Raw genomic sequence first — 72,089 nt, 5'->3', positions numbered from 1 at the left:
TTAAAATTAATGTAATTCACTAATATATGTATTTTTTTTGTAAAACAGCATATCGATGCGTGGGTGTCACGTCTACTAATAATAAGGAAGCTTAGGAAAAATAAAAAAAAAATCACTATATACAATAATGCCGACGGCTTTTCACGCAGTTCACTTGAAGAATCAACGAGATGAATCATTTTTGTTGGGCAATGGACAAGCTAAACTTTATCCTGCATGGTGGGAGGTCGATAAGGTTAGTGTTTATTTTTTAAATTTTTTAAAGGTGTTAATAAATAAGTGCGCAAATAAATGAATTATTACTTATGATCACAGGTGTTTATCCCTGTTTTGGAACGTCGTCACTGGCTTCTCGTCCAACTTCAGCTCCCATCCCTGAAGATAATAGTGTATGACAGCATGATCAATTACATATCACTGTCTGATTTGAGAGATATTTTCAAGGGATGGAGCTCTCATTTGGCTAATTCTTGGATGGGATTAAGTATTGGAGTCATTCTGGACACAAGAAGCCAAAGAAGTTCAATGTCACAGTTGTCAGAGACGAGACCGCGCCACAGCAATCGCCGGGAGCCAGAGGGGATTGTGGTCCTCTCGTATGCCTTTGCTTGGCGCGTTTGACGACGGGAAGCACAAAGTTTTTACCTCCCACCGATAGAGATAAAGCTGCAATAGGCTTGTGGTTTCGGCATTATATGGCTAGAGCAATATATTCGAGACGCTGCCTACCTGCATCCGCGTTATGAAAGTGTCCATTGTTAATTGGTAAGTCAAATGCAAGTTTTGTTAACATATATACTCCTTTTGGTTTGAAATGTTTGGTTAAGTACCTAGAATTCAATAATTTGCTGTTTGTAGGTTTTAGATGTGTAGGAAGTCTTGTTTGAGCAAATGTTTGGTTTCTGCAGGTTAATCCTTAAGTGAGCTGCGTGAAATGGATGTACGGGGTCACAAAGTTGTTGATTCATTGATTCAATAATTGATGAAGAAATAAGAATAATTATTATTTTTTGATTGTTTAATTGATTTGTAAAAGATGATTTGTAAATCTTGATTTGTTTAATTGATGTGTACATAATTTGTGTTGAAATGTAATAGTTGATTTGTTGATTTTCAATCTGCTTTATGTTGAAGGCAAAACAGACTATCTATCGCAACGCGAAATGGAAATCGCAATGCGAAATGAAAATCGCAATGCGAAATGAAAATCGCAATGCGAAATGGTTATCGCAACGAGAAAATCGCAATGCGAAATGAAATCGCAACGAGAAAATCGCAATGCGATTTCATTTCGCATTGCGATTTTCTCGTTGCGATAACCATTTTCGCGTTGCGATAGCCATTTTCGCGTTGCGATAGTCAAATGAATGTCTAATAAGTGATGACAACTGAACAGATCATAGCAATGTTCAAACTCAAGTTACTAATACATGCCTAACTGAAAATGTTAAAAGTGCACACATAAATACACATAATGCAAGTTTTGTTAACATATATACTCCTTTTGGTTTGAAAATGTTTGGTTAAGTACCTAGAATTCAATAATTTGCTGTTTGTAGGTTTTAGATGTGTAGGAAGTCTTGTTTGAGCAAATGTTTGGTTTCTGCAGGTTAATCCTTAAGTGAGCTGCGTGAAATGGATGTACGGGGTCACAAAGTTGTTGATTCATTGATTCAATAATTGATGAAGAAATAAGAATAATTATTATTTTTGATTGTTAATTGATTTGTAAAAGATGATTTGTAAATCTTGATTTGTTTAATTGATGTGTACATAATTTGTGTTGAAATGTAATAGTTGATTTGTTGATTTTCAATCTGCTTTATGTTGAAGGCAAAACAGACTATCTATCGCAACGCGAAATGGAAATCGCAATGCGAAATGAAAATCGCAATGCGAAATGGTTATCGCAACGAGAAAATCGCAATGCGAAATTAAAATCGCAACGAGAAAATCGCAATGCGATTTTCATTTCGCATTGCGATTTTCTCGTTGCGATAACCATTTTCGCGTTGCGATAGCCATTTTTGCGTTGCGATAGTCAAATGAATGTCTAATAAGTGATGACAACTGAACATATCATAGCAATGTTCAAACTCAAGTTACTAATACATGCCTAACTGAAATGTTAAAAGTGCACACATAAAATACACATAATGCAAGTTTTGTTAACATATACTCCTTTTGGTTTGAAAATGTTTGGTTAAGTACCTAGAATTCAATAATAATTGTTAAAAGTTTATGCATGTTAATCCTCGTTGCCTTTTTCATTTCGCATTGCGATTCTATCGTTGCGATTTGCATTTCGCATTGCGATGGTCAAATGATTGCCTTTCGCAACGCGATTCTGACTCGCAATGCGAGTTTCAAAGTTCGCAACAGTTTTAGTTTCGCAAGCCAAATTTGAGTGTATATATATACGCAGCAACAACAACTCATAACCTAAATCCCTAATCGCAACTCATTCCATCTCCATCTATCACTCTCTCCGGCGACATTCGTTCAAATATCCAACGACATCCTTCCCCATCCGGCAACAGGTCTTAGTTTCGCATCTCGTTTGTTTAGTTACAACCATGAAATCATCTAATGTTGATCATGTTTGGATAGATTTGTGTTTTGGAGGGTCATGGGAGAATGTTAATGGTGTTTTACAATATATGCCTTTACCCATGAATCTTCAACTAAAACTGTCATTAAAGAAGTTAACTTATGAAACCCTAATGTTACGTGTTTCAAAGAAATTGAATTTAGAGCCCCTAAGTGGATTTAGGCTATCTTATCAGAGAAATGGTAAAGTTTATTTGTTAACCGACAATGAAGATGTTGAACGATTCATTGCTTATTAATGTTTCAAGTGATGATGTTACATTGTATGTTGTTGAACCTAGAAGTAGTATTGTTGGGTCAGTAGCGGTAGTAATCAACTAAGTGGGTTAAAAAACCCACAGCCTTTCTCTAATCCAAATCCAAATCAACTTTCAGCACCAAATTCCGGTTTTCGTATTGACCAATTAGACGATGATGAGCCAAGAGAAAAAATTGTGAGTACTAGTCATATTCGAAATTTGATCTTGGTCAATACCCGGACTTTGATATTGGTCAATACACGGATTTTGATGATGTTTCAGAAGAAGAAACAGACCCTGCGTGTAATGATTTTGATATTGGTCAATACCCGAATTTTGATGATGAACACCCGTTGCCGAGGAAGATGTTGTTGATGATAATGAGGAGAAGTTACGACTGTGAATGAACATGTTGAACATCCATTCTGTAATTCATATAATCCTGAAAAGAAAAGAAGAAGAAAAGTCCCCGAAGAAAAGAAAATGCCACGGGAGTATAACTGGAATATGCCAGAATTACTTCAGTTACCGGAAGAAGAGTTGGCAAAGAAAGCAGTTGATTGTTACACAAAAGTTATTCATATCAAGAAAGATGATTGTTTTGATACAAAGGAAGACTTGAAGATAGCTTTGTATACGAAATGTGTGGAAGATGGCTATCAACTAAAAGTTAACAAATCAAGCAAAGATCGTTTCGAAACAAGGTGTACGATTGACAAAACTGTACGTGGCGTATGATTGCAAAGAGGATAAAAGATTGCGCAATGTTTCAAGTTAGGACTTTTATTGATAAACATACATGTTCAAGAACCCAAGTTTTTCCTCACCATAGACAGGCAAACAAAAAGGTGTTGGGTGGTTTTCTGGCTGAGTTAATGTTTTTGAATGGCAGGTATATCGGGGACATGAAATTATGACTGACATGAATGCTCGTTCAAGATTAGTATATCATATTCTCAAGCTTGGAGAGCCAAATGTTATGCCTTGGAATTGTTGAGGGGGTCGCCAGAAGCATCGTTTGCCCAACTGCCGGCTTATTATCACAATTTAAAGCTGAAAAATCATGGGTCAGTAACTCATATCAAAACAGATAGAGATGGACGCTTTGAGTTGCTGTTTATCGCCATTGGTGCTGCGGTTAGTAAATCAATATAATTCTGTTGACTCATTTATGTTAGTTACATGCATTTCACATTTAAATGATTATATTTCTTGTGTATATTATTTTGTAGATTCGTTCGTTTATTACTTGCATGCGCCCAGTTATTATAGTTGACGGAGCACATTTGAAAGGTCGATACCTTGGAGTAAACTTATTAGCAGTAGCCATGGATGCTAACAATGGGATATTGCCAATAGCTTACGGGGTTGGCAAATCTGAAACCTCTGATTCATGGACATGGTTTATGGGGTATCTTAGGGATTGCATAGGTCCTATTAGCAATCTGACAATCATATCCGATAGGGCAACTCAATTGACACGCTGTTAGAAGGTGTTTCCCAGATGCTTTTCATGGACTTTGTGGTGTTCATTTGTATAGAAATCTAAATCAAGGTCTGCTGGTATAAAAAAGCACAAATGGACATACTGGAAGGCTGTAAAGGCTTATCGGGAAGTGGATTTCAATAAGCATATAAACTGTTAAGACGTGTTTTGCCTCAGTGTGCTCAAACACTAGAAGATGTCGGTTTGAAAGATGGTCAAGAGTACATCAACTTGGAGCAAGATATGGTTTCATGACGTCTAATAGTGCAGAATCAATTAACGCTCTAAGTCGTCATTCCCGGAAATTACCCATTACTATGTTAATGGAGTTTTTTCGAGCCTCTATTCAACAGTGGTACTACAAGAAAAGAACCATGCAGGTATTATTTCTTTGAATTCGTAACTTATCATATATTTTACTAAGTATTATTTATTTAAATTTACAGGAACATTGGAACATCGTGTTACACCATGGACTGAAAAAAGATAACGAAACGTGTTGTGAAGTCAACGTCATGGAAGTTGAACCATGTTCAAACACTTTGTTTGAAGTACTGGATAATAACTTAAATGGGCTTGTCGATCTAAATGCAAGGACGTGTAGTTGTATGAAATGGCAAACATCTGGTTATCCATGTGGCCATGTTATAAAAGTTGCTCTTCATCTGAACCAAGATGATTCAAGCACATACGCTATGGATTGCTACACTACAGAAGTATATCGACAGACTTATGCCGAGATTGTCTACCCTATTTCACATCCTTCTGAGTGGGACATACCAGATGACTTACAAACAGTTTTGCCACCAGCCATGGACAGAAGGCTACCTGGCCGACCAAAAAGTCACGATCGTATACCGTCTAAGGGTGAAGAGAAGAAGAGATCGACATGTATCGTGCAAGGAAAGTGGTCATACAAGGTTGACATGTAGATCACCAGTGCCATCACAATCATCTTTTCCTCTACCAAAATATGGATCATCATCAAAATCCAAAGCTCATATGGTGTCAAGAAAAAGGCAATCAAAATCACAATCATCTTTAAAATCCCAATCACAACTGGCTTCACCTTTTGGGACTGTTAACTTAGGTGATTTTTAAATGCAAACGTTGTATTATGTAGATTTTATGTGTGAACTTTTAACATTTTCAGTTAGGCATGTATTAGTAACTTGAGTTTGAAAATTGCTATGATCTGTTCCTTGTTATCACTTAATAGGCAATCATCTTAATGTCCATCGCAACGCGGAAATTACTATCGCAATGCGAAATGAAAATCGCAACGAGAGAATCGCAATGCGAAATGAAAATCGCAACGCTAATTTCGCAATGCGAAATGAAAATCGCAACGAGGGAATCGCAATGCGAAATGAAAATCGCAACGCGAATTTAATTTCGCGTTGCGATTTTCATTTTCGCGTTGCGATTCTCTCGTTGCGATTTTCATTTCGCATTGCGATAGTATTTTTTGCCTTCAAACATAATGCAGATTGAAATCAACAAAATCAACCATTACATTTCAATCAATTAAACAAGCACAAATAAGAATTATGTTAACATTAATTAAACAAATCAACTTTTACAAATCACCTTTTACAAATCAATTAAACAATAAAAAAATAAGCAATCATTTAATGAAAATAACACTTATACTATTGAATCAACTTTTGCAGCCATACATCATTTTCACGCAGCTCACTTCTGAGATTAACCTGCATAAACCAAACATTTGCTCAAACAACACTTTCTACACATCTAAAACCTACAAACAGCAAATTATTGAATTCTAGGTACTTAACCAAACATTTTCAACCACAAGCCTATAAACATACCAATTGTTTATGGACATTTTTATAACGCGGATGCAGGTAGCAGCGTCTCGTATATATCGATCTAGCCATATAATGTCGAAACCACAAGCCTACTGCAGCTCTATCTATATCGGTGGGAGGTAGATACTTTATACTTCCTGTGATCAAACGGTCCAACGCCAAGCATACGAGAGGACCACAATCCCCTCTGGGTCCTTTCGTTTGTTGTGGTGTGGTCTCGTCTCTGCTAACTGTAATATTGAGCTTCTTTGGCTTCTTGTTTCCAGAACGAGTCCAATAATTTATCGCATCCAAGTATTTAGCCAAATAAGAGCTCCATCCCTTAATAATATCTCTTAAATCAGCCAATGATATGTAATTTATCATGCTGTCATATACTATTGCCTTAAGGGATGGGATCTGAAGCTCGACGAGAAGCCAATGGTTACGTTCCAAAACAGGGATAAACACCTGCAATCATAAGTAATAATTCATTCATTTGCGCACTTATTTATGAATACCTTTAAACTCAATCTAAAATAAACACTAACCTTATCGACCTCCCACCATGCAGGATAAAGTTTAGCTTGTCCATTGCCCAACGCAAATGATTCATCTCGTTGATTCTTCAAGTGAACTGCGTTAAAAGCCGTCGGCATTATTGTATACCGTGTATTTCTTTTATTTTCCTTAAGTTTCCTAATTATTAGTAGACGTGACACCCACGCATCGATATGCTGTTTTACAAAAAAATACATATATTAGTGAATTACATTAATTTTTAAACAAATTAATCAAATGAAAATATAAGAAAAATATAAGACTTACCCCTCCATCAAAATAGCCATTGTCTTCGACCCCTAATAATACGCCCCACCAAGACCGATCAAGCAACAAATAGATATCATCATTGAGCTTTCATATGTCAGTGAAACACCCCTGGCTTCGCTCATGTAGATAAAAATCAACTGCGGTCTTAGCCCAAAGGGTGTTATCCAGAATTGTGTCCGGTAGTTGTTTCCTCTCCTCTTCAGATACCGGTATGGTACTGGCCGTAACTCATACGAGAGCCACTTGAATCCATCATGTCCGGCACGTCAGAGGGTTTCTCAAGAATCCTATATATGACGCCATGTGAATCGGGCTCTTGAATGGTGGGAGGGACCTCTTCAACGATGACAGTGGCCTCTTGAACGGTGGGAGGGGACTCTCGAGGAATGATAGGGGCCTCTTCAACGATAGGAGTGGACTCTTGAGGGATGATAGGCGAGTCGGGCTTCTTCTTGCGGTGTCTTCGCACTATTGGGGTATACGGAGACTTAACAGCACGTGCACGCCGTCTGATGTGTGAACTCTGTCGTGCAAGAAAAACCCGACGTAAAGCATCCACCTTATCGGTCCGCTAAATAAAAATACAAATATCAGTAAATAAACAGACATGATATTTAAACAGTGAAAACAAAGATAAATATATTTCAAACTTTCAACCAAAAGACAAAACAAAGACAAATACTAACTTCACAGTGTTAAAGTAAAAAGTTTAGCAGTTTTGGCAGCAACCGAATAAATTTACTAAGCAATCTAAGTGAAATGGTTAATTTAAGTGAAATTACGAGTAAATTTATCATCAAGTTAAATATGGAAAATCTTAAACTTACCTCGTTGTGTAGAGTATGAACCTCATTCTGCAACGATACTACCATCTCACGTAGAGCGGCAACCTCACCACGTAAGTAGACACCTCCACACGCCATGCACCATCGTTATCGCGTAGAGTACCGATCTCCTCACGCAAGGCATTGACCTCATCACGTAACTCCCTTGACTCATCCCGTGGAGGTGGAGAACAGGGAGATAGAAGTCGTGGCATCTTTGTCGGTCGCCTATCATGAGGTGATGGTGGAGAAGAGACTCGATGATGTGACGGGATAGGTGATGGCTCTCGTTGTAGAGGTGTATAGTCGGGTCGATCAGGTGATGGCTCTGGGTGAGGTGATGGCTCTCGAAGTGGAGGAAGTGGAGGCTTCTCATCATTCGTGCCATCAAAAAAACGCTGACTAGCTTGCCACCAATCAGTGGCAAGCTCAGCCTCCGTAGGTGTCAGTCTCATTAATGGAGTGTTGGCCTCCTAAAAATATAATAAAAACTAAACAAAGTTAAACGTCTACTATTAATAACTTGTTTATATGATAGTATTTGTGTTAACTTACAATATTTATTGTCGCATATGGTATTAAGTCTTCCCAATCCAACTACGTTTCCTCTTCCAGGAAATAGCCCTAGGAATATCATCTGAGGATTTTAATGCATATGTCCGCATGCTGGGGAAAGCCTCGAATATCCAAATCTACAAACAATATAATAACAAACATTAGTAATTGTTAAATAATTAATTATAATTTTGAAAACATTATATAGAAATTCTTACCTTAAAGGCCCAAACAAAGCCTGACAAAGTGTATTTCGACCCATCGCCCCGCAAACTTTTGCGGTCATCAAAGGCAGACGACAACTTAGTCCAGGTAGCTTTCCATATATACGAACCCCACGGAAACAGATTCCATGCATTTAGGTCCTCTACCAATAATATTAGCTCCTGAGGAATAGGTTGTCTGGCCTCTCTGCCTAGAAAGCCGGCATACAAAAGTAGTAGAAGGCATACTCGGACAACATCGACGTCATTCATCCGAGTAAACCATATTTCTTATTAAACAATTTCTTCATGTCGTCGACGTGTAAGTTCGGCTTCTCTATTGACTCATCAGGAAAACCCTGGATAACCATGATGGGCGGGTGATATGACGAGTGTACCGGCCTACATCATCGTGTCCGAATCGTAGACCAGTGATTAAGCAGAACTCCTTCCGCCCAAAACAAGTATACGCCGGTGGAAAATGAAACCATATCTCTTCCTCACCACGTTGTATACTGTCGGGTAGATCGCTAGTCATGGTCTGAAGCCACAAATGGGTCAAACTAGCATCTCCACCCGGATGCTGTACTCTCAGCCATGGCCCGAAGCAGGTTTCTTCAAACAATTTTCTTTGTGCAGGTGAAAGCTTCGAAGCAATTGTAGTGGCTAGGCTAACTTTATTCCTTAATGTCAATGAAGCCGAAAAAAATTTCTACAAAAAAACAATAAACATACCAAGTTAGATATACCAAAAATTACACTGTCAAGATATACCAAAAACAAAACAATAAACATAATAGTAGTTTATTCTTGAAACTAAAATTTGCAACATTGTTTTTGTCTTTTGGTTGAAATGAAAATCGCAACGAGATAATGAGAATCGCAACGCGAAATGACTATCGCGACCAGACAATCGCAACGCGAAATGAAAATCGCAACCGCGAAATAAAAATCGCAACGCGAAATAAAAATCGCAACGCGAAATGAAAATCGCAACGCGAAATGAAAATCGCAATGCGATTTTGGTTTCGCGTTGCGATTTTTATTTCGCGTTGCGATAGTTATTTCCGCGTTGCGATTTTCATTCTCGAAACTATTCTTCTTCTGCATTACTTCAACCAAAAGACAAAGCAAAGACAAATACTAACTTCACAGGCTAAACAGTTTAGCAGTATTGGCAGCAATCGAATGAATTTAATAAGAAATCTAAGTGAAATGGTTAATCTATTATTGAAATTACCAGTAAACTTATCATCAATCTCAATATGAAAACCTAAAATAATGCAAAAATTTAAAATAAAATAAAAAAAAACTAACCCTCGTAGGTTGATTTTCCATTTCTGAATGCTTGTGAGGGATTTTTGACTGTGAATGGTTGTGAGGGATTTCGCCGGCGATGGGGACGGAAATCTTCGGAGATGGGTACGGATTTCGCCGTAGAGAGTGAGAGATGGAGATGGGACTGAGTGTTGTGTTTTTGGGTTTGAGGTTATGAGTTGCGATTACTGTGGACGGTTCATTTTCCGATTTATTAAGAAAAAATACGTGTTTGGAATTTGAAAAAAAATACGCGTTAATACGAATGGCGCTATGTAAATCGCGTTGCGAAAGTCAGTATCGCGTTGCGAAAGTAAGTATCTCGTTGCGATTTTGTATTATCGCATTGCGATAGTAAGTATCGCATTGCGATTTTCCCAATTCGCGTTGCGATTTACTTATTCGCATTGCGATTTTCCCAATTCGCGTTGCGATTTACTTATTCGCATTGCGAATTGGGAAAATCGCAACGATACTGTAGACCATCGCAACGCGATTTTCAACTATCGCATTGCGAAAATGCAACGCGAATTTGCGATAATGGAGATCGCGTTGCGAATTAGCGATCGCATTGCGATTTTGTTGGTCATTTTGGCAAATCCGGAAAAAGTTGGTTAAAATCGTATATTATATGAGATTTTTGGTCACTGAGGTTATTTTCTCTAAATAAAATTATCCCTAAACTTTTACACAAATAATTATTTTACTTTTTATATTTTTCTAAATATTTTAACTTTAACGTTTTATTTTGAAACAATATACATCTTACATGGATAAAAATCATTAATTGATTAACGATCAATACTTCTTATTAATGTGACAGGTCCATGAGTGATGTCACATTATATAAAAAAATATTTTTGAACTATTTTAAATATAGTTTTATAAGTATAGACATAATATTTTTAACCATGTTCGTATGAAACATTATCAATTAGTCATATAACAATTTTTATCTAATCAGTGAACATTTTGTTTTAGACATAAACGTTGAATGCTTAAATACTTTAAAAAAAAAAGTGACTGTTTTTGCAAATATAAAAAATAATTTTATTATTATATTATATCATATCATATTAGGAGTATGAGATATGAAAGGAGACCGTGGAATTGTGGAGCGGTCAAAATAAACGAAGCCAATCACCACCCTTCCCCCACTAGGACCTGACTTACACGTTTTTGGGAAAGGGAGTCGCCCAGATTCTGACGCTGAAACAACTTGGAAGGCAAGCCAAGTCGCCTCTGACCTTACCTTCCAACAAATAAAAAGACTTATTTGCTCTCCCCATGCTATATATAGCGCCTTTGCTGTGCCTTTGCACTGTCAACAATCAAACCAGCATCATCCTCATCTTCCACAACTCTCTCAAAATCATGAAATCAATCTTCAGTTCCTTTGATGCTCTGTGTGCTGAGTTCTTGGGACAGGCGCTCAGGCCTTTCTTTGCTTCTTATTCAACTCATAAACGTGACGGGATTAGCAGACTGGTGCCTGAACCAGACATGAAGAAAGACCAACAAGCAAACGTCGACAAAAGCCAGAGGGCTGCTGCTCCCCGATTCGCTCCTGAGCTCGACGGCCTTCACTGCTTCGAGACCCTTGTGTCCCACTAGTTTTAGCAGGAGTTCTCAACTCTTACGGCCGTACTGTATATGTAAAAGATTTGGAACTTTAATTCATTAATTGAGATTCTTTATTTTTTATATCAATGCTTGAATTTAAATTTGTTCATCTGGAATTGGATTTCTTTTAATCCAACATGTCCAGTTCAATTTGTCCTTTGCTTGTTGGATTCTAAGACTAGTAATGAACTCATGTTTATATGGATTAGCCATGCTAGAAAACAAGGATTTTTTTTTTGAGAAAAGTTGATCAAGCTTACATGGAATGGAAAATAAGTTTGACGATTCACTACCTCTATGAATCTTTTCCACAAGATTAATCTCTATATAACAAGACTTTCGAAGAATTCCCTTTTAATCAAAACCTCCCGAGGATATATTGACGAAAAACCTCAAACGTCTAATAACCTTTGAAAAATCTATTGACATGACATTTGATAGGTCCACATGATTTGTCACAATTAAATATATTATCAATTGATCTTATCTACTGAGCCTATCAACCTACGAGTAGTCATAATAACTTACGTTTGATATCAACACTAAAAGTCACTATAAAACCTCTCGATTAAGATTGAGAGTGAGATTGACATCTAGAATCATTCTTCCACTCTCTACTTATTCCTCCCCTCGCTTCTCGTGGAGACAGAGGATCCAAACATAAGAACCCATCGGATACCCACTAGTTGCGATTCTCCGTTCAAATCAAGAATGAAACCCATTTATTCTCATAAATAGTTGATGCAATGAGCGTGATATAAATCCTCATCTCTTTCTTAAAACATATCCTCGTATACTTTGTTATTTTTTGTCACTTCTTGTGTCACCCAAATACTATTGCATCGGCAGAGTTATCTAACTACTCATCAACATGGGAACATATGATGGGGAGAAGAAGTAAAGTAGGACAACACAAACAATGTAACATGCTATGTTTAATCAGATTTCACTTCCTACAAGCGTTGGGAAAGTCATGTGTAATATCATCGATCTCGTGGCCTGCTGAGACCCATCAACCAAGAAGTGATAAATATTGCTACCATGGATACTCACCATGAAAGCACCAGAGGTAGCGTAAGAGAGAATCAACAGTCTCATCTGGGAAAACGACCTCCAACTATTAGTGGAAGAGAAAGGGCTTCAAGACATTGCGCCCCAGTTACTTCTCTAAAAGATTATATTGGCAAGCTACACAAATAACTTTAATAATTGTCGTAGTTGATAGATTTGAGAGCAGCCTCCCCATTAGTCTTACGGATAGAGACTTTCCTAGACAAAACCTGTTAGATATATCGCCATCTTTGCCTTAGAGTAAGACATGACTTAAACTAGAACGTAGCTACTTCTTAAACAAAGCTAGAGAAAATTTTCCTTTTAGCATACTGTGTAGCGCTTAAATTTTCTAGTACATAGCAAAATCAAAGTTTTCCCTCCATTTAAGTATTAAGACTCTATAGATATTTCCTCTATTATAATTTTGAATGTTCCATATCTTTTGTCATGTTATCATAACGTGAGATGCATCCACCGTGCTTTCATAGTGGGTATGTCTTCTTTCTAACTAAAAGCGTTGAGTTGTCTCTGTTATATTTCTAAGGGAAGAAGATTTTTTCTACATTAACGGCTAGACGAGTTAAGATACCTTCATTGTCCACCAATATCGAGATGCCTTTACCCCTAGAATCGTCGAGATGTCTCAGTCAGGAGTAGAGATGCCTCCACCTCAAGCTTACGACTTATGAAATTTACCTAGGGGTCAAACAACCTTCATTCTAATAATAGGAGTTCCTCCATTTTACATTAACAAGCATCGAGATGCATTTTCCCTAACGAAAGGAACGTCACCTCATTACTTCTACCAAGGCGAAAATGCCTCAATCACACTTACAGGATTTTCTGAAAGCATAGAGATGCCTCTGTGAAACTTGCAGTGCGTTGTTGTGGAATGAGTTACCTCATTTAATTGGCCGAGGACGTTGAGATGCCTTCACTTCTCTATAAATAAAGAAACTCTTTCTAATATCGAACGATAAAGTTGAAATGTTTTTCCTAGCAATAGGAATTACTTCATTGTCGATTCATAGAGTGTTGAGATACCTCCACCCGATAGAATTGATATGTCTTTGCATAAATCATAATATTATACTAGGGAAGTTGCCTCACTCTATAGATGTCATAGCTCCACGGATCCTCTAAAGAGTGTTAAGATACATTTGCTTAGCAACAAAATTTTTTTAGCTTCTAGTACGAGTGTATAGAAGTTTTCCCTAAGAAATGAGTTTCAGAGACCCCTCTCCATTTCGTTTACTAAGGAGAAGATGCCTCTGCCCTATCAGACTCTTTTGAGGATATCAAGTTGTCTTCTCCACAAACGATAATACATAGATACCTTCGACAAAAATGGCCATGTGACCTTACCAGCTAAAATTAAGTAGAGATGCCTCTACTAAAGTTAAAGAAACTCACTCTTGATCTCTAAAGAATACAAAATGGTTAAGAAAAAAGCTTTAATATTTCGTAGGGAATACATAAGGTCCATGAGATAACTTTGTTTGAATTAATTAAGATTTTCCAATGAAACATTGAGAATCCTTTATAGGAATTACATATGAGCTCAAAGCTATAACTTTACTAGATTTAAGTATACCATTTAAGATACCAAAAAGTGTTTAAATGCGTGAATTACTTAAAATATCTTAGAAGTATTGAGAGTCCTCATCAAGGAGCACATAAGGGATTAGAGATAACTTTTTCCACCTCAATTAAAAACATGAAAATAATTTTCAAATATGTTGTTGGGAATCCTTCATAGGAATTACATAAGAGATTAGAGTGAGTTTTTCTCGATTTAAGTTTACCAGATTAAGATACACAATTTGTTGTTGTTGGTGGGGAAATCATATACCTTAAATGAGGTTAAAGAAGAAGAAGATTGATAGAATTGGTTACTTTATTCCTAGGGATTATATAACACCCTACATAAATACGACACACAGTTGACCAACGAGAGTGTCACACGGAACTGTTGGATTGACTAACCAAAAATTTTCTTCAACGTACTAAATGGAAAACATTCATACAAATAGGTTTTAATAAAATAAAATTTACAATTATAAAAATATGTTTACATTTGGAAGCTCCCAAAAAATAAATCAAAATATACATACTGACATTTAAATAAATCATTGCTCAAATATACCAAAATAGGGATTTCAAATATACATTCCCTCTAATAATTTGAGACGTACTCTGCTATGAGTCGGGTCTAGATCATTTATGGTCAAAAGGCTTCTTTACTGCTCCTCACCTAATCTGTGTAAGGAAACAAATTCCAAACACTAAGCTAACTAACCCAGTGCGACACTAACAATTAAAACATACTAATAGGGATTCAATTAGAACATGCTCAAACAAATTATATAAATGAATAATAAATCTATTTAATTCGAAACATTAGTAAGTATCCTTGTGATACTCACTCTCTATGCTATGGTAGACATCATGATACAATTGAAGGATATTTGCATCTCGGAGCTCACACACCCCTCTAATCTACCAGGATGTGGCCCCCAGAATCTTTGCATCAGACACCACACCCCCGACTAGCCCACCCCTTCTGAGTGTCGGACTTTGCACCCTAGCTAGTCAGTTTAAAGTGCCTTGCACACTCCCTAAGGATATCCAGACCGATTCTATTCTTCGTCACCTTGAACTAAAAGAACTCGGGTGTCCGAATCATTTCCCGAGTATCAAACCGGGCTAGTCTTATTTATCCTTATTTTATCTCATTTCTATGTTTGATTAAGTATTACCATTGTTTTCACTTGTAGTCTTATTTGAGAGTAAGCATAGAGTTCTTGGGAACCCTTACTAGCCTTTACGAATCCTCTAAAATTTAAGCCCAAACAAAACTCTAAGTATCGATATTGGACTTACAATATCGATACCCTACCCGAAGTATCGATACTAAAATAAGGCTTGATGTTTAAAAAATAGGTTATGGTATTGATACCTTGTTGAGAGTATCGATACCGGTATCGATACTCCCATGAGTACCAGTACCTAAAATAGCTAGTGGAAAATGAGTCTCGATACTAAGCACCCCAGTCTCAATACTGAACCCTCAATATCGATACTCCTTCAAAGGGAATCGATACTGCCCTCACAAACCTTAATGTTTTAAGCCTGAAACATGAACAATATCAATATTGATCCCTCTAGTACCAATACCTTAACCTGAAAATGCCCTTTTTGGCACTCACATTATTACCTAGAGGTTCCCAAATTGTCTTAGTGCTTTATGTGATCAAGTAGAGTCATAAATAAGGCTTTAAGCATGTTTTTAACATGAAACATAAAAACTACCATTTACATGCTCACCAAGCTTTTTTTCTAAATCTCTATGCTATCAAAAACTTAAATAACCCTCTAGCAAGTATAGAAGAGTTGTAAGTGTGGTTACCTTGAGTTTCTTGGCTAATAACAAAGCTAACACAAGTGGTGCTTTCTCCTTTCCTTTAGCTTTTGAACTTTCACCCACATCTTTCACTAATCAAGAAATAAGGAAATAATTACTAACTTAGCTAGATTCTCGGGTTGATATTTAAAACACTTCTACAACTTGAATATTACTAAAAACATATTATAATCTAAAAATTCACATAAACCCCACAAAAACCCCATTTTTAGTTTCCAAGGCTAAAACTCACAATGTGGAGCTTAAATTAAAGCTAGAAGAATGAGGATTAATCATCTTACCTTAGTTAAATCAAACTAGACTTGGTTTGCTTGAAATCTTATTTTTGGAAAGGAAGAGGAAAATAAGAAAATGGAAGAAAGAAGAAGAATGGGTAAGACATTATGGGGTTTAGTTCACGTAAACTATATAAAATAGAGGGGTTTTCAGTTTTCAAAATAAAGAATGGGTAAAATACACTTTAAATCCCTAAACTTTCCAAATCATAAAATTATCATCACCTTTCATAATTCTTTTAGGCCCAACTCAGCCCAATTTCAAATAAACTTGGTCCAAACTATTTTAATAAATCCTTTGGACTCTAAAATAGATCTCAGGTTAACCCAAACTTCTGACCCAGATTTCAGGGCGTTACTACTCTCTCCTCCTAAAAAGAAATTTTGTCCTCAAAATTTTACCTGGGTAGAAAAGATATGGGTACTGAAGTTGCATGTCTTCCTCGATTTCCTATGTGGCTTATTCGACACCATGATTTCTCCACAACACTTTTACCAAACCAATCATATTGTTCCCTAATCCTTTCACTTCCCTAGCTAAGATTCTGATCGGTTCCTCCTCATAGGTCATATCGGGGCTCAACTCAACTTACTTTAAAGGTAGGACATGCGATGGGTGTGATTGATACCTTCGAATCACCAGTTATGTGGATAAAGCTAAACAATAGGCTATTGGGACAACTCACTTAAGTACTCCATAAGGACCAATGAAATGTAGAAACAATTTTTCTCTGTGTCCAAACTGAAATACTTTCTTTCACGGAGACACTTTAAGAAATACTTTGTCGCCCACAAAAAACTCAATTTCCTTTCTCTTCAAATCTGCATAGGGCTTTTGCCTATCCAATTCCTCCTTTAGCCTATTCTAAATTATTCGGACCTTTTCTTCAATTTCTCATATAAAATCTGGGCATACTATTTTTCCATCACTAAGCTTGGTCCAATAAAGAAGAATTCTACACTTTTGCCCATACAAAACTTCGTACGGGGCCATGTGAAAGCTCGACTGATAGCTATTATTATACGTGAACTCCACCAAAGGTAGATGTTTTCCCAACTACCCTCAAAATCAATAACCACACATCTAAACATGTCCTTAAGAACTTGAATAACATGTTCTGATTGAACGTGTGACTGAGGATTAAATGTGATACTGAAGTGGAGCTTGGTGCCAAGAGAATCGTGAAGAACTTCCCAAAATCAAAAAATGAATATGTGTCTATGTCTTAAATAATTGAAGTCAGAACTCCGTGCAATTTTACTATCTCATAGATGTAGAGCTGCGCTAACCTTTCTAAGGTGAAATCCATCCTAACCAGTAAGAAATGAGCGGACTTAGTCAACCGATTTACGTTTACCAAAACTGCATCATGCTTGTATCTTTTCATGTGTAACCCGATTACAAAATCCATAGTTACTATGTTCCACTTCCAATGCGGTATCTGGACCAGCTGGAGTAGTCTCAAGGGAACTTGAGGTTTTGCCTTAACTTGCTGACACATCAAGCACTTTTCCAAAAACTCTGAAACATCTCTCTTCATTCTTGGCCAATAGTATACGGTTGAAGTTCTTTGTACATCTTATTGCTTCCTGGGTGAACTGAAAGTGGACTGTGATGAGCCTCATGAAGAATCTTGTTATGCAACTGCTTGTCCTCAGGAACATGTAATTTTCCTCTAAAGTATAACACATTACCTTCCTATAACTCAAACCTCGATGACTCACCTCGGTTAAGTTGCTCCACACGATCTCATATACGACTATCTAACTTTGCAGACTCTTGATTTCACTCAATATTTTGGGTTCCACTCAAAGCTCTAACAATAATCCATCATCATTTAAAAAGCTCAAACGTGCTAACAACGCTCTCAACTTTGACATCTACTTCTGGCTCAGCGTATTCACTACAACGTTCGCTTTTCTCGGGTGGTAATCGATAATGCAATCGTAATCCTTTAACATCTCAACCCATTTACACTGCCTTAAGTTTAACTCTTTTTGAGTAAACAGATACTTTAAACTCTTATGGTCTGTGAAAATATGAAATTTCTCTCAATATAGATAATGTCTCCAAATCTTAAGCGCGAAAACTACCACTGTAATTTCTAGGTCATGGGTAGGATAGTTCCAATCGTGAGGCTTAAGATGACAAGAAGCATAGGCGACCACATTTCCCTCTCCCATCACACACAACCAAGGTTGTTTAACGACGCATCGCTAAACACAATGAACTCTTTTCTCGATTCAAGCAGAGTTAAAACTAGAGCTTGGGTTATGAGGGTTTTTAACTGTTCAAAACTGCTCTGTGTTTTTCACCCCATACAAATAGTACTCGCTTTTGAAACAACTTGGTCATTGGGATGCTATCATCGAAAACCCCTTAACAAATTGACAATAATATCCCATAAGACTTAAGAAATTGTACACCTCTGTCACGCTCTTAGACAACTCCCACTCAAGTATTGCGTGAATCTTCTGATAGTCGACTCTAATACCATATGTCGCTACAACATGCCCTAAAAATAAAACTTTAGACAATTAAAAGTTTTATTTTCCAAACTTAGCAAAAGGTTGACGATCTCAGTCTTAATAACTACACGAAGTTGCTGCTCATGCTCGTCTTCTAATCGCGAGTATACCAAAATATCATCTCTAAAGACCACCACAAATTAGTCTTAATAAGGGTGGAAGACTCGGTTCATGAGATTTATAAATGTTACCAGGGTGTTAGTGAGTTCAAACGACATTACGAGGAACTTATAGTGATTGTATCTTGTTCTGAACGTTGTCTTTGCGATATCTACCTCTTTGACCTTTAATTGATAATGCCCGGATCTTATATCTTTCTTAGAGAAAATGCATGTTCCTTTAAGTTGATCAAAACGGTTCTTGATGGTCAACTTATTTAATTAACGGTAGTCGAGGCACATCCTCATTGACCTATATTTCTTTTTAATAAAAATGATCGACGCTCCCCAAGGAGAAATAATTGGCTGAATAAGCCCCTTTTCAAGCAACTCTTGAAGTTGCGATTTCAACTCTTTTAACTCTGTCGGTGCCATGTGATAAGAAGCAATGAACACCAGAGCGGACCCATACATTACTTCTATACCGAACTCTAACTCTCTGTTAGGCGGTAAACCCAGTAAATCCTCTGAAATTACATTTGAGAAGTCTGACAATTCGGATATCCTCAATCCTCGGAACTGCAACCTTGGTATCTACTACATGAGCCAAGAGGATTCACAACTTTGATCCATCATTCGTTGCACCTTAAGAGCTGACACCACTCTCGTACCCTTGGGTTTCTCGCCAAACATCACGATCCTAGTCCCATCTTCCTTATGGAGTTTAAGTCATCGAATCTTGCAACATAAACTCACGTCGTGCTCTAATAATTAGTCCATGCCCAAAATTAGATCAAACTCCCTAAAGGGCAGCTCCATAAGATAAGCAGGAAATATCTCACCTTGAATTTCAAGTGGGCATCTACGATAGACTTTGTATACAAGGATGTCTAATCCCAAAGGGCTAGATACTTACACTCCTATCTTGAGGTTCTCAGTTGGGATATTTCTTTCTTGCACTAGATAATACTAGATATAGGAATGGGTGGACCCGAGTTCGATTAATGTAATAACCAAAAGGGAAAATAAGGTAAATATACCTGAAATCACATCAATAGCGTCACAGTCCTCCTGAGCTCATACGGTCTACTGACGAATGGCTACTCTACTCTCAGTATTGGCACCAGATCAGGTTGTACCCTACCAAACTGATTGGATGAAGAACTCCCACCTCTCTGAGGTCCTCTATCCCTCTAAATTAATGGTGTTGATCTCTGGGTCAAAGTTGGACTCACATCCCGAGCCTCTGAATAATCTCTAACAAAGTGGTCTAAGGATCCACAACGATATCAACCTCTAGTCCCTTACCGGTAAACCACTGAATGCCTCTTACCACATGTGGGAAGTTAAGATGAGAATGTGATCTCGATGAACCTCCAGAGCTCGTAATTAATGTAGTAGCCAACGATCTCCTACGCTGACTAGATCGGAATCCTCCTTTACTCGCATTATGAGTAGACCTGCTGATTGGCCTGCTGAGGCTGTCCAAAACCCCTAAAAATCTCTCGCCCTCTTCGATTGTTGGAAAGATCCTGATGACTTTTCCACTCCTCTATTCTGACCAGATGTATCCTCTGCATCGGTTGCCTTTCTCTCCAAAACCCTCTCGACATCTTTTTCTTGTCAGACTAGCTCAGTGAATACTCTCGACAAATCAACAACTAAATGGGTTAGAATATCCAACGAAGACCCTCTCTAAACTTCTAACAGTGGTGATACTTTATCGCCACCAGCTCTGGTGCATACCGACTCAGGCATATGAACTCTATCTCATACTCAAACACTGAACAGTTCCCTTAGGTCAACTGGATAAAATGGTCTCTCGAGGTATATATATGGGCATGTCCAATGTATTTCCGATAAAATTCTTCTAGGAAGTGATCCTAGGTAGGTTGCTCCTGCTGCTAGAACATATTGATCATCTCCCACCAGTATATGGCAACACCTTTTAACAATGAGATGTCACATTCTAGCATACCCTCAGGGGTGACATATAGTTGGTGAAGAGTCCTCAGGGTTTCTCTAAGCCACTGATCGACCGCTATAGGATCATCATCTCTTATGCTGAATAAATTTGAGGTTCGATACCTTCGAAGCCTCTTAACTGGGGCCTCCTGAGATGCTATTATAGGTGGAGTTGGTTGGACTAATTGGGTAGGTAAGGTAAAGGGTGTCTAAGGTAATGCCCTAGTTATACGCCTTAGGGTCTCTGTCAAATCTCTAAAGAATGTCGCTTCTTTGACCCCCATATCCCTAGGCTCCTCAACGTCTGTATTAAGGACAAACTCATCACCTAAATCATCCGCTAGAGACGCCCCACTCTCGCTCCTACCATCCTGATTATGGCCTGGGCTCTCGTCCATTTATAATCTCTGAAATTTAAACAATAATAGACATTACTATAAACATTTTCAAAAGCAGAAGTACTCTTAACATCCCCAAAGGCATGTATATTCATAAATTGTTACCGACTCTGACCCTGAGTCCTAAGAACATCTAAACCTAACATTCTGATACCACTAAATATAACACCCTACATAAGTATGAAACACAGTCGACCAAAGCGCCACACGAAACTAATGGATTGGCTAACCAAATTTTTTTCTTTAACATAATAAATGGAAAACATTCGTACGATTAGTTTTTAATAAAATAAACGTTTACAATTATACAAATCGGTTTACATTCGGGAGCTCCAAAAAAATAAATCAAAATATACATACTGGCTTTTAAATAAATCATGACTCAAATATACCAAAATAAAGATTTGAAATATACATGCCCTCTAAGAATTTAAGACGTACTCTGGTCTAAGTTAGGTCTGGATCATTTCTGGTCAAAAGGCTCCTCTTAAGGAAACAAATTCCAAACACCGAGCTAACAAGCCCAGTGCCACACTAACAACTAAAACATACTAACAAAGGTTCAATTAGAACATGCTTAAACAAATTATATAAAGGTATATTTAATCTATTCATTTGAAACATTAGTGATTATCCTTTTAATACTCACTCTCTATGCTATGGTGACATCATGATGTGGCTGAGGGATCTCTTCATTTCGTAGCTCATACACCCCTCTAGTCTATTGAGGATGTAGCCCCCGGAATCTCTGCATCGGATACCACACCCTCGACTAGCCCACCCCTTGTGAGTGTCGGACCTTGCGCCCTAGCTAGTCACTTTAAAGTGCCTTGCTCACTCCCTAAGGATATCTAGACTGATTATATACTTCGTCACCCTGAACTAAAGGAATTCATGTGTCCGAATCATTTCCCGAGCATCAAACTAGAATAGTCTTATTTATTCCTATTTTATCTTGTTTTTACGTTTGATTAAGTGTTACCATTGTTTCCACTTGTAATCTTATTTTAGGGTAATTATAGAGTTCTTGGGAACCCTCACTAGAATTTACAAATCCTCTAAAATTTAAGCCCAAATAAACTCTAGGCATCGATACTGACCTTAAAGTATTGATACCGCCTATTGAGTATCGACACCCTTCCCGAAGTATCAGTACCAAAAATGGCTATTGAAAAATAAGTCTCAATACTAAGCACCCCGGTCTCGATACCGAACTCTCAGTATCGATACTCCTTCAAAAGGTATCGATAATGCCCTCGCAAACCTTAATGTTTTAAGCCTGAAACATGAACAATGTCGGTAATGATCCCTCCAGTACTGATACCTTAACCCGTAAATGCCCTTTTTAGGTACTTTACTTCACTCTCTTTGTTATCTAGAGGTTCCCAAATATTCTTAGTGTTTTAATTTATCAAGTAGGGTCATAATTAAGGCTTTAAGCATGTTTTTAACATGAAACAAAAAATTTACCATTTACATGCTCACCTATCTTTTGTCTAAACCTTTATGCTATCAAACACTTCAATGACCCTCTAGCAAGTATGGAAGAGTTGTAAGTGTGGTTACCTTGAGTTTCTTGGCTAATGAAAAAGCTCTCAACTCACACAAGTGGTGTTTTCTCATTTCTTTTAGCTTTTGAACTTTCACCCATTTCTTACACTAATCAAGAAATAAGGAAAGAGAATACTAACTTAGCTAGATTCTCGGGTTGGGGTTTAAAACACTTCTACAACTTGAATCTTACCAAAATGGGTTAAAATATATTAATTCGCATAAACCAAAAAAACCCATTTTGGTTTCCAAGGCTAAAACTCATAACGTGGAGGTTAAATTAAAGCTAGAATAATTACGATTAACAAAATCTTGCTTTTGAAAAGGAATAGAAAGAGAAGAAAATGGAAGGAAGAAGAAGAAGAATGGGTAAGATATTGTGGGTTTTAGTTCACATAAACTATATAAAAATAGAGGGGGTTTCAACTTTCAAAATAAAGAATGGTAAACTACACTTTAAGTCCCTACACTTTCAGTCCCTACACTTTCCAAATCATAAAATTATAATCACCTTCCATAATTTCTTTGGGCTCAACTCAGACCAATTCCAATAAACTTGGTCCAAACTATTTTAATAAATCCTTTGGGCTCTAAAATGGATATTGGGTTAACCCAAACTACTGACCCGGGTTTTAGGGCGTTACAGTTTCACCATTTGTTTTGTTTGAATAGAGAGTCACACTTGTTGATTGTCGGATGAGAGATTAGTAGAAGAAGATGATCCTAATATAAAGAGAAAAAGAGTATGTCCCTTTTTAATCCTTGCATGGTGACTTATATACTTCCCTTTAGTATTGGTATCAGACTCAAGATAATGATAATTATATGTAAAATGATAGAGCAAATAGATATGATTGTCATATAACAAATTTGATTTTCATAAAACATATAAATCTGTCATTGGTCATCAAGGGATTGTAGCTGTCCAAATGATTTATAATTTTGAAGAAGTTTAGAGACTTTGATCAGTTGAGAAGTTTCTCTAAAAATAATGCGGAGAATAATAATGGAAAAGATCATGGGGAGGTAAAACAATAATATAAAAATTAGGGTAAACTACACATTTAGTATCTAAACTATCGATTTTTATCCGTTTTAGTACATAAACTTTCAATTTTTTTCAAAATCATACCTGATGTTTAGTTTTCATTTTATCATGTTTAGTACCTAAACTATTAGTTTTGATCCGTTTTAGTACCTAAACTTTTAATTTTTTTCAAAACTTAACGTTAAATTTTGAACGGGTACTAAAATGAAACAAAAACTAAGGTTTTTAATGGCGGGATATTAAAATAAAACAAAAACTAAACTTTAGGTATGATTTTAAAAAACTTGGAAGTTTAAGTACTAAAAATGACTAAAACGGATAATTTAGATAGTAAACACGTAATTTACCCTAAAAAATATTATAATATGTTTATCAATTTGGATATGTAAACTTCTTTATTCCCACCTAGAAGAATCCAAAAGTGAAATAAGATGAGAAGCCTAATTTCTTTTCTTTTATTTGGCTTTCGGCTCAACTTGTGCGGGCAGCCACTTGAGAGTGATCGGATAAGACGAGGTTGTCAAATTGTAACTAGAAAAGAAGTACGATATTATGTTAAGGAATAAATTTAAAATAATAAAATTTTTAAAAAAGTTGAACTTATATTTATAAAATTTTATAAAATGAAAATAAATTATCATTCGAAAATATAAAATATAAAATATAAAATATAAAAATATAAAATATAAAATAATTTTAAATTTTTAAAGAATGACTACTCTACTCTTCTCTCTCGATCCTTCCCTGATTGTAAGGTTCCTTCGTGCAACTTGCCCTTCCACTCAATAAACTCAATCTGGAATCTTCGCAACGCAAGTCCCAAGGAATCGCATCAGCTTCAACGTATTTACCCCATCTCCATTCAACACGGTTGGCCCACCCCACACCTCTCACAATTGTTTTAAATTTTATACACAAATAGTCCTTCCATTATAAAATATTATTTTATTAAATCTTTTGATTATTAAAAATTACAAAATAGTCTTTTAATTTTAGGATGCTATTTTATTGAGTCATTTCACTATTAAAAATTATAAAATAATCATCTGATTATTCATATGTTCTAAACTCATCATTTTTGTTTAAAAAATGGCGGTCGTTTGAGCTGGACATTAATTTATTGACCGAGATATGATAAAATCTGATCTCATAATCGTTTCACCTGTATTTTTTGGATTGACTCTCTGTTTACATTATGGTATCGAGTTAGTGCTTGAAACAATATGTCGTCGAGCCAATGTTTGAAAGCAACGACAGTGTTTATAAACATCATTAAAATATGATTTTATCATACCTCAATCAGCATATTAACGTTCAACTCAGAAAATCGTTAATTTTCTAACGGAAAAGGATAAGTTTAGAACATATAAATAGTTGGGTGATCATTTTATAACTTTTAATAGTCGATGGACTCAACAAAACAACGCTCTATAGTTGGAAGATCATTTTGTAACTTTTAATAGTTAATGTACTCAACAAAATAACACTCTATAGTCGGTGACCATTTGTATACTTTAAAAAAACATTAAAATATAACATTTGTTAACTTTAAATATTTAATTTTTTTTTATATTTCACACCCTTAATGTTTTCTACCGTTATTGTTTTCATCCAATGACTTTTTCTGTTCACCCAATGAAAATTATTTGAGATATTTTATATTTAAAATAAAAAGATTTAAGAATTAAAACTTAAGTTATTTTCAATATTTTTTAAAAAAACATTTTATAATTTTTTATATATTTTTATGATGCGACCACTGCCAAGAAATATTACGTGGCTTCCTTAAGATTATTATATTTAATTGGAAGAAATTTTTTATCGCTTTATTACATTAAGCGTAAAGTACATAAATTGTATTATAAAATATTATTTTATTGAGTTTATTAACTATTAAAATTTATAAAATGATCTTCTGGTTATATAGAGTTGTTTTATTGAGTCTCTTGATTATTAAAAGTTACAAGATGGTCACTCGATTGTTCATTATGTTTTCAACTCATTCTTTTTCTTTAAACATTTAGCGGTCGTCTGAACTGGAAGTTAATATATTGACTAAGATATAGTAGTTATTTGAGGTTATGAGATTAGATTTTATCATATCTTAGACTATCGTCTTTAAAGAAAAAGAACGAATTTGGAATATAATGAATACTCGGGTTATCATTTTGTAACTTTTAATAGTCAATAGAGTCAACAAAGCAACTTTGTATAGTTGGGGGACCATCTTCTAACTTTTAACAGTCAAGGGACACAAAAAAGCATTATCCTATTGTCCCTTGACTATTAAAAGTTACAAAATTATCCCTTAACTATTAAAAATTACAATATGATCCTTTGACTATTAAAAGTTACAAAACGGTATCCCAATTATAGAGAGTTGATATGTTGAGTCCTTTGATTGTTAAAAGTTACAAAATGGTCATTCTACTGCTCATTATGTTCCAGATTCATCCTTTCTCTTTAAAAAAAATTTAGTGATCGTCTCAACTGGACGTTAACATATTGACTGAGATATAGTAGTCATTTGAGATTATAAGATTATATTTTTATCATGTCTAAGACTACCGTCTTTAAAGGAAAAGGACGAGTTTGAAATATAATGAATAGTCGGGTGATCATTTTGTAACTTTTAATAGTTAAAGGACTCAATAAATATTATGCTATAGTCGGGGGACCGTTTGTGTACTTTACCCTTATATGGAATAAGATACATGAATGAAGAATCGTGGAATTGTTGGGTGGTCAAAATAGAGGAAGCCGCCCACCTGCCTTCCCCTACAAAGACCTAACTTACACGTTTTCGAAGATTCTGAAGCTGAAACAACTTGCAAGCCAAGCCAATTCCACAAATCAAAGACTTATTATTCGGTCTCCCTATGCTATATATACCGCCTTTGCTATCTCAACAATCAAACCAGCATCATCATCATCATCTTCCCCAACAATCCTCCCAAAATCATGAACTCAATCTTCAGCTCCTTTGATTCTCTGTGCACTGAGTTCTTGGGACAGGCGTTCAGGCCTTTCTTTGCTTCTTCTTCTTCTTCAAGTCATAGACATGACGGGATTAGCAGGCTGGTGTCTGAACCAGACATGAAGACATACCAACAAGCTAACGTCGACAAAAAGCCGAGGGCTGCTGCTCCCCGGTTCGCTCCTGAGCTCGACGGCCTTCACTGCTTCGAGACCCTTGTGTCCCACTAGCGCACCATACAAGTCCGGGTCCGAGTCCGAAGCCGAGGAGTTCTAATCTTTTGTTAGCACTAGTTCGTAACCCATACTGTATATGTAAAATGATTTGCAGCCTTAATTCATTCATTGGAATGCTTTATTTTTCATATTCATGTTCCAAGTTTGAATTTGCTCATCTGGAATTGGAACTTTAATTCTTTAATCTTTTGTTAGCACGAACGGAGTGACTTCGATGGTAAAGAAATTGATTTATTTTCTGAGACCTTGACTTGATTTGAATAAATTAATTTATATTCGACCTGCCTCGACTTGATTTAAATAAATTAATTTATATTCGAATCAAGTTGTTTTAGTATTGCTTCTATTTGTATTATATTTTCAAATGGTCAAAGTAATATATTTATTATATTCGAATCACTCAAAAAATAATATATTTAAGAATATATTGTTTATATTCGATCCGTCCCGACTTGAGTCGTTTTAGTGTTGCTACTATTTTTATTATTCTAGCATTCATTATATTATAAGATAAATATTAGTTCATGTAAGCATTATACCAAAAAATAGTCTTGGGGTAATGGTTGAGGTGGTTCCTTACCATCCAAGGGGTAGAAGTTTAATTCCCCCACCCCAACGTAGCAAACAATGTTGTTTCAATTTGCTTTCTTTCCATCACCATCTGATTGGAGTAAAGAATATTTAAATTAAATTAATAAAAATCTTTCAACGATATCATGACACGTGTCATCATATAATTAGAGGATTAAATATATTGAATTAATTTAAAATTATGACCACTTTGATAGATTATGTATGTAATAAGGACTAAATGTAAATTATACTAATTTTATTAACTCAACACTTCCGTTAACTTTTAACGCCTAGTGGTCTAATTAAATGTATTTAAATAGTTTGGTGGTCTGATTGACAATAATTTAAAAATGATGGTCGAAATGAAAATGGGTTATAATTGATTGAGTAGTCTCTAGTATAGTTTATCTAAAAATAATAATAATTTTTTTTTAAATTACATTATTATCCTCGAGTTAGATCGGGTCGAAATTTTTTCACTCTCCACCCAAAAAATGATCCGACCTGACCTCACACCTTTAAAAAAACCCGACTCAAATAAAAAAATTAAAAAAATTTGATCATAAGATTAGAAACTTTTGGATTCGAATTAAATTATATCCCTAAGAGATACGAAGTCGCCCACCTCCCTTCCCCCAACTTAGACCTGACTTGCACAGTTTTTCGAAGAAGGGAGTCTCTCAGATTCTGACGCTCCTAATGGCTAAACCCTACAACCGAATCAACTTGGAAGGCAAGCCAACTCAACTTTCTCCCCATGCTATATGCGGCGCCTTTTCTGTGCCTTGCTCTCTCACCCATCAAACCATCATCACCATCTTCCCCAACAATCCTCTCAAAATCATGAACTCAATCTTCAGCTCCTTTGATGCTCTGTGTGCTGAGTTCTTGGGACAGGCGTTCATGCCTTTCTTTGCTTCTTCTTCAACTCATAAACATGATGGGATTAGCAGACTGGTGTCTGAACCAGACGTGTAACAAACAAAAACAGAAAACTAAAAGAAATAGGAAAATGCAGCAGAAATGAAAGAACAGAATAAGAAGAGAAGAAATGGCAGAGAGAAGCCAAACAACTTCATTCATCATATTTCTCATACAATTCTAAGACAATTCATCATAACCTATAAAGACCAAAAACTTATAGCCCAACTAATGCATTCATTTATTTATAAAAGGACCGTTACAGCATGAAGACAAACCAACAAGCAAACGTCGACAAAAAGCAGAGGGCTGCTGCTCCCCTATTCGCTCTTGAGCTCGATGGCCGTCACTGCTCCCCTATTTCGCTCTTGAGCTCGATGGCCGTCACTGACCCTTGTTTCCACTAGCGCACCGTACGAGTCCGAGTCCGGGGAGTTTTAATCTTTGTTAGCACAAGTTCGTAACACATACTCTATATGTAAATAGACTTGATTGAAATTCTTTATTTTCATGTTCATGTTTGGAGTTGTTCATCTGTAAATGGCTATTGATCATAGGTGGAACGTAGGAAACTGTTGCAAATACACTATCAATTGCAGCTAAAAGAGAGTGATCACTTTACAATTATAAAGATTTTCACTCTTTTTTTTTCCTGGAAATGAGAATATGTGCAGGAATTAGTTTAATATAATCAGTACCGACGGTCCCGAAACATCGATAGGCAAAAATCAGGGCAGGCGACGTGTGTTTGAACCACGGCATCGATCGAACATAGTCTAATATATTACAATCAGGTTGTTTGGTTGGTTGGTGGTTATGGCATTTCAGAAACTAGTATGCCAGATGGCTCCGTCGCCTTCCCCGCATTGCCGGTGCACCTCCTCCATTCTCTCCACGGACTTACAAATGCCGCTGCAGCTCCAATCGAATGATGCAGCGCAAGGATTCCCTGCTTGAGCTTTCCACTCACAATCTGTCAAACAAATTTTAACATGTTCTCGACATCACAACCTAGTTTAAGGAGTTGATATTTGACTATGAATATAAAACGGAGTCGACATCTTACCGGGGGCAGTACCACAGCAAAGACTTCGATCATCGATGTGCTTGACATTGAGACCGATAAACCATGAACCGAGAGAGACGTCTTCATTTGCATATCTATGAAGTATATGCCTAGAAAGAAAATCAAGCATATAATCAACACCATCAATAAGATAAAAGGCCTGAAAGTGAAAGAGATTATTTCAAAAGGGTTCACCGGTTGACTGAGATGTAGGTGGCTAAGTCTTTAGAGATTGCATAAATCTGTCCAGTTGCATGCCTAAAATACTTGTTTCCCTCCTCGCCGAATTTCCAATATTCCGGCTCGTGGTACTTAACGAGTCTATAAATGGAAGCATTAGGTAACCGTAGTAGGAGAAAACACAAGCACAAGTGATATCGGAAAAGTTTACGAAACTTAATCCTTACTTCTGAGCCAAAACAAGACCAGACTTCATGCAACCGATATAAACCCGGGTTTCGATCTGTGACGGGCCAGTGTAGAACCTACCATACCTACATAGCATTCCATATCAGTTTAGTAACTCTACACATACATCTTCATGACTAAGAAAAAAAGCAGCCGAGAAGCCTAATGTGGAAGCACTAACCGAGATTTACATGTACATCGTCATCGACTTTAATATAGAAGTCGGCATCCCACTTAGCAACGGCTGTGGAGAAGTATATTTGCGTTTTCGATGACAATTCATGGTAACCTTCTATATGGTTCTGCCAAACAAATGTAAATTGTAATCATCACACAAACCGAGGATCCAAAGCAAGAATAGAGGACATTACCAGCCGCAAAAAATCCTTGTGTTGCTCTTCTTCAGCATCAACAGCACGATCCAAGACACCACCCGGAGTTGCACTGAGAACCACAGATTCAATGAGTTTCATCAAAACGACAATTCGAAGAGATTTAAACTCTTCAAAAATTTAATGAAGTTTACCTGTGTCCTATGACGAATCGCATTATAATTCCCTTCTCTTTCTCCAACCTCTTTAATTCCTCCCCTGAGAACAATAACTTGGAAAGGATAAATAATGAACTATATACCATAGCTTGGCTGATAGAATGCTAAAAGGGTATCGAATCAAACCTCGAGGCATCCACGTTTCCCTTATTGAGTCTCTTCGTTTTCTACTGCTGAATGCAGTAATAATTCCCAAAATGAAGAAAAACTTCGGGCGCTCCGTCAGGCTCTCAACTCCCAATTTTGTAACTATTGGAGATCCTTCCTCGTTATCTGCTTTGGCAGCTCTAGCTGCGGCTAGCTGCATCTCCAATGAGGAGATTGTTTTGTCTAATTTCCTGAGAGTACGAATCACGCAAACCATCTTAAGTTCTAGACATATTAGATGTCCAAAGAGTTAGATAAAACCATATGTATGCATGCATGCATGCATGCATGAGTAAGACAAAGAAACTTACATGATTACATCATGAGTTTGTGAAACTCGAGAAATAATATCACCAGCCTGAACAGAAGCTTCCGGTTATAATATATCGAAACAATATCGTTAAAATTCTGTCACGTGTAATATAGATTATAACTACTTTGTACTCTAAACTAACCTTATCACAATCAACTATGGGATGAACTTCTTTTCTCTGATGTTTCTGTACTGGTGACGCCTCCTCATCCATATTTATTGGATTAGAATCAGCCCAAAATCTGTAAGAAATGCCATGCACAACGAATCAATGCATGCTTGCATACAAAACGAAAATGCAACGGCATAAAGAATTAAGAAATACCGCCTTCATCACGGATTGAACTAAAGAGATCGATTCCTAGTATCACAATTAGTATCAAAGCCAAAAACATGTTCCTAGCTTTTGATCCGGAGTATAAAACCAACTTTTTACAACAATTCAGCTCTCAAGTACAAAGTACGTAGCTCATACTTGAGAAGCTAATAAGCTTGTTCCACCTCCGGAGTTATTCCTCCACAAACTACGATTCCTCCACCTAATGTAACCTTCGGACGCTCTATCCCGCCACAATCAATGTACTCTCCGGCCAGCAACTACCTCTTGACAAAACTATTGACAAACCCAAGAGATCTGTCAAGACCAAATCGACTGATTGGCGGTTGCATTTATACGTTATGTAGGCCTACAGATAACAATCATGATCCTAAGTCTAACAGCAACATGCACTAGGGGTCAATATATAAATCTCTATACCAAGAAAGAGGAAGAATTTTATTATTCCTCTTCTTCCCCTTCCTCACGGACTCTCTATCGGACTTTTCTCATTCATAACTCCATTCGCCACTAATATCACCAGAAGCGGCTCCCCGTCCAAACCAGAAGGGTGAACTGCTTGCAACCTCTTTGATATCATCGCCAGAGATTTAAATAGCGGCCCGCTACCATACAAGCACTCACTATAGTGCGGTAGCGCTACCGTCCAAAACCATTATTGCTTGACCGCGATACCCGCAATCACTACAATAGCGCCCCTTATGTCCGCAATCACGATAGATTCAATACAACCGAAAATGCGATCGCAACTGCAATTCAAATCCCTGATCATCAACAAAGCTGAAACTCAAATTTGATTAAATTCGCCATTTCCCAGAGTCATGCATTACCAAATCTGCTTCACCCTCCATAAGACGGTACCGTACAATGGAACCATCGTTGCAAGCTTAACTAAGACCTTCAAATCTAGCCAGGGTCCTATCAACTAAATACATTACCATGAATACGTTAAAAACCAGGCAAAATCATTGCATGATCCACCTAACCCCCCCCCCCAAAAAAAAGAAAAAAGAAAAAAAGAAAACTGGAAACTGGAAACTGATTTCAACAATTGGATCCATAAATCCAGCAACCTCAGTGCCAAATCCATCCAAAGAGGGGCATTTCGCTTGGTAACTCCACAACATGTAATGCAGGAGCAAGATAAACAACACTTAAAGCAATTAAACAAGAAAAAGAACACATCAACCATAAAGTTGTTTACTTCAAAACAAGATCTTGATCAATCTGCATTCCACATTCAAAACAAGAAAGAGAAAAGAAAACCTGTTGACAACAAGTGCACCCAAGAAGAAGCTGGCAATGCAAAAGAGAGAAACCCATCTGGTAGAAATTCCATTCCCCGGCTTCTGAGGTCTACTCAAACCCATTTGCAGAAATGCTGAAGATCTTCAGCTTTAAAAAAGCTTCCTTTATAGTCACAGTGGAGAAGCTAATGAAGAGAGAAAGGGAAAGTCTTTAACAGAAACGGGCGAAAACAACCACAACAAAATAATTCAACTAGAGAGTGGGCCGACTTCTAAATTATTTCACTGTTATTTCGTACCAAAGAATATATATAATATTTAGACAACTCATTTATCTTTCCAATAATACCCCCTTCAATTCTAACATAGTAAATTACTTATTTAGTATCGAAATTATCAGTTTTGATCCTTTTTAGTACCTAAACTTTTAATTTTTTAAAATTCTTTTGAGTACTTAAACTTTTAATTTTTTAAAATCATATCTAAAATTTAGTTTTTATTTTATTTTAGTACCCTCATTCAAAAATTAACGTCAAGTTTTAAAAAAAATGAAAGTTTAGGTACTAAAACGGACCAAAACGGATAGTTTATGTACTAAACGCATTAAGTTTTTAATAGTGGGTATTAAAATGAAACAAAAATAAACGTTATGTATGATTTTAAAATGATTGAAAGTTTATATACTGAAACGAACCAAAACTAAAAGTTTAGATACTAAATGTTTAGTTTACCCTTGTATTAAATTTAATTAAAAGGATAAAAACAACTTTTAGTCCTTAAACTTTATAGTGTTTTTTAACTTATTCCCTAGGCTTTATTTTGAGGTATATTAACAAAATTAACCCCCAATGTTTGTACAAATAATCATTTTGACCCCCCCTTTTTTTAGTATTTGAACCTCGAGTGTTTCAATTTTTTATTAAAATAACTCATGTCGGATGAAAGTGGTCAATTAACTAGCAGTTGACACATATTGCTAACATAGCATATTCACATGTGTTTAATTGGTGACATGGTACATGTCATCTTATCATTTTAATGACATGACACATACCACGTCATCCACATCATAACTTTTGGTGATGTGCTACATGCTCCGTCACTGATTAAACCATGTGAAAATATCACATTTATAACATGTTGATATTTAATCAACTGATGTTTTCCATCTAATATGAGTTATTTCGATAAAATAAAATAAAATGTTAGATGCTGAAATATTAAGGATAATTTTGTTAACATGCTTTATTTTAATCCATATTAATATTTGAACTTGACAAAAAACACTTCATTTTATTGCTTTAATTATATGTCACTTTTTTATGTTGTCTTTCGATTTTAAGGTCTTGCTTAAGTGATATCAAGCTGCTTATCACTTGAATCAACCTCTGTCGGTATGAATAAATATATGAATAAAAGGAAATTCAAGAACCAAATAACAAAATTATAATTGACATAATTACAAAATTAACCTTAATATTTATTAAAATGGACATTTTGGCTCTTATTCTTTTCTTGGAACTTTTTTGTCCCCTAACATCTTATTTTTAAGGCAAAAAAAAAAGCCCCTAATATTTGACTAAATAGTCACTTTGACCCTTATTCTTTTATTTTGAAACATTTTGGGCCCCCAACGTTTCATTTTTAGTGTTTGTTAACTAATAATTTCCATCCATAAAGAGGTCTTTTTGTCCTAAAATGAAACGTTGGGGACCAAACTACTTCCCAAAAAAGAATAAGGGTCGAAATGATTATTTTGGTAAACGTTGGGAGACTAATTTTGTTATCATGACATTATAATATAAAGACATAAATATAATGTGTGAAATATTAATTGTATTTCCATTTTGGAAACCACCCACCTAATTATTATATTCAAATAATCCTAAACTTGTTAGGGAATTCCTCTTTTGCAATCAAGGTTTGATTTGATATTGCAATGGGGAGGAATTGTCCATCCAACAAATCCATCTAAATGAAGCAATTTTGCTCATTGCCATAATTTGAAGCAATTTTAATTTAATGCAAATTTATCAGATATAATTAAGTATTTTTCTTTATCAACATTGTTGAATGTTGGTAAATAATTATATGCTTTTGATTAAGAGGTGCAAATTCGGTTTAAATTGATAAATTCTAGTAGTTGAATCACATATGCTAGAGATTGTCCAATATGTAAAACAAAAAGTAAATAAATAGTAATTTGTTATTACATGTTGCCACGTGTATGTCATATTATATGTGTTATGCATATGCAGTGGTCCACATCTAATTTTTTTTTACAAAAAAGTTTAGGTAAGGGAAGATTCTCCCGATCCAGGGTCAGGGTATACCTAAGACTAAATTGAGATTTACATAGAAATTTATAGGTTGTTTCATCAAGAGTGATGGTGGTAGTATTCAAACTTGACCTTACAAGCTCAAATTCCTGAATCCCAACAGTGTGAGCGAACACTCGTTGGTGTGCTCCACATCTAATGAATGTTTTAAAATTTAAGTATCATATAGTATTGATCGTTGTATAAGGATATTATGTGCAATTATCTCTATTAAAAAAGGGCAAACTATATATTTATTCACTCAAATAATGCTACATTTTAGTTTCATTTTTAATTAGGCTTAATACAAAAATAAGTGCTTAAACATTATATCGAAAAATGATTTGGTTCCTAAAGAATTTTTCACTAAAAGTTAGTGTCTAACATTTTCTCAGTTACATTTTTAGGTACCTACCATTATATTTTTTATTTTTTTTTATTTTTAATACTAAAAATATTATTTTTAATGAAAAATTAAAATATATATATATATATTTACAAAATAACCCCCAAACTTTTAATGAAATTATAAAAAAACTATAAGAAACTAAAATATCTCATTTCAACCCCGTTACCATGGTGGAACACTGGAAGAGCACCGATGGAGCGACGACGAGGATGGGTTTTGAGCGTAATTGGACGGTGGTTCGAATGGTGGTGATGGCGTGGCATATGGACGTCGGGATCGACCAAAATCGATGAAAAATAGCGACAGTGGCTTAAAATCCAACGAAACTTCGAATGCTTCTCCACGACAAACGGTGACAGTTTATAGTGAAAGTTCATCGAGAGTTTGATTGGGGTCGACTTTGGTTTCGATGATGGTGGCGGTGATGGTCATCGCCTGCCAGCCGACCGACACAGAAGGGGGAAGGGGGCAAAAGTGGGAAGGAGACTGTTGTGGGGATGTGCATTTTTTAAAAATATTTTTTTAAAAAAAATCTCAAAATTATCTGAACGTGACACGTGTCACTTAACAGAAATATTTAACACGGTTAACGTCTGGGCACCTAAAAATGTATCGTTTGAAACATTAAACACCTATTTTAGCGAAAAATTCTTTAGGCACTAAAACGTTTTTCGATGCATAGTTTGAGAACTTATTTTTATATTAAGCCTTTTAATTATGTATTAGAAAATGACTTAATATAAAAATAAGTGCCTAAACTATACTCAAAATTAACTTTTGGTGCCTAAATTTTTTTTCGTTAAAAATAGGTGCTTAAAGCTTTCTCTGTTACACTTTTAAGTGCCTACCGTTAAAAAATCGTTAAGTGTCACGTGTCACTTAATGATTTTTTTACGGTAAGACCTAAAAGTGTAATGGAGAAAACTTTAGGCACCTATTTTTAACGAAGTGACACGTGTTACTTAGCGATAGACACCTAAAAATGTAACGGATAAAACTTTAGGCACCTATTTTTAACGAAAATTCTTTAGGCACTAAAACGTTTTTCGATATGGTTTTTAAGCACTTGTTTGTATTAAGCCTGCAAAAATCAATGATGATGATGATGTGTCACCATAATGATAAGTTATCATTAAAAAAGTAAAAAAATTATCATGTTAGTAGTTTTGTTTATTTTTAAGGGTAAATTATGCATTTAATACCTAAACTATTAATTTTAGTCCATTTTAGTACGTAAACTTTCATTTTTTTTCAAAATCATACATAACGTTTAGTTTTTTGTTTCATTTTAGTACACCTGTCGTTAAAAACTTAACGGACAGGTTCACCGACCGTCACATCTACAGTCGTCAGCCGATAAAGCCCAAACTTTCTAGCCCACATCTTTTTCGACCCCTTGAACGTGATTCTGACCTCCGTTTCATTGGGAAACAACTCAATCTCTCCAAATCGACGATATACTATTCGATTTCTTCATCCTTCGATCTCTATGGTCCACCATTTGGTGGGCCTAAATACGGACTATGTTGATCGACTCATCATTCTCTTGTGGTCCACTATTCGGATTGGTTGTCTGTGCACCGGAGTTGTGCTATTTCATCTCGTCCGTTAAATCTTTAACGGCGAGATACTAAAATGAAGCAAAAATTAAATGTTAGGTATGCTTTTGGATAAAAATGAAAGTTTAGGTACTAAAGCAGACCAAAACTGATATTTTAGATACTAAACATGTAATTTACCCTATTTTTAACGATGATAACCAAAATACAACGTTAGATATAATTTTAAAAAGTAGTTAAGTGACCAAAGTAGAACCAGTATAATAGGTTAGTGACTAAATTCATAGTTTACGCTTAAGAAAAGGAACGCAAGGGAAAAAGGAGGACAGTATGGTCCAAACGGAGAAAAAGGTTGTTCTGTACTCCTGTACTGTATGATGGCTGTAGCTTTAACTTTATGGGAAAGATTCAAAATTTAAAAACAAAAAATAAACACAAAGCGAGTGGAAAAGGAGGAGAGGGAATTATTGGTGATAAAATGACAGCGTGTCTGCGCTTGGAGCATAACAGCCAACACCTTCAGATGCACTGATTAGACAGCCCGACAAAAAGACGCCATCAAATCATTTCTTCTAATTATTTCAAAATTAGAAAATATGAATGTTAAAAAAATGTGTTTAATATTTAAATTATCAATTTTAATTTATTTTAGTATGTAAAATATTATTTTTTTAAGATCATATCAAACGGATAGGCTCGTCGATCATCGGGTCTACAGTCGTTTGCTGTCGCATCTTCGGCTGATGAAGATCAAATTTTTCGACCCATATCTTTTTGACCCCCTGAACACGATTTCGACTTTCATTTGACCGAAAAACTCTTCAATCTCTCCAAAACGATAATTGACTTTTCAATTTCTCCATCTTCTAATCTCCATGATCCACTACTGATGGGTCTGAAATCGGACTATGTTGGTCGGCTCGACATTCTCTTGTGGTTCACCTTTCGAATTAATTGTTCGTCCACCATAACTATGTCATGCCAACTCGTCCGTTAAGTTTTTAATGGCATGCACTAAAATGAAATAAAAACTAAACATTAGATAATTCTTTAAAAAAAATGAAAGCATAGATACTAAAATAGATCAAAATGATAGTTTAAGTATTGAATGTGTAGTTTACCCAATATAAAAATAGCACTTATTTTTGTTATTTATTTAAATTAAAATATGTTTTTAATCTATGTGATATTAAAAAAATTGAAAATATCTATTGAAAGATTAAATTTAAAAAAATAAATGAAACTTGTTTAAAAAAGAGAAATATGTATAATATAGGCTTTGAACATGTAACACAAATACGAATAAAGTTCAGTTAAAAGATTGTGACATATAACGGCCCAAAACTGTTAAGTATCGTCTTTAATCATTTAACGAAAGTATGTTAAAAACTTAAAATATTATATTTGAACAATTAAAACAAACAGTATCTAATGAATTGATAATATAAATTTTATATTAATTAAATGTTGTTTTTTGTACGAATTAAATAATTTAATAATTAAAAGGATGATTATTGAAAATCCATTTAAAACATATTTCACCAACAACGTTTTTTTTTCAATATCGTCCAAAGTGAACGTTTGTTAATCTAGGGATGGCAACGAGTCGGATCTAGATAAGATCTAGCTAGACCTAGATCCAGAGTCATTTTCACATCCTGGATCCAAACTAGTCTCGTGTCCGCGGGTCTAGAAAATTGGGATCCAGATCCAACGGATTTCACGGATCCAGGTCCAAAACGGGTTTGTTAAAAAGGATCATTCGACCTATTTTTTAACGTAATAAAAATGTCATTGATTAATTTCACATCATATCTTCAATGGAAGAAAGATTAATTACAATACAACTAGTAACAAAATAAAAAAACAATAAACTAAAGTCTAAAAAAAACTCCAACATAATTACACAAATGTCTTTTGAATAATACAAGCATTAAAAAAATATAAATCATAAAACATTCTATTTTCTCAAGTCGAGTATCGCACTTCTACCTCCTTAGAGTGCTAGTCTTCATCAGTACTTAAATCATCAACATCTTAAAACGAACAACCAACCAACCAAAGAGAAAAAAATGTTTAATGAAAATAATATTTATGAAATTTAAATATTAATATTAAGGTTATGTACTATATTAGTTTTTTTATATACCGTGTCAATGATATTCACTACTTCCGCATCATCATCACAATCTTCATTAATAGTGGAACAAACATGTGTTCCTTCAAAAGTGTCTTCATTATCCGGACTCATATCGATACTTTAATCAGAGAATCCAAAACTGATCTAGATCATTTGTATTCAAAATTTTAAGATCCATACCCTATAAAATGGATTTGGATCTATAGATTCAAGTCGGGCCCAGGATCCATTGACATCCCTAATTCAATCAGTTACACCTTTCTTTTTATATTCTAATTAAAAAATTTCTTTTTTTGATAAATAATTTAAAATAAATATTGTTCTAGAATTTAATCTTTAAATATTGTTTATTTGGATTTAAAAAAAAGCCAAGATTTGGTACGTGAATGTTAAAAGATTAAAAATGTTGAAAAATGCGAACTTAACTTCTAAAAGATGTTTTAGAATTTAAATTTTTAATTAATATAAAAAATGTAAAATGTCTAATCTTGATTTTTAAGCATATGAATTTAAATAAAATGAGATTTTTAAATATTAATTTTTATTACTTTACGTAATTTTTAACATATTTTAAATATAATGCTAATCCTCTAGAGGGAAGGGAAAGGAGATTTTGAGGGAAGAAAGGCTCAAGTAATTTTGGCCCATTGTCGTATGCGATCTAATTATTTAGTCCAATATGGCACATATTTTTTATTTTTGGAACCATGACATTTTTTACATTGACTTAAAATTCGTCACATTAATGTGACGAATTTTAATAAAATATAGTTTTATTATAACGTATCATTTCGATGCGATAAAATCTAATAAAAATTATATTTTATTAGAATTCGTCACATCAACGTGATGAATTTGAATAAAAAATATTATTTGAGTAAATTTATCATGTGGACGTGAATAATTTGCATTGCACTACAACAATTGCCGTATATCCCAAATTAATTTTGGAGATGACTTAATATGTTAATTTTTTCACTCGCCTAACCTATTAGGCCAATTTTGTCTCATAGTGAGTTTAGAATCCACAACCTAAAAAAATGAAATAATAAAAATGACTAGCTTAGTCAACCGATCAAATATACTTACTCGTGTTTTAATTTTACATTCGATTGTGTTTGTAATTTCAAATCATCAAAGTTAAGGTAAGAGGTCCTTAGCAACATTTATAAAAGAGAATCCAATGGTTATAGATTGAATTTAATAGGTGATTTAGGGTGGGTGGACGGTACATTCAATGAATGAAGTTTAAGGGTAATGATGGATGCATGATTAGATGATTGGTTAGGCTGTCAACACTAGAGGTGTAAACTAGTTGAGTCGAGCTCGAGTATTGCTGAGCTAAACTCGACTCGAAAGCTCGCGAGCTTAAAATTTTTAAGATAGACTCGAACTCGAAATCCTAAACTGAAGCTCGTGAGTAGCTCGAAAATGCTTGAAATAAAAAAAAAAATCTTAAACTTAACAAGATTGAATCCTCAAACTCGAACCTGAACATTAAATACATGAAAGCCTTATTGTATTTTTTAAAAAAAAAACAACACATAAATGTTAATATTATTAATAATTTATTTAAAAATAAAATAAAATCTTAATATTTATATTTTCGAGCTGCTCACGAGCTTTTTGAGTCGAGTATCAAGTAACTCGTTTCGGCTCGTTAAGAATTCGAGTCGAGCTCGAGTTTGAATCGAGTCCATTAGATCCGAGTATTTATCAAGCCTTGACCGAGTCAATCTCGAGTAGCTCGCGATCTGTCTCGTCTCATTTACAACCCTAGTCAACACCATAAATTGATTCACATCTATGCCCTTTAAGAGTCGCCATAATCCGACTATTAGCGTGTGTAATATGTGATACGTCATAAGGCCTTTATATTTAGGACTCCATGCTTTAAAAAATAGGCTTCATTAGTTTAATATTGTTGGCGGCAAATGTTTTTAATTTTTATTTTTTTTTGAAAAATGAGAGTGTTTGAAAATTATTTCGGGATTTATGTCATTTGTTAGTACGTGAAACTCGTTATGATGGAGTGATGAGTTCTATAAAATATATTAAAGAATTGACACTTGTCACGAGGGACTGAGGGAGTGACGAGTTCAATACAATTTTATTCCAATTCATATGTCGAGTTCTATTTTTTTAATATATTTATAAAACTCATCACCCACATGACGAGTTCCATGTGCATTGTAATAATACCTTAGATCCCAAAACAATTATCAAACACCGCTATTTTTTTAAATCACACCCACAATATTCTCAAAATTTAAACGGAAAAATTTATTAATATAAAAAATTATTTTTTTCTTATACAGTATGCACACATGAAGAAAATTCAGTGAAGAAAACTTAATTTTAATATTTGGATTTTTATTTTATTTTATAAGAAACAATTATAATAAGGTAAAGTTTAATATTTTACAAAATTCATCTTATTATAAAATATTGATGAGCTTAGTAAAGAACCACATGTTCGGTTGATTTGCTGCTGTAGGGTTCTTGAAAAAAAATAATGGTTAAATTAGGGTATCACCGAAATTATTTCTCGAGATGGTGTGAATGCTACAGTAACCATAAAGTTGTCTGAAACACAATGCGACTTTAACGTGTGAGGCAAGGACCACCGTGCGACTTTGAATAATTTTGGGGAGAAGCCAAGATCTTAGTGTGTCTCCCCCTGAAATTGCACCATGCAAATTGTAATTTGTAATTTGCAATCTTTAAGTTGGAGGTGATTGGAGTGTGACTTTGCCCAGGTCGCTTGAAGACGCATTGTGTTCCCGACGACTTTTTAAAGATGCATTGTGTTCTCGACGACTTTCGACGGGTATTGTACTATTCACACTAGACTAGAAAATAATTCCGGTAAGACCCTATTTCAACCAATAATTTTTTTTTCACAACACCCTAGCAGCAAATTAGCCCACTTGTTCTTTCTAGTCTTGCACATCTCTTCAAACCTCTCCTTGATTTTCTTGCATTAGATGTTGGTAATCGATGAGCTTGACGAAGCACTTGCGAAATCCTTCACGATAACCTTGCTTAAACAATGGTCATAGGAGTGGCTGTAGATAGGGATGGACGGAGCGGGATGGATGGGAACAGTCGTACCCCTAAAAATTTAAATTTATCATATATTTTAGATTTTTCTATGTATCTTTTATTGAAAATATGTTTTATCCCTAGAATTTTATAAATTCGTCTCCACTTAAAATTTTAGAAACTCGTCCCTGGCATAAAATACTATGTTCGTCCTTGCTCACATGTCCCTTCATCGAAGGAATTCGCGATCATTGATTTGCTGCCGGCGTATCAACTTTGGGGAACAATCACAACCTTATTGGATTTTAGGAACTTCACCATGGCAACAACGACAACCATTGATTCTTTCCATTCAAAAATCTCAAATCAGCTATCATTTAATGAAATGTATTGTCGCTGTCTATCAAAGACTTAAAACTAAGGTTGATAATAGTATTAGACCATGTCATAACATCGTTATAAAGTTAACGGTAAAATGATTAAAAAGTTTAATGTATAAAGTTCAGTTATTAAATCGAGAAATTTTAAATTTGAGTGATCGAAATAGGAATGAGAAAAACGTTGGGTGATGATTTATGTAGTTTACCCCAATCCCCTTTGCAACACGCGCTGCTCTGTTATTTCGTCAACTTTGTACTTTAGCCATTAAACATCGTGCAGCCGAAATTGGATTTACCTAAGCAAATGTCAATTTAATTTAATTGAATTCTTGGTACGAATTTTAGCCATAGAATATCACTAGAGAATTCCAAAGAGGCGGCGTAGATAAAATTACTGGGAAATTTCTGAAGCTTACAGTCGCTTAAGTTTCAGTCGCCTTCAAACTATATAACTCTCTTGCCTTCATTGAAGCTACAGGAGCCATCAGCTACTGCAAAATCTGGGTTTTGCAATCAAAGGTACCATTTTGTTCTCTTTTTTCCTTTTTATTTTGTCGATCGAACATGTCTGGAATCTGGGTTTTCTTTGTAATCTGCAAAATAGCAAAAAGGATATAAATTTTTAATTTGCTCTTTGGGTTTTACTCTTTTCAGAAGGTAGTAATTGAAAACGATAACGAAGAGCCACTGAACAAGGCAATTCCATTTTCTTTTATTCGGTTACTTAACCGGTTCTATTGAAAATTCTTGTTTTTAATGTAGTAATGAGTTGATGTTTTTTAGTTTAAATTGAATCTGAATCCGGGATTTAAATTGCGGCTGTGGTTGCAATGCATTTATCACGATTGCATACATAATGGGTGCTATTGCGGTCATGCAGTATCGGTTTCGAATGATATATATAAAGTCCTATTCCGATAGCGGGCCGCTATTTAAATCCCGGATCTGAATACCCATTTCTTCCAATCTTTGTTTGATTCTAGAATCTAAAACTGCTACAATCGTGTGTGTGTGTATGTGTACATGGGATATTCGATTATATTCATCGGTACTTGGACGGATGCTTGTTGGATTGGGTAGTGAATTGCCTTGTTAACCTTTTGCTGATTCAATACATAGGCTGCAAGTGTGATGTTTGTTGCTGAATTTGTATTTGATCCTGTAGTGTTCTTGAATCTTAGTCATAAAGTTTTAGTGAAAGGAGAAATAAGTATGCAAGGTGTATCGAATCGGATGAACTTAAAGTCGAGCATACCGGTTTATGCCCTTCAAATAGTCTCCATGAAGAACTTGTCTACTTTGCAACATGTCCTATCATGGTCCATGTTTTGCCTGTTACCTGCATTTCTGCGATTTTCCCTGTTAGCGTTGGTATTTTTATGACTCGACGATGATAAAGATGGTAACTTGATGTTTCCGGCATATAGCGTTTTTTTTATTATACAAGATATATGATCTAGCTAAATTTGTTGATTCAATCTCATTTCGTTTTTTTTTTGGGGTTTACGGTTTGTGAACTAATAAATTATGTGTGCTCGGTGTAGTTCATATTGTTTTCAGATGGAAGTGTAGAATTGGGAACAAGGGCAAATAATCGATATAAGAGGAGATGTGCCAGCTGCGGAGACGAGCCTAGGTGGAAGTACGATTTGTGGAGGTGCAGCATGTGGGTTTTCTGATGCTCAAACCATTTCTAAAGACGTGAAAGAATGTTCAGCCTCTATGCGGAAATTGTTGACGGTGGTGGTGCTCTGTATTGTGTTTATGAGTGTTGAAGTAGCTGGAGGAATTAAAGCCAATAGTCTTGCAATCTTAACTGATGCAGCTCATCTCTTGTCTGATGTTGCGGCGTTTGCAATCTCCTTGTTCTCTCTTTGGGCCCTCCGCGTCAGACTTACGGATTCTTCAGGGTTGAAATTCTCGGTGCCCTCGTTTACATCCAGATGATATGACTTCTAGCCCGCATCCTTGTTTACGAAGCCATAGGTAGACTTATTCATGGTACAGGTGAAGTTGAAGGCTTTCTCATGTTCATGGTTTCTGCATTTGGTCTTGTGGTGAATATTGCTATGGCTCTTATACCGGGTCATGATCATGGGCATCACCATGGTCATGGCCATGGCGGGAGCGATCATGACCACCATGATCAGTCATAGACATGGCACTGAACCGCATAATCATGGATTTAGTGTAACCTCTCATAATCACCATCATCATGGTTCGAATTCTAAGCTACATGATAAGCATCATCATACTCATGAAGCTGAATCTGACCATCGAGTGCTGCTTCTTAAGACATACTCGGACTGCGAAAAAAAGCCAGAAAGCGGTGAACCTAAAAAGAAGGAAAGAAACAGCAACATACAAGGGGCTTATCTTCATGTCCTAGGGGATTCCATACAGAGCATTGGAGTTATGATTGGTGGAGCAATTATTTGATGGAAACCCGAGTGGAAAATAATCGATCTGATATGCACCCTTATATTCTCCGTTATCGTATTGGGAACAACCATCAGGATGCTGCGAAACATCTTGGAAGTTCTCATGGAGAGCACGCCCCGGGAAATCGACCCCACAAGGCTCGAGAAGGGTTTATACGAGATGGATGAGGTGGTCGCGATACATGAACTGCACATCTGGGCCGTAACTGTTGGTAAGGTGTTATTAGCTTGCCATGTCTTAATTAAACGTGAAGCTAATGCCGACATGGTATTGAACAAGGTTGTAGATTACATCAGGAGAGAATACAATATCAGTCATGTGACTATTCGGATAGAGCGTCAGTAAATGAACAGAGCGTTTGGTAAACTGTTCGTATGACGTTCATTTATGTTTGTTTGTAAAAATGATTCATCAGATAGAAGTTTTGAACATGTCCAGGCAGCATTCAGTTGCAAGTCCCCTCTTCCAAAACTTTTCGTAGAATTCGCCATAGGTAAAACATCGATACACCGCAGGGTGGTCATCGTCGATCAGCTCCGTCGCAGGGCCTATCAATGCGTCCGGTGACGGGCAGTAGAAAGTGGGGATGGAGATTCGTTCTTTGTTGCAGTTCACAACAGCTCGATGGAGCACACTTTTATAACGATCGTTGCTAATCACCTGCTACAAAGATAAGCAGTCTGTTTATTTATCTCCATTACATGAGCACACTGTAAAATCGACATGTAAAACATGCCCCTAATATTTGATTAAATCAGTGTTTTGACGCTTAGTTTTTAGAGTATTAAATCAGTCAGTTTTTCCCCGCCCTGAACCCGTCCCGATTTTTAGATTAAAACTCCGATCTCGATATGACTCGATCTAAATATATTAATATTTTAAAATAATTAAAATAATATATTTTATAATAATATATTTATAATTATTTGTTATATTTAAACTGTTAAATTAATATATTTTATAATATTTTTAATAATTAAATAATATATTTTAAAAATAAAAAAATATTAATTATAATATATATAAAATAATCTGGTCGGATCGGTGATTTTTCACCTTACATTTGCCTCCGTCCCGTCTCGAAATTTTTTACTACATAACTCGTCCCGAGCCTCAAAAATTAAAAAACAAAAAAAATCCGCTCCTATCCGTAGGATCAGGTCAGGACCTGTCAAATTCGAGTATTTTGACCATCCCGATAATAAACAAGCATTGAACCTTCTAAAATAGGGAATTTTTATCTTAAAATCATAAGTCGGGGCAAAATGTTTCCGAGAAAAAAATTTATATTATAAATAAGTATTTAAAAAATATATATATTTTTATTTAAGTATCTAAAACATTTTTAGTTAAAATAAGTATTTAAAGTAATTTTTTTGCTCAGAATAAGTATTTAAAAGAATTGTTTTGTTAAAATAGGTACCTAAAGTATTCAATCTTTGTCATCTAAATTTTAAAAACGTTTAAACATGATATTAATAAAAAAATACTCTAAATATTTAGATGAAAAAATTAAATACTTTGATCAAATATAATTTTAGGTACTCATTTTGAAGTATTTTAGATAATTAAAAAAAGATTTATAATTAAGTACTAATTTATAATATAAACTAAAAAAGACAAGGTAAAATAACTATTCAATCAAGTTTGAGTGTTTTTACTCTAAAATGAGACGTTGAGAATCAAAATATTCTAAAAAAATAAAAATTAAAATGATCATTTTAATAGATATTAGGGATTAATTTTGATATTACACCTTTTAAAACTGACCTGCATTTGATCGCCGATGTTGACGATGAGGGTGTTGGGAATGGGATTAACGGCAACCCATTTGCCGTTTCTCAGAACCTGTAGTCCAGGGACATCATCTTGGAGAAGGACGGTGATTAAATTAGGGTCTGTGTGGCCCGGCAATCCGTAAGTAAGTTGTGGTTGTGGACATGGCGGATAGTAGTTCAAAGCCATGTGTTGTCCATGCCCGCCCAGTGTCTTCTCTATATGATCCTTCTTCAACCCTAAGCTCTCGGATATGGCTTCCAGCAATCTCAGCACTAAATCCCTCGTGCTACTGCAATACTCGGTAACATCTTTCCTGTAAGATGAAAAGTTATACGTAACATTACATTTTGATTTTCATCATGTATTTTTTTAGTTATAAAAAAGTAGAAGGCAGTGGCTCCCGAGACGAAGAATAATTACGAACTTGATCAAAACGGAATTAAAATGATAGTTGGATGATTAAATACGTAATTTACTCTAAAAATGAATTTTCAAATTAATATGATATTAACCTGAAGGATGGGGGATTTGAAGGCCATTGGTTAATATGATCTTCAAGAGGGTAGCAATGGAGTCTGAGAAAATCCCTCCAGTTAGCAACCTTCTCCGTCTTGACATTGAAACTGGTCGACAACCGGTTCTTGACGGAAGGGTCGTCGGAGTAATTCTTCAACCGTTCACTCTCCGGCAAATAAAAGAACTCTCTGGCTAAACGCAGCATGTTGTTGATCGTAGCCTCTGGAACCCCATGGTTCTTGACCTGCAAGAAGCCGTCTTGTCGGCAAGCTAGGCCAATCCGTTTAACAACATCGGAGCGGTCGGGTCCCCCGAGGTCGATGAGCGGAATGGAAACATCGGACGCATCGATACCGGAGAGGTTCGGACGGTCGGAGATTGGCCTGATGTAATTGGGTGGCACCTGTTTAAGTGTAGATGCGAGGTCGGTGAGCAATGGCTTTGTGGAGGTCGCCATGGAATGTTACGTTGCGGTTTGCAGTAAAGTTCACGACTTTCACCACCTATTTAACAAGTCGATGATTGTCGGAGGAGGATGACGTGGATTTGGTGATCTCACGACATTTACGTCATACACGCGGCAGGGATTCAAATAGACGTTTTTATTAAAATACCTTTTTTTATTAATTTATTAAAAAATATCCCTACCAAGAATTATTTGGAAAAATGAACTCAAATGGTCCACGTAGGCCTATTTCGCGTTCTACAAGATGCGTAGAAGGACCTCATATTCTGTAAGGAACGAGATCAATCCAACGTGGAAGAACTTTTAAGATAACCCAAAAGAGAAATTAAATTTATCGTGAGATTTATTTATGAACCTCGCATCCTATAGAACGAAACATCCTTGCATTTCTAGCCAACATTGCAAGTGTTTATATGCATGTTCGAGGGGTATTTTTGGGAAGTTAATAATTTTTCTTTTTCATAATTTATAAGATTAGAGGCATAGTATTGGAACTTATCTTTCAATTAAGGCTAATATCGACAGATACGAGACATTGTAAGCAGGGTAAAAGTCGCGTTAAAAATGATTTCAAAACTTGTTTTTGTGCATGAAGAAGAAACTAAAATGGCTTGATAAACATATTCAAGGGGTATTTATGGGAAGTTAATCATTTTTTTGTATTAGAGGCGTATTATTAGAACTTAGCAGTTGAGGCTAATATCGACACATACAAGATATTATAAACGAGTTTAAATTCACGTTGAAAATGGTTCCAAAGCTTGGTTTTATGCATGAAGAAGAAGTTAAAATGGCTTGATAGACATGTTCTATGGGTATTTATGGGAAGTTAATCATAATTTTTTTGTAATTAATAAGATTAAAGACTATTATTGGAAATTATCTTTCAGTTGAGATTAATATCGGCACATATGAGACATTATAAGAGGAGTTAAATTCGAGTTGAAAATGGTTCGAAACAAAAGAAAAATTGAAAACCAACAAATATATTTTGTTAATTACAAAAGTAGTAGTATAATGAAAAAGCACAATTAATCAATACGAACGCCTGATAGATTAGGACATTTGTCCTTCACATGTCTGGGATTCCTACATATAGTGCATAGTTTCGACTGTCTGATTTTTTTCTTGATGTTCAACCAAATCCTCATCACAGTAAATCCATTTTGATCATGGACAACCCTTTTTTCACATCGTAGTGCGTAATTTGGTGGTATTATAGGTTCATCATCAACTTCATCTGGATCCTATTTATTTCTAATGAGAGAAAAAAACAATGACGTACGCACACAGATATTTGAATGTTTGGAATACTCTGTAGTCGCAGGCTTTTTCTCGTAGATTAACTACGTATGCATTGTGTTGTATGCCTTCCAATGGCTTTGAATATTTCAAAACACATAATTTATTTTTTCGCGAGAGATGTATATAGCATTTATTGCATTTGAATGTTGCATAAATGTTTGAAATTTTATGACGAGGTCTGAGTGGACTATGTGGCCACTTGTCATTCAGTCAATTGTTTGTTCTCAAGGTTGCAAAAAGGGTTGCCAACTGATAATATGTTGCTTTGACAACAGAAGTGATATGAAAATGTCACAATCCTTCCAACGATGAATTGATCATCTCAACCAAGTTCATTATCATGTGATCATATTGTCTAACCCCATCAAATGATCAAAGCTATTTTCCCTTGGGGCTTTAGCAAGGTAGTTATAGCACTGTAAATTCCTATCTCTCAATTCTTGAAGCAACTCCTCAACTTCAGGGACGAAATGTGTGTGGCATATCCATTAAAAATGTAACAATTAATTAGAAATAATAAATGAAAGATATCTTAAACCTAAGAGAGTGAAAGACGTAACTATTCGAAGCACCATTAGGCGTTCATCTTCACTCTTAAACTTTTGCAAATGATTTGCAACAATGTGACGTAAACAACACCAGTGATAAATATATAAAGGTTATCAAGACTGACCCATACATTGGATTACATGTTTGATCTTGTGCCTCTGTCAGAAATAAGACATATCTCATCAAGTCTATCATGCATAACATGAGATAGAACATATCTTCGTAAGTTCTTAAGAAAGAATTACCAAGAGTCTATATCTTCCTTTTCGACTATTGTGAAGGCTATGGGAAGAGTTTTTCTATTTCCTTCTTGTGTGACCTCCAATAACAGTATTTGTGTCTATCTTCCATACAACCAAGTGTCATCAATTTGAACGATCGACTTGCAATAGCGGAATACATTAACACACTGTAGAAATATCCAAAAGATCCGGTAGAATTGGCACACACCTTCTACGACACAATCGTTTTTGTATTATGCTATAATTTCTAGTTTAACAATCATTCCCGGTATGTGTTTCTGTATTATTTTTATCTATGGTCGCAACTCTTTGTACGATTCCTCCCATTGGTCATACAATTTTCGTTATGCCCGAGACCTTGCATACTATGCTTTATGGTAGTCAACTGTGTAGTCATATTGAGATGTACAACAATACAAGTGGTAATTTTTATACGTGAATTTAATTTGACCAGTAGAATGAATGTATCATAAAGTATGTGCACATCCATGTTACGATGATCATGACTAAGGTTACTGATGGTGCATGTATGAGGTTGACCATATTTTGTGAGCTTTTATAGGTTGTTCATTGTCTTCAAGCGTGATACATTAACCTTCTAATTGCATCCCTGCTTTTTGTGGACACATTCAATAATGTACTTGTCCGGTTTTTTTTCACAATCAACATAATTGAGTGGTGTATATTCTAGTTCTTAATGACAACCACAGTGTGTTCTTTTGTCCTAAAGGTCATTCCAATATAAATTTCACCATCACCATGTTGGTTGTATTGCTCAATTTTTAGAAATTGTGAAAATACTGGAGCGTTGAAGGCTAACTGTTGTGAAGTAGGATGATGGTTAGTAATAAGAAATAGGAGTGGCATCATGTGGAACGTTGATAGGTACGGTGTGTTCTTCGTTGACTTGGACATCATCATCCGCTCCCACTAGCATGTCAAGGTCTTCTGATTCTTCACAGAAGGGGCTTACCTTGTCACCATCGGGGCTGCTCTCCCTTATCGATTTTTTGTCAGAATCATCTTCCTCAAATTGAAATAGCTATGTATAATCAAATGCGAAGATAACAGGTGTAATAGTTATACATCGATCACAAGACCACTCACGAATTGTATTATCAATATTAAAGTCAACAACACCAGCACAAGAATATCTCTCATTGATGCTAACATGTAATCCGCACTAGGGATAAAAATTGAATATCATCCATATGAGAAATCATCGAATGGGTTAAACGTTTCTTGGTTTAGCAACCTCATGTCATGGTGAGATGATGACACAACTACGACCATATTGTATGTATTATAGGTTGAATGTTACAAGACAAAGTAGAAGCTAGCTACGCAAGAATGCCTCGACATCAAAGACGATGATGCACCCAAGTTGTTGTGTGCATTGTATACTTAATAAGTTAAAGTTATTTCGTAAATTGCCTGTCAGACTCTAAACAATAGGATTGAAGTCAAAATCCATTTGTCTCCAATTTGGGACACGGGTAGCATCATCATCATTAGAAAACATTGCAAACAAATCTAGGGGCCCTCCTAATGAATACTGCATGTTGTAATCCAGCATCAATTTCACATCACCGTTATTCATAACGTGATATATTGAGTAGGTTAATAATTCTAACAACATTGGTAGTAGATACTTAAATGGTTTCATTTTTCCATGAGTATGTGGAACATTCTTCTTCACTTCCTTCATCAACACCTTATACATTAATTTACTCAGTAAAATTATCATTGCAATGTTTGAGGATTGAAAGATGGCACCGAAAGATGCATCAACGATCATTTGGCTATCATAGTATACCAAAGCAATAATAGTTCCTCTTCTCAATATAGTTTCTAGAATATCTACGATCATCTAGAGAGAAGAAAAAACATTAGAGAAATAATACTGACTACAAACTATATAATAATCGAGAAGTCTCTCTCGTATAAACTTACAATTAAAACACTTTCTGAAAGTGATGTCTAGCAAATTAAGTTGGTAATCTTCACCTCCTTTGTGTGGTTGGTTTGATTACCTTCACTTTTGTGCTGTTTGTTTGATTTCACTTCTGACTGATATATTGTTCGAAAGGAACTCGTGTTTTACATAAAGTGAGTTACGTTGACATGAAATGGAACTCGCCTTCTGCAGAACGCGAGTTCTGCATTGACTTGGCATGCACCTCAAATTTATGCTATGCTATGATGATCAATTCTTTTAAATATTGAAAAAGGTTAAGATAAGATCGACAATTAAAATATCGAAACTTTTTTGTTGATGATCAGAACTTTTAATTTTGAAAATGTTAATGAAGATAAGATCCATACTTAATTTTAAATATCAATACTTAACCTATGAGGTCCGATACTTTTAATTTTGAAAATGTTAATGAAGATAAGATTGATACTTAATTTTAAATATCGATACTTAATCTTTAAGGTTCTTTAGATATTGAAAAAGGTTAAGATAAGATCGACGATTAAAATATCGAATTTTTTTTGCTGATGATTAGAACTTTTAATTTTGAAAATGTTAATGAAGATAAGATTGATACTTAATTTTAAATATCGATACTTAATCTATAAGGTTCGATGAGAAATATTATAAATTGGGTTAAACCCATGATGAAAATGGTCTAGAAAATACAATAAAAAAACACAATATAAGAAATTAAAATAACATAAATTTCAATAACATAAAATACAATTACAGAATTACGGTCTATAAATTAGAAACGAAGCAATGTTTTTCGCTGTGCTTTATCCTAGTTGTGTTCTTGGAGCAAAGCAGAAAACATTGGAAATGAAAAAATATTTTCCGCTGTGCTCCAAGAATATAACTAGGTTTACCAGGAAGGCCAGGTTTTGGAACCGTCGGTACAAAATGCAAGGAAAAAAGCTTAGAAGATGAAGAAGAATTTTTATACCACTACCGATACTATAACATTTCAAGAGAAACTCAAAGGGCTTCTACCTTATAAATGCATCCCCTTCTGGTGGTATAACTTCTAGCATTGATATTGACAAAAGGATCTTTAAGTTTCATGACAAGTTTCGTGCCACCAGAAGAGGAACTCTTTATAAACAAAGAGCTCGCGTTTAACATCAAGAGCAATTTTACAATATAATCAAACTTCATTTGTTGGGCTCAAGTCACTTTCCATATGGTGCTTATATAGGAAAATGTTGGGACCGTCAGGGCACCCCATGGCGCAGCGGAAACAAAAATCGACGGTCTCACCAGCGATCCAAGTACGAAAAACTGAAATCGGGAGGAAGAGATGCGAATACTTACAGTGGGTTCCTTGAAAACAGTAAGGACAACAGTGAATACTGGTGGTGTAGATCGGTTCGAATCTTAAGCCTCCACGAAATCACGTCTCGGCCTCTACTCAGTTCACCCGATTGAGAGCAATCTTTGTTTTCCCCAAAACTCTTTTGAGAAAAAACGGCTGAAGGTTTTGAGTGTGTTGTGTAAAAACGGTTGCTAGACCTAACACACCATTTTATAGCCAAGTTACCCTAATCATATTAGGGTTTTATTAATTCAAATTAATTAAATCTATATTTAATGAATTGGAATTTAATAATCCTCTTATATCCAAGTTACCCTAATCATATTAGGGATTTTATTATTTTAAATTAATTAAATATATATATTTAATTAATTAAAATTAAATATTCGAGATTATTAAAACATATATTTAATTAACTCTAGATATATATTTTAGTAACGTACAACAAATTGTATATCTTTGCTCATTTCAATCCTAGGGTGTGACCTTGTAGGTTCTTGTAACGTTTGCAGTAATTATTAGAACAATTCTAATATTACATACAATGAGTGACATCTAGCAATATATCATTGTCACATAAGTTACAAGAAAATATGATTCGACATATCATCTTGGTGATTACTCTTTTATGTATTACATCCTTATGTCCTTTATATCTAGAATAGGCACAAGTCTTGGAATAGTCACACTTGTATAGCCCATCTATTGTTTCTTGATATCTAGAGTAGACTTTAATTAACGAATAGTTTATGATATCTCATATCAACTTATTCGAGCATGGCCATGCGTTTATAGTCTTACTCAATCAAGTGGCCTATGATATATTTCCTATTATGTAGGAAGGACAAATCCTATCTTAATCATACACACCCACTACATATATTGAGATATATTCAATAACAGTCTTTATAGAGCAACCAATTATGGAGCTTGTTTAGCTGCATCAAAACATACAACAATATATGTTGGGATAATATTGATCTCAAGTCCGAGGATCATATATATAGTCATCACCATGAGCAATGTTATGACTGTCACATAATAATCCAAGACATATACTCATGGTCAGTCAATTCAGTACATTATTCTCTAACAATATAATCATGTATCAATTCTGACATCTCTATGTCAATGACAACTCATTGTCATCAATCAATAACATGTTAGTCTTAAGCGTATTATTATTGTCCATGCCCATAATAATACTTGACTAGAGATCTTTTAATAATAACAATTATGCATTATATGGACTTTATTATCTTCTAGTTTATGTCAAACACATATATATAAATGAAAATAATAGCGGCAATGCCTTTATTCAATAGAATTGGTAAATAATAGTATTGTTACAATCATCATATGATTGGTCTTTGGGCATACTCTAACAGAAAAGACCTCACGTTATGTAGAACGCAAGTTCCATTGAAATTCCTGACCTGACATGGCCTTATTAATGTGACAACACCAACGTACGCCATTGATGTGACATGTCAATAGGCCTCACATTGTGTGGTTTATCCAAAAAATATCTAGAAAAACGATGATCATATTCGATAGCTTCATTAAGAAAAACATTCCAACCCTCACAAAAATATGACAAGATTTTCTACAATTGTGTTTCATTCTGGAACTTATTTCTACACTTCCTTCAACAACAAGATCAAGAAATATGAGTTATATAATTTTATTTCAACGAAACTTAAAAAATCTACAACATGACATATGTCTTCGTTGCAAATGAAAATACCCGTAACTTCGTGTCGGAGGTACGAACATCGAGTTGTATGTAGCATTTGATGAAGAAGCATCTTCATCAACAAACGCAGAAGTAACTTGGTTATCACAAGACAAAGAGCCAGTTCTGCTACGTTACGCCCGTAAATGATGGGAGAAAAAGCAAATAATTGAATAAATAAACTTAACATAAGATATTTCTATAGACTATAAATAAATGGAAATAAACTTCTCTTATATTAATTTCAATTAACCATAACTTCGTGTAGTTTTTTTATTATGTTTATAAATTAGTATTTAAATAAATTAATGTGTTAAAATAAAATTCCACAAAATATGATGGTTCCCAAAATATTTATGCTTCTAACTAAACAAATAATTATCATATTGTTGAATTATACTTTGATATTTTGATATACCAAAAGTTAATTAATAATTTTAAAAATTAACATTATATTCGATTTGGTATTCGAATATAAAAATTATTGTCAAGAAAAACTATATTTTCCTTTTTACTCAATTTTTTAAAATTGAGTCTTGATTTGACACAAACCTCACATTATATAGAACGTGAGTCGTAGTAGGGACCTCACTTTTTGTAGAACGCGAGGTCTGCAAAGATTCCTCACATGGCAGGGACCTCACTTTCTACAGAAAACGAGTTCTTAAATTTTTTTTTGTAAAAAATAAATAAATAAGAGTTTTTATTTTCGAAACCATAACTGAAGTGTCACTTATTATTGTATTTTTTATTGGTTATATTAACTAAACATATTTTTGACATGTTCGATTAACTCAACATGTTTTTTCATTAATAAAAAAAAGTTTCAAACATTACATATTTACCATTTCAACTTAAAAAAAAAGTTTCAAACCGTACCATACGGTGGTGGACGACGAGCTCGATGCGGATTCCTACGAATTAATCTATTTTCCTCCTCTTCCACCTCATCATCTACATATGAAGTAGCACCGCTAGCACTGAGACCGAGACCGATGTAGAATAGGCTCTATGGTAGCGTCTACTTAACAATACTGAATCCCAAGTCTATTGACAATGATGGAAATTTAAATACTAATGGTGGAATAGATACATATGGAAGTGAACGATAATGTGCTTGAACAGGTACATGAAGACTATAAGAAGGGGCTCGTAAAGGGACAAAACATGCCGGTGAAAAAACCTTCCGAAGAAGGCCCCATATGCTAAAACAGCAATTGACTTCCCATATGGTAAAATGGTGAATTAGTCAAGTGGGTGAATGAAGGTAGTAGAACCGGTGTACGAGGCTTTACTGCTGACTGTGCAGGTACTTGTGTTGTTCCCAATGACGAGGTTGGAGCATGTTTTCTTCTTTGGCTTGATTCCCCTCTGTCTCTACCAACGTTTTGTCATTGAATGTTGCGTCGGTGGGCGATTTTGGGGAGACACATATATTTCTCATGCTCGCTTCTCTTCGATTAGTAAATGTGATTTCCCATTTTATTTGTATCACATGATGTAATCATATGCAACATTGTGGTTGGATATGGGTTTAGAAATGTGTTGTCTATCAAATCTCATCACCCATATCGCATATTGATCCGACCAGTTATCCGTCTTCTCTTGTCGCGTTAAGCAATGCAATGCGTCCAAATCTAGTAATGGTGACAGAATCCTTTAGACACTATTAAATTATTACAGCACACGATCAATACGATGCCACTTGATTATCACATAAAGTATAAGAGGGACTGTCAACATACAAACGCCTGAATTGAGATATATTTTATCTGGAGTACACGAGCTAATAGCATGATCATTGTACAACGTCCAAGAAACTACAAAAAAATCTTTTTAAACTAAGTTATATAAACTCAAATTAAAAATAATTTTTAAATTAAAAAATAAAATCAATTAAAAATATTACCTCATTTTTCATCTTATCAATAAGAGTTTAAAATCTCATAGAGTTTTGTGTAGGTGAGCATGAGATGGTGCACGAGTCCACCTATCATTCATACAACAAAATATTATTTTTTTCATATTATGAAAAACATATAATAATATAAATTTAGTTTATTTGTAATTATCTCCGAAGTAGTGGAAATTGAAATGTGGTCGGTTAATTAAGAATAGGGCATAAAAACGGTATTAAGAAAGAAGCCCACGATTGCAACAACATCAAACACCCTCCAATGACATGTTTTTATGAATCGACAACCTCCCAGAACAAAAATGCTAAGACTTTCATCCTCAACTCTATTTTTAGAATCCCGAAAAATGCGTAGATGATTCAACCACATCAAATGCACTTTGTTGCGGGACTTGTCTGGCATCAAGATACCCTAATAATGTACTTATAAAATATGTGCAGGAGCAAATCTCTACAAAAATAATAAAACAATAATCACAAATAAATTACATTGTCGAAAAAATTACAATAAAATAAAATAAAATTTCAAAATTATAATTAAAAAATCAAAATAAATAATCATAAATTTTAAAAATCATATTAACCTCTTTAATTTCTAGAGTAGCATTCGGGAGTAGCTAAGTAAAATTGTCGTCCAAAAATTTAATATTGATCTTACCCCCATCCAACTCGTTTGGAGAAATTTCGAACATTTCCTCAGACAAGTCATACCATTTTGCTTCGACAACATCAATAATATTCGTTCTGTCAACAGGCAGCCCAGGACGAAATACAACATCTTGCAGGGTAATAGTCGCATCCCCACATAAAAATAATACGTTTGTGTCTCCGGCCTCCACATTTCTAGCAACGCGTTTATCAGTGGAGGATGCAATTTAGTACCACCAATTATATTACTAACGTAACCAAAATCGGCTTCGTGCAAATAGGAAACAATATCTACATGAGATGGTGTGAAACAATTGATATAAAACGTCAACGCACATTCATACCCATTCAAATTAAAATTAAAAAATAATAAATAAATAAATAAATAAATTTACCTCATAATTTATCTTCCAATAATCGAACACATATCTTTAATCAAGCCTCAGTAATCTCACCATAACACTGAATATTCAAAATTTTAAAGCAAAAATAAATTGGTGTGAGAAATTTTAGATTAGATTAGAGAGAAAAAACAATGTGAGGAAAAAGAGTGAAGGAAACCCTAATTATGAGAGTCCTCGCACCCTTACAAAGCGAGATCCATTGAAAAGACGCGTTTGTAATGCAATCAATTCCAACTTGTCAGTAGGGAACTTGCACCTTGCAGAATGTGAGATCCGTTTAAATTCCTGGGGAATTTAATTTTAATTTTCAATTTTAACTCTTATATTTTATTTAAATTATATTTAATTAGGAATTTTTTATACTAAATATTTTTAAATTAGGTATTTTTTAATTAAGATATTTTTTTATAAATTATATTTATAAATTATATTTTTTAGATTAATATTTTCGTTAGGATATTTTATTTATAAAAAGTGGATTTTTTTTAAAATTATATTTTTTAAAATTTAGAATATATATATTTTTAATTATGATTTTATTAATAAGTACATATTTTTAATTTTTTAATAAGAATTTTTATTTTTTTAAAATTATGATTTTTTTAATTCTGTTAAGTTCCAATGCATTCCATCTGTCCCAAAAAGCAAAACCCGAGGTCGTAGAAATAAATACCTCGATAAAATCTTGAGATGTTTCAATTTCTCGTAGATATCGCATTTTACAGAACGCGATGTCATTAATCATAATATTAAATTAGGTTGTATAAAAAGTTATTCCACGTCGAACGAGTCTCGCACCTTACCTAACGCAAGATCCTTAAATGAGTTTTGCAGAATGCGAGGTTGTCCGTAGATAACTTGAAAGTCATTTTATCAAATAATTCTTGATGTGGATATTTCTAATTAATTAATAAAAAAAGAGTTTTTAATCTAAAAAGGTCAATTATGTACTAAAAAATATTTAAATATGACAATACATGTGAAGAACACGGTACGTCAACATGGGACCTTAAAAGTCTGCCTTTTTAATTCTGAACTGTCGATATACAAATAATTGATGTTTAGTTAGCAAATATTTTAATTTTAAATAATTGCATAGTCTACTCAGAACTGTCTGCCCATTTGCATGATTTAATATGCTTTTACTTGAAATCTGGAAGCAACCTTTAATTAATCATTAGAAGTGGTCTAATTAGACTGAGCAAGAAGTTTACACGGTCGATTTTAAATTTTCATATAATTTAAATATTTTTTTAATATTTTTTTTGTTTTCCGTAAATTCAATGATAAGATATTTAGTGAAGAAAATATCAATGATTCAGATAAAATTTGGTTAATAATCCAAAAAGATTAATTAAGTTTTACAGAACTCACATACCTAAATCTGTTAAAAAATAATATTCGAGTAAATTCATCATGTGAGCGTAACGAATTTGTCCTGTATTATAATAAATATCGTATTTTGCAAATTAATAAGTGGATCGACCTATCAGACCGAATAATTAATCTGATTGAGTTATTGCACTAATTTTACGAATGATTCATTGATTTAGTTTTGATTTTATATATTATAATACCGGAAAAGGCATGGCCAGTTAGAATAGGGAGCCCTTACGTGCCTCCACGAAGACTTCATTTGTTGTACTGAGTAGTATTGGTGACGCCACTTGTTCTGACGTCGGTAATAGTGACATTAGTTATGTCACTGCTGACGCAATTCTATTTGCTATTTTTTTAATTAACATGAGGAAAATACAACGTAGTATTGTTCAAATATAACTTTGAATTTTTCGACATTAAACGCTCGTCCCTGACACAAGTCGGTGCTCGAATCCGAATCTTAAATATTAACAGTAATCCCTTTATCATAAAACCGTTTGATTCGTACTTTTAAAAATGAGTAAAAATAGTAGAAATATACATAAATGGAAAAATGATATGAAAAACATTACATTATAAATTGTGCGTAACTTAAAATATTAAGTTTTTATTAATATTTTTGTTCAATTAAAAATATTATAAAGAATGAAACATTTTTGATTGTTAACCAAAATCGTATGAATAAGATAATATTTTTTTAACTAAAAATATTAATAAAATGTTAAACATTTTATGTTTAGCATAACCTAAAATATTATATTTTTATTATATTTTTTATTATACTTATTTTTATTATTTTTTAAACCTAAATTAATGTGTTCTTTAGACTTTCCCCTTGGATTTCATCACAATTAAGTCGGTTATTTTATTAACGCTATCATGTCTTTGTCGTTCGAATTAAATTTTTGACGTTCAACATATAAAGTCGATGGACAAAATTCTAGTACTGTAGAGCAGAGCTGGTAATTGTTCGGATATTTTAATTTTTTATTGGGTAAATTACATAGTTCCTCATTCTACTTTACTCTCTTCCATATTTTGCTCACTAAATTTTCAATTTTTCTAATTTGCTCACTGAACTTTACAAATTAAATCATTATGCTCACTTCGCCATTAACTTTTTAACGATGTTATGACATGGCATAAGAATCAAAACGATTATGTTTTGAAAAACTCAAATATACTCTAAAATGACGTCGTTTTGGTGAGTAAATTATGAGATAGAGTAAAGTTTAATGAGTCATGATGTAATTTACCCTTTTTCCTTCTCCTCCATTTTATCTCTGTCGACCACCACATCATTTTCATTTTGGCCACCGTCGACCGCTGTAGATGGTGGTCATTTTGTCCCAAAATAGGATGGGTCAGTTCGTCTCAACCCACTGAGTCAGGATCTGGTGGTTGTTTCACAGGAAAAAGTCCCAAAACCCATGAATTTGGTCTAAAATATTTCAGTTCCTCACTTTCAATCTCAAATTTGTGGACTTTGGAGTAACTTCAGACAAAAATGGATGTCGGATTCGAACTCAGGACATCGAGACTAAGCGAGTAATCCCATTTTGGGACCAAACGACCACCATCGATGGCGGTCAACGGTGGTCGACAGGTGGCATCCAACCACTTTATGTTTTTATTTTTTAAATTATTTTGTATTAAATATTAATAAAAAACTTAGTCGTTTGAGGTAAAACAACAGAGTGAGCAAAATGATTCAATTTGTAAATTTCAGTGAGCAAATTAGAAAAATTGAAAGTTTGGTGAGAGAAATAGGAGAGAGAGTAAAACAGAGTGAGGAACGGTGTAATTATTTTATAATTAAAGCATTGATTTTTTTGTTATAGTTATAAACGAGCCAAGTCGAGCTTCCGTATTATTGAGTTTAATTATACTCAACTTGAAAATTTTAAAATAGAGCTCGATTCGGCTCGAAAAATTACGAGCCTAAACTTTTCAAGTTCGACTCGAACTCAAAATCATGAATTGAAGACCGAAAAGGCTTAAAATGAAAAAAATCTTAAATCTATCTAGATTAAAGATCAAACTCGAACTCAAACCTAAACATTAAATACATGAAAATCTTATACTACACTTTTTAAAAAATAAACACATAAATTTTAATATTATTAATAATTTAATTTTTTAAAAATAAAATTTTATATATTATTTTTTCGAGTTGCTCGTGAGTTTTTCAAGTTTAATATCAAGTAGCTCATTTCAGACCATTTAGAACTCAAGTCGAGTTCTAGCTCAAGTCAAGTCTATTCAAGTCAAATATCATGTAACTCATTTCGGTTTGTTAAGAACTCAAGTCGTGTAACACCCTTATCCGATACGACCCGAAGATCGATTGATTAGAATATTACACGAGACCACCAGAGTGGCTAACCCAAAATTTTTCTTTAAAACACATGAAAGTCATTGTTTAAAATGCTAACAAATGAAACCAAAATTAAGAATATATGTACTCAAGTTTATAAAATATGGAGCTCCAAAATACATTTCAATATATTAAAAACAAATATTTCAAATTAGAGTTACAACTCGAATATATGAAGGTTTATGAATAGTACATGCTCTCTAAAATAGACTCAAGACGTATTATGTTGCCTCGGTAAGTCTGGAATCACTGGTGACGCTAACACTCCTCAAAAGTCCTCTTACGAACTTGAATATAGAAATGTATTCCGAACGTTGAGCTCACAAGCTCAATGTCACACTAATAATTGTATTATACAAAGTGTAATTGATAACTCTCTAAAAGAGTTATATTTGGTAGCCGTAATTACCTAGGTTTAGTTTGAACTTAAGCATATTTAAAAGCATTTTAGGATTAAATTTACTTAATTTTGCACGTTCTGCATGATAGGAGTGTCGTGGGTTGTTAAGGGCTAAAACTGATTTTTATTGCTGTAAACAGTTGCATTAATGTTGTAGCACTGCAGGAAATATTGATCGGATACTGTAGCAGTCGTCTAAGCTTCAGATAGTTGGAAGAACCTTATGGATTAGGAAAACTAGCTTAGGTATCTGTCATGTGGATGATAAATACTTGAAACATGGACATTTCCTATTGGACGATGGAATTCTCATTCAAGCTATAAAACGGGAGTACTTTGGTGCAAAAAGTGTGATGATAGGGAGAGATCCAAAGTACCATTTTCCACATTATTTCTTCTCAAGCCATGGATGCCTAAATCCTCTTTCAGGGGTTGTTGCAGTACAAAGAAAGTTTGTTGAGGAACTTCAGTGGTCAGCAGATCACGTTCAATGCCTTCTATTGAGAGAGGGAATGATTTGAATGATTAAACTTTTGTTGGATGTTTGTTACGAACTTTATATTTTGTGTTTACTTGGGTATTTAGTTTATGAGCTTTGAACTTCATGATTGTGAGTAGAAATATTTTGCAATTAAATATATAGTGTTTTTGTTTGAATGTGGAAATATTTTCATTTGAATTGCTATATACATTTGTGAGCTTTGGTGTTATTGAGTAGCATAGGTACACTAAAAAGTGTGCAACCATTAGATTAAGATTGTTAATAGTTTGAATATTTAATTAATGAAAGTTATAAAAGTAGTTCAAATGATTTTAATCAATACTGATCACATCGACTAAGTATATCATGTTTGCATAAAATTTGGAAGTCATAATATCACATCCTTTGATTTGATAGCTGACCAATTACTTTATGGAATGTTGTAGCATGAACTAGTACTTCTCATGATTGATTTCATTACTTTCTATATATCATTTTGCTACTAATAACTCTAATGACAACAATATGCTCTCTATGGGTTTGACATCGGAAACTCTCGTAGTTTCCACTTTATTACTTGATTTGTGATGCTTGCACTTGCGTTGTATGCTATAGCATTTTCATAGCATCAAGTTTTTGGTGTTGTTACCGAGAGCATCATTTTGATTTAGAGTTCTTTTAATATTGCTTACGTGTTTCTTTTCTTTTGTAGATTTCTTAGTCTCTGATTTTACTAGGTATATCCCGAAGTGACGACTACTTAGAGCCGTTTGATTCAGAGATTGAAAGATCATTTCACAGACGTTGCCGTGAAGCTGTTATGGCTGGATGAGGGAATGATATTTTACCCCCGTTACATAATGGAGAGAATGATGAGTTGTCAGATGAAATTAGAGCTGAGTACCCATAACATAATATAGATGATCGAAATCACTTTATTCGTGAGCATGTGGTGCTGACATTGGATGATTTGTATCCGAACAATGTGAGATTAGTTATTAATGTTACGAACTTCGAATTAAAGCCAATTATTTTTCAAATGTTACAATCTATGGGACAATATGAAGGTTCTATTGTTGAAGATCCTAGAGGCCATTTATGAGCTTTCATGGAGGTTTGCGATTCTTTTATTCAGTAAGGTATTCCGAAGGAGACCCTGAAGTTGAAGCTATTTCCCTATTCATTGTATGATAAAGCACATGGTTGGTTGAGTTCACTATCGCCAAGTGATGTAGCATTCTAGAATCAATCAACGTAGAATTTCTTGTTGTGATTTAACCCACTGAATTGTTGGGACCATCGGCGCACCCCACGACCCAGTAGAAACAAAACTTGACGGTCTCACCAGCGATCCAAGTATGTAAAATCGAAATCGGGAGGAAAGAATGCGAATACTTACAATGTCCTTGAAAAACAACAAAGATAGTAGCGGGAAGTGGTGATCACAAATGGTTCGAATCGTAAGCCTCCACGAAAACACGTCTCGACCTCTACTTAGTTCACCCGATTGAGAGCAAAATTTTCTTTTCCTAAAATCGGTTTTGAGAAAAACAGCTGAAGTAAAACGGCTACTAGACCTTACCTCCTTTAAATATATCAATTACCCTAACATCTTAGGGTTTTTAAAGTTATTTCAAATTAATAAATAAAATATTATTTAATTAATTCAAATTAAATATACATTAAAGACTTTTAATTTGAATTACAATCTTTAATGTTTATTAAAAAACTTATTTAATTATTCTGAATTATATATATCAATTAAACGAGTTATAATCTAAATTACATTATTTTAATACTTACTATATTCGGGATAATTAAAATCATATGTATATCAAATATATATCTTAACTCTAGATATATTTTAGTAACATACAACAAATTGCACATCTTTTCTCATTTCAATCCTAGGGTGTGACCCTGTAGGTTCTTGTAATGTTAGTAGTAATTATTAGAACAACTCTAATATTACATACAATGAGTAACATCTAGCAATATATCATTGTCACCTAAGTTAGAAGAAATTCTGATTCGACATATCATCTTTGTGATTGACTCTTTTATGTATTACATCATTTTGTCCTTTATATTTAGAATAGACACAAGTCTTAGAATAGTTACACTTGTATATCCCATCTATTGTTTCTTGATATCTAGAGTAGACTATAATTAATAAATAATTTGTGATATCACATATCAACTTATTCAAGCATGGCCATTCATTTCTAGTCTCACTCAATCAAGTGGCCTGTGATATATTTCATATTATGTAGGCAGGACAAATCCTATCTTAACCATATACACCCCACTAAATATATCGAGATATATTCAATAACAGTCTTTATAGTGCAACCAGTTACGGAGCATGTTTAACTGTATCAAAACATACAACAATATATGTTGGGATGACATTGATATCAAGTCTGAGGATCATACATATAATCATCACCATGAGCAATGTTATGACCGTTACATAATAATCCAAGACGTATGCTCATGATGGGTCAATCCAATATATTATTCTCTAACAATATAATCATGTATCAATTCTGATATCTCTATGTCAATGTCAACTCCTTGTCATCAATCAATAACATGTTAGTCTTAAGCGTATTATTATTTTCCATGCCCATAATAATACTTGATTATGGATCTTTTAATAATGTTATTATATGGACTTTATTATCTTTCAGTTTATGTTAAACACATACATATAACTGTAAATAATATTGGCAATGCCTTTATTCAATAAAATCGATAAATAAATGTATTATTACAATCATCATATGATTGGTCTTTGGGCATACTCTAACAATCTCTCACTAGCACTAAGACCAATCACTCACATATCTAATACCGAGTGACTCAGTGTAACGATCATGCCTCTGCTGTGTAAGAGGCTTCGTCAAGGGATCAACAATGTTTTCATCCGTATGTACTCTGCATATTTCCACATCTCCTCAATCTATGATCTCTCGAATGAGATTAAAGTGCCTAAGAATACGTTTGGATCGTTGATGAGATATGGGTTCCTTTTCTTTTGCAATGGCTCTATTATTGTCACAACAGAGTTCTACAACATCTGATATATTGGGAACAAACCCTAATTCCAATATAAACTTCTTGATCCAAACAACCTGTTTTGCTGCTTCACTGGTTAAAATGTATCTAACCTCTAGAATCAACTACTATTTCTTGCTTCAAACTTTTCCAGCTCACAACACCTCCATTAAGATAAAACACAAAACTCGATTGTGATCGTGAGTCATCCTTGTCAATTTGGAAGCTGGCATCAGTATAACCTTTTACACTAAGCTCTTCATCCCCTCCATAGACAAGAAATTTATCCTTAGTTCTTCTTAAGTACTTAAGGATATTTTTAACCGCAACCCAGTGATTTTCACCAGGGTTTGCTTGATACTGACTCGTCATGCTTAAAGCATGTGATACATCTGGTTGAGTACATATTATGGCATACATGATAGAACCAATAGCTGAAGCATATGGAATCTTATTCATCCTTTTTATTTCTTGTAGAGTTGAAGGACACATTTCCTTCGAAAGAGAAATGCCATGTCTCATGGGAAAAAAATCCTTTCTTGGTTTCTTCCATACCGAACATTTTCAACACTTTGTCTATATATGCACTTGGCTCATACCTAGAAGTCGTCTTGATCTATCTCTATAGATCTTAACTCCTAAGATATACGCTGCCTCACCCAAATCTTTCATAGAAAAATAGCTACTTAACCAAGTCTTAACAGACTGTAAAGTAGGTATATCATTTCCTATGATGAGTATGTCGTCTACATACAAGATTAGGAAAAAAATAATGCTCTCACTAGCCTTTTTATAAACACAAGGCTAATCTTCATTTCTGATAAAACCAAACTCTTTGATTGCATTATTAAAACGAAGATTTCAGCTTCAAGAAGCTTGCTTTAGTCCATAAATAAACCTCTATAGCTTACAAACCTTTCCAGCATTTCCTGGAATGACAAAACCTTCTGATTGTGTCATATACACATCATCTTCAAGTTTTTCATTATGGAAAGCGATTTTGATGTCCATTTTCTAGATTTCATAATCATGGAATGTATATATTACGAGCAAGATCTGGATGGACTTAAACATAGCTACAGGGGAGAATGTTTCGTCGTAGTCTACACCATGAATTTGTCGATAACATTTAGCGACTAATCTTACTTTGTATGTTTGTACATTACCATCCATGTCAGTTTTCTTCTTGAAAACCCATTTACACCCTATAGGTTTGACCCCTTCAGGCGGTTCAACCAAAGTCCATACTTGGTTTACTGACATGGAATCTATCTCAGATCTCATGGCTTCAAGCCAATTCTCAAAGTCTTGGCTAGACATAGCCTCTTGATAAGTCCTGGGCTCATCTTGATCCATAAGAAGAACATCTCCATGTGCAATAACGAGAAATCCAAAGCTCTCAGGTGCACGGTGTCCTCTTATGGATATACGCAGTGGTTGTGTTTCTAAATCTATTGAATGCTCCTCAATAACTTGTGAAACATGCTCAACTTCAGGTTCATTGATATGTTGTTATTGAACTTCTCCAAGTTCAATATTCCTACCATTCTCTTTCTTTGTGAGAAATTCTCTTTTGAGAAAAACTCATGTTCGAGAAACAAACACTACTCATGTTCGAGAAACAAACACTTTGTTCTCGTTAGGGTTAAAGAAATAGTATCCCTTAGTTTCTTTAGGATATCCAACAAATATACACTTATTATGAGAATTATGTTTGACCTTTATAGACATTTAATGTTTTACATAAGCTTTACAACCCCAAATCTTCATAAAAGACATACTAGGATGTTTCCCAGTCCATATATCGTATGGTGTCTTTTGAACAAATTTAGATGGAACACTGTAATATCCTCAATATCGGGTTAGTGATTAAATTGTAAAATTACAGAATTTGGTGACTAAAGTGGAATAATTGAATAGTATTGCATTTTTGGTATAGGATTAAATTGTAAGGAAGATGAAATTGAAGGATAGAATGGTCATTGTAAGGAAAATAATTAAATTTGGTTAGATATATATATGGAGTCCACATGTATGTGAGGAAGTAAATATCCAAGCTTTCAGACAACTTTTCTCCTCCTTTCTTCTCTGTGCGTGTGAGCCAAGGTAAAGGTAAGAATTCTTATTAGTTGTTTGTTAGCTGAGATTTAAGTTTGGTTTTGATCCTTAGATGCTAATTAAGTTTAAGGAAAGCTTAATTTGCTTTAAAACAACAAGATGAAGGGTGTAGGAAGAATTAAAGGTTAGGAGTTCTTGAGTAAAATTTTGAAATAAAGTTCATAATGAGAATTGAAAGTTGAATTTGACTTGTCACCAACTTGATTAAGGAATATGAAGTTTTAGAATTAGATTTATAACATGTTGGAATTTGAGTCAGATTCTTGAATTTTATGTGGAGGATTGAATTTTGAAGTCTAAGAGATATTGAATGGGTATAAATTAGTTTAAGTAGGTGTATACATGTTAGGGATATTAAAGAAGGTGAAAGATGAGGAGTTGAGATGAAAAAAAGAGTGAATTTATTGCTTAAAAGGGAATTTCTGGGTTGTGTGCATCTATACATCTTTAATGTGTATCGATGCACTCTCAAATAAATGAACATCGAATGCAATTAGTGCATCGATGTATGAGGAGTGTATCGATGCACCCCCTTAAGATTAAAACATCGAAGGTGATTTGTGTACCGATGCACAGGTAGTGCATCGATGCACACGTTAAGGAATGCATCGATACACTGTAGAGTTCACATACTTTCATTAAAATATGAAAATAGCTTTCTTTTTAGCCTAAGGAAAGATAGTTTAGAATATATCAATTAGTATACTGATATGTATCAATGTATTACTATGTAGATATAGAGCGTAATTATGTTCCGAAACAATCGAAGGATTAGAATCGAGTCAGAGCAAGGCTAAGGTGAGTGCATATCCTAGAAGAAATTGTATTGATATAAGACTTGCGATGAGTCTATCTCCTATAGTTAAATTTATAATTTCATATTCATGCACATGCATATTTATATAGGTATTAATGTTATGGTGATTTTATGCCTAATTCATTCATGTTTTAATATGAACTTATATGAATGAATGCAATTATATGAGGACCTATTCAGGTATGGGAAATAATGGAAATGAACATGTGTATTCATATGAAGTGAATTATGTATTATGTGAAAAGTGATAAAAGAGATATGGAAATGAGAATTGTAATTATAATTAAGCCCATGTTATATAATGTGAGAGCTGTAGGTATAAAGTGCATGCCAAGAGTCGAGGGATTAGCAGTGGTCCTTCGGGACAAATATTCAGTGCCCCTAGTGGGATTTTATTCGAGCTGTGGTGACAATATTGTGCACAACCTCAGTGTACTCGCGTACCTTCTGTTCTCAATAATGTACATGGGCAATCCAAAGATAAATTAAAGTGAAATTAGCATAAGAATATATGTTTTATATGTGCATGTCACCATCATATATGTTATAGTGTAATAGATGTATGCAAATTAAAATGTCATGATCAGAGGGTAAGAATGCATATTTATGAATGCATTGTTATATAAATATATTTATATTATGCCTCACTAAGTCTGTGACTTAGCGTGTAAGTGATTTACACGTAGGTACCAAGAATCCAGAAGAGCAGAAATAGAGGTGGCAAGAACAACATCATTGCTAGAAGACCAGATCAGAAGTAACTGATACATATGTTTTGTTTTGTATAGTGTGTTGGCATATAAGTAATATGTTAGTTACGAATGCTCTGATCGATTTTGTATGGATTTGGTCAACTTTTTATAAGTCAACAACTTTTATTGCAATGAAAGTTTCAAAATTTCTTTGGTTTTCATTAAAAGTCAAAGTTTGAAAAGTTAATGTGATACCTCAGACTCGTATCTGGGTCGAGTACGTGTTGGGGGTGTTACATTTAATGGTATCATAGCCACAGTTTAGTTGATTCTCGGCATAAACCAGAGTCTAGAATGTCCTATAAAGTATACATGCCAACAAAATAGTGAAAACTTCTGATCTGATATAATAGTAAGTATGTTGTTTTGCTAATAGAACGATATGGTTAATTTTTTTATATAGATGTCCGGACACAGTAGCTCTAGAAGTGAAGCGGGAGACGATAGGCCCACTGAAAGTAGTAATTCACCTACCCTGGCCAGGCAGAGTGAAGAACAGGCCCCCTCTGGAATGCATATGAGTGATCAAAATGTGTTCTTCAGAACACTGGACGCGGTATTGGCGCGTTTCCAATCACCTGCTACTTCAACTCCGAGAATTAATGTTGTAAATGAATTGAAGAGCTTAGGATCACCAGAGTTTAGAGGTGAAGCCGAAGAAGGTAATGTTTTTGCGGACCTTTGGCTTAATGACGTGAAAATTATGCTTGAGAGACTTCATTGTTCTGATGTTGACAAGCTGAATGGAGTATTATCTTTACTCCGAGGGCAAGCCAGGATTTGGTAGACCAACGTTACATTAAGAATGTATGGTGATCAAGTAACTTGGTCTTTGTTCCTAGAGAAATTCAAACATAAATACATCGGAGATCAGTTTATCCGACAAATGAAACAAGAGTTAATGAATCTGAAGCAATGGAACCGTACAGTTTATGAATACGAGTGTGAATTCAACAAGCTGAGTTACTTTGCTACCGAGCTTATTCCTACAGAGAAGGATGTTTGTGATTGGTTCGTGGAAGGTTTACGTCCAAGATTGAAGGAAATGCCAATTGTGTTAAATTTATCCTCGTTTCAAGAAGTAATGAATCGTGTTAAATCTCTGGAAAGAACTCAGAATGAGAGGTTCAGAGATTCCCGAGCTCAGACTTCGAAAATATCAGGTGCATCATCGAGTGTTGCACCATCAAAAAGGGGCAGAGATGTGAGTTCTGACCCCAAGTGAGATCAGATTTAGTAACATTTTCTACAAGGGGATCAAATTAGATGAGGGGTCGACAGACACAGTCAGTGGGATCTGGAGCTGGGAGATCTAACCTAAGTCAAGTCAGACAATGTCCACATTGTGGAAAGAATCACTCGGGGATATGTAGGATGATTTATGTAGCCTTCTTTAAATGTGGGGACACTGGCATTTTGTTTGGGATTGTCCCGTGTTTGCTGGTGATTCTGCTCAGTCAGAAAGGTCTGTCTCGGCTACCCAGAGGGGAAGAGGTAGAGGCAGAGGAAGAAGTCAGTCAGAATCCTCAGCTCCATAAGAGATACGTTCTACAGCTCGTGTGTATAATCTCAAGACTAGCAAGGATCGAGATAACCCAGAGATTATCAAAGGTATTTTTTAGTTGTATGACAAGAATATGTTTGTATTGATCGATTCGAGGTCTACTTATTCTTACATTTGCAGTAAGTTAGTGAAAGAATTGAATATTCTGTTAGAAGCTACTAGCAGTGAGGTGATAGTGACTAATCCGTTAGGGCACAATGCTCGGGTCAATATGATGTGTCGAGGGTGTCCCATATGGATTCAGGGAATTGAATTCCATGGTAATATGATGGAATTACCTTTTGACGAATTTGAGGTGATACTAGGAATGGACTGGTTATATTGTTACTACGCTAATGTTGATTGTAGACTGAAAAGAGTAATGTTGAGAAGTCCAGAAGGGATAGAAGTCATTGTATTTAATGAAGGATGAAACCCATTGGCTAATGTAATATTAGTGATGTAAGCAAAGAAATTATTGTTACAGGGATGTCAAGAGTTTGTTGCTAGTGTGTTAGATGTTAGAGATAAAGAGAAGGGGATTGAAGGAATTCTTATAGTCAAAGAGTTTCTCGATATATTTCCTGTAGATTTACCAGGTTTACCTCTAGACAGAGAGGTAGAATTTCATATTGAGGTAATACCGGGAACTGCACCTATCACCATGGAACCATACAGAATGACCCCAAAAGAGTTACAAGAATTAAAGATCAAATTACAAGAATTACTTGACAAAGGGTTTATCAGACCAAGTTTTTCACCATGGGGAGCTCCGGTTTTGTTCTTCAAAAAGAAGGATGGATCCATGTGTCTTTGCATTGATTATAGGCAACTCAATAAAGTGACCATCAATAACAAGTATCCCTTCCCACGGATTGACGGTTTATTTGATCAGTTAAAGTGAGCTTCAGTGTTTTCAAAGATTAATTTACGTTCTAGTTACCATCAATTGAAGATTCAAGATAAGGATATTCCAAAGACAGTTTTTCGAATGAGATATGGTCATTATGAGTTCATAGTAATGCCATTCGGAGTAACCAATGCACATGTTGCTTTCATGGATCTCATGAACAGAATATTTCAACCCTATTTGGATCAATTCGTAGTGGTGTTCATCGATGATATTTTAGTGTATTTAAATTCAGAAGAAGAGCATAGTTCGTATTTGAAGATTGTTATACAGACTTTGAGAGAAAAGAAGCTTTATGTTAAACTCTCTAAATGTGAATTCTGGTTGAAGGAAGTGACATTCCTTAGACATGTGATTTATGCAGAAGGAATTCGAGTGGATCTCCAAAAGATTAAAGCTATTTTAGAATGGGAAGTTCCAAAGAATTTGTCAGAAGTCCGGAGTTTTCTGGGGTTAGTTTTACCGAAGGTTCGTTAAAAAGTTTTCGATAA

At 34.6% G+C, this 72,089-nt stretch overlaps 1 protein-coding gene and 2 pseudogenes across 1 annotated transcript; 1 reads left to right on the top strand and 2 right to left on the bottom strand.

Annotated features, from left to right (window-relative positions):
- Positions 1 to 29,142: 29,142 nt before the first annotated feature.
- LOC120207863 lies at positions 29,143 to 32,853 on the bottom strand (annotated as a pseudogene).
- An 11,173-nt stretch (positions 32,854 to 44,026) lies between these two features.
- On the top strand, positions 44,027 to 45,394 carry LOC120207861 (annotated as a pseudogene).
- LOC120207862 (protein DMR6-LIKE OXYGENASE 2-like) lies at positions 45,222 to 47,660 on the bottom strand. Its single transcript, XM_039207278.1, has 3 exons — positions 47,200 to 47,660; positions 46,679 to 47,000; positions 45,222 to 45,568 (listed from the first exon to the last, which is right to left on the bottom strand). The coding sequence occupies exons 1-3, from the start codon at positions 47,658 to 47,660 to the stop codon at positions 45,320 to 45,322; spliced, it is 1,032 nt and encodes a 343-aa protein (XP_039063209.1). The 3' UTR covers positions 45,222 to 45,319.
- Positions 47,661 to 72,089: the final 24,429 nt, after the last annotated feature.

This window comes from Hibiscus syriacus, unplaced genomic scaffold (assembly GCF_006381635.1).
Source record: "Hibiscus syriacus cultivar Baekdansim isolate YM2019G1 unplaced genomic scaffold, ASM638163v2 tig00015426_pilon, whole genome shotgun sequence".
Taxonomy (NCBI): domain Eukaryota; kingdom Viridiplantae; phylum Streptophyta; class Magnoliopsida; order Malvales; family Malvaceae; genus Hibiscus; species Hibiscus syriacus.
The sequence above is the reverse complement of the archived record's forward strand: the minus strand, read 5'-3'. Positions and strand labels throughout refer to the sequence as shown.

Excerpts from the sequence above, each read along its gene's own strand:
- LOC120207862 (XM_039207278.1), bottom strand. The coding sequence starts at position 47,660 with ATGGCGACCTCCACAAAGCCATTGCTCACCGACCTCGCATCTACACTT. Across the intron at positions 47,001-47,199 it reads TCAAATCCCCCATCCTTCAG|GAAAGATGTTACCGAGTATT; the intron begins GTTAATATCATA and ends TTCATCTTACAG. Across the intron at positions 45,569-46,678 it reads ACATCGGCGATCAAATGCAG|GTGATTAGCAACGATCGTTA; the intron begins GTCAGTTTTAAA and ends TCTTTGTAGCAG.